The following is a 72,089-nucleotide window of genomic DNA, read 5'->3' as shown; positions in this document are numbered from 1 at the left end:
GTACATGGAAGCCAAGGAAAATGATAACAACACAACCCAAAACCTCTGAGATGCAGCAAAGGCGGTCCTAACAGGGAAGTATATAGCAATCCAGGCCTTCCTAAAGAAGGAAGAAAGGTCTGAGACACACAACCTAACCTTACACCTTAAGGAGCTGGAAAAAAAAACACCAAATAAAATCCCAAAACAGCAAAAGATAGGAAATAATAAAGATTAGAGCAGAAACCAATGCTATGGAAACCAAAAGAACAGAACAGATCAATGAAATCACAAGCTGGTTCTTGAAAAGAATTTACAAAACTGATAAACCACAAGTCAGTTTGATCAAAAAGAAAAAGGAAAGGACCCAAATAAATAAAATCATGAGTGAAAGAGAAGAGATCACAACCAACACAGCAGAAGTAAAAACAATAATAAGAGAATATTATGAGCAATTATATGCCAATAAAATGGGCAATCTGAAGAAATGGATAAATTCCTAGAAACATATACACTATCAAAACTGAAACAGGAAGATATAGAAAATTTGAACAGACCCATAAACAGTAAAAAAAATCAAATTAGTAATCGGAAATCTCCCAAACAAGAGTCCAGGGCCAGATGGCTTTCCAGGGGATTTCTACCAAACATTTACGGAAGAGTTAACACCTATTCTCTTGAAGCTGTCCCAAAAAATAGATATGGAAGGAAAACTTCCAAACCCTTTCTATGAGGCCAGAATTACCTTGATTCCAAAACCAGACAGAGACTCCACTAAAAAGGAGACCTATAGACCAATTTCCCTGATGAACATGGATGCAAAAATCTTCAACACGATATTAGCCAACCGGATCCAACAATATATCAAGCAAATTATTCACCACGACCAAGTGGGATTTATACCTGGGATGCAGGGCTGGTTCAATATCCACAAAACAATCAATGTGATTCATCACATCAATAAAAGACAGGACAAGAACCACATGATCCCCTCAATAGATGCAGAGAAAGCATTTGACAAATAAAGCATCCTTTCTTGATAAAAACCCTCAAGGAAGTAGGGATAGAAGGAGCATACCTCGAGATCATAAAAAGCCATATATGAAAGACCCAATGCTAATATCATCCTCAATGGGGAAAAACTGAGAGCTTTCCCCCTAAGGTCAGGAACAAGACAGGGATGTCCACTCTGGCCATGGTTATTCAACATAGTATTGGAAGTTTTAGCCTCTGCAATCCGACAATACAAAGAAATAAAAGGCATCCATATCGGCCAGGAGGAGGTCAAACTTTCACTCTTTGCAGATGACATGATACTCTATACGGAAAAGCCAAAAGATTCCACCAAAAAACTGCCAGAACTGATCCATGAATTCAGCAAAGTGGCAGGATATAAAGTCAATGCACAGAAATCTATTGCATTCTTATACACCAATAATGACACAACAGAAAGAGAAATCAAGGAATCGATCCCATTTATAATTGCACCAAAACCCACAAAATACCTAGGAATAAATCTAACCAAAGAGGTGAAAAATCTATACACTGAAAACTATAGAAAGCTTATAAAAGAAATTGAAGAAGACACAAAAAAATGGGAAAAGATTCCATGCTCCTGGATAGGAAGAACAAATATTGTTAAAATGTTGATACTACCCAGCGCAATCTACATATTCAATGCAATTCCTATCAAAATAATGCCAGTATTCTTCACAGAGCTAGCAAAAACAATCCTAAAATTTGCATGGAACCAGAAAAGATCCCTAATAGCCAAAGCAATCTTTAAGAAGAAAACCAAAGCAGGAGGCATCGCAATCGGGGACTTCAAACTCTTTTACAAAGCTGTAATCAAGACAGTGTGCTACTGGCACAACAAGAGACACTCAGATCAATGGAACAGAATAGAGAACCCAGAAATGGACTCACAAACGTATGGCCAACTAATCTTTGACAAAGCAGGAAAGAATATCCAGTGGAATAAAGATAGTCTCTTCAGCAAGTGGTGCTGGGAAAACTGGACAGCGACATGCAGAATGAACCTGTACCACTTTCTTATACCATACACAACAATAAACTCAAAATGGATGAAAGACCTCAATGTAAGACAGGAAGCCATAAAAATCCTTGAGGAGAAAGCAGGCAAAAACCTCTTTGACCTTGGCTGCAGCAACTTCTTACTCAACACGTCTCCAGAGGCAAGGGAAACAAAAGCAAAAATGAACTATTTGGACCTCATCAAAACAAAAAGTTTTGGTACAGTGAAGGAAACAATCAGCAAAACTAAAAGGCAACTGATGGAATGGGAGAAGATATTTGCAAATGACATATCAGACAAAGGGTTAGTATCCAAAATCTACAAAGAACATATCAAAGTCAACACCCAAAAAACAACTAATCCAGTGAAGAAATGAGCAAAAGACATGAATAGACACTTCTCCAAAGAAGACATCCAGATGGTCAACTGACACATGAAAACATGCTCAACATCACTCATCATCAGGGAAATACAAATCAAAACCACCATGAGATACCACTTGACACCTGTCAGAATGGCTAACATTAACAACTCAGTCAACAACAGATGTTGGCAATGATGCGGAGACAGAGGATCTCTTTTGCACTGCTGGTGGGAACGCAAACTGGTGCAGCCACTCTGGAAAACAGTATGGAGGTTCCTCAAAAAACTAAAGATAGAACTACCCTACGACCCAGCAATTGCACTACTAGGTATTTATCCAAGGGATACAGTTTTGCTGTTTCGAAGGGACACATGCACCCCAGTGTTTATAGCAGCACTATCAACAAGAGCCAACGTATATAAAGAGACCAAATGTCCACTGATGGACGAATGGATAAAGAAGATGTGGTATACACACACGCGCGCGCGCGCAATGGAATATTATTCGGCAATCAAAAAGAATGAAATCTTGCCATTTGCAACTACCTGGTTAGAACTAGCGGGTATTATGCTAAGCAAGATTAGTCAGTCAGAGAAAGACAAATATCATATGACTTCACTCATATGAGGACTTTAAGATACAAAACAGGTGAACCTAAGGGAAGGGAATCAAATATAATATAAAAACAGGGAAGTGGACAAAAACATAAGAGACTTTTCAATATGGAGAACAAACAGAGGATTTCTGGAGGGATGTGGGAGGGGGGATGGGCTAAATGGGTAAGGGGCATTAGGGAATCTACTCCTAAAATCATTGTTGCACTATACACTAACTTGGATGTAAATGAAAAAAAAAAAATTAAAAAAATATTGCATTTTATAATTTTTAAAAATGCTCTTATTTATTTTTGAGACATACCGAGACAGAGCACAAGTAGGGGAGGGACAGAGAGAGAGAGAGACAACAAATCAGAAGCAGGCTCCAGGCTCTCAGCTGTCAGCACAAAGCCCAACGCAGGGCTCAAACTTGTGAATTGCAAGATCATTACCTGAGTGGAAGTTGGATGATTAACTGAGTGAGCCACCCAGGCACCCCAAAAATATTGCATTTTTAATTGCACATTTTTAAAATTTTTATTATTTTAATGTTTATTTATTTTTGAGACAGAGAGTAAGTAGGGGAGGGGCAGAGAGAGAAGAAGTTACAGAATGCTAAGCAGGCTCCAGGCTCTGAGCTGTCAGCACAGAGCCAGACGTGGGGCTTGAACTCACAGACCGTGAGATCATGATCTGAGCCGAAGTCAGATGCCTAACCAACTGAACCACCCAGGTGCCCCTAAACTTCACATTTCTAATGTATCCTAAGGCTATTCTACTAAAATAATTTTAGTAAGAATTCTTATAGATAATCTTACATATTTTAAGAAATTTGATTTTCATCCCATATTAAAATTTTCTACATTAACATTTTCAAGTGTAGAAAATGCAATTACACAGGAAATATACATACACCTGTTACCTAGATTCTATAATTAACATTTACCATAGTTTCTTATCACATTCATCTATCCATCAATCCTTATTTTTTTAAGTTTATTTATTTTGAGAGAGAGAGAAAGAGAGCATACGAGCAGGGAAGGGAAAAATAGAGAGAATCCCAAGCAGGCTCACACTATCATTGCAGAGTAAGATGAGGGGCTTGAACTCACCAACCGTGATATCATGACCTGAGCTGAAATCAAGAGTGGATGCTTAACTGACTGAGCCACACAGGTGCCCCTATGCATCCTATTTTTAAATGTTCAATACTTCCACTGAGTTGTAGAGAGCAAAAACCTGACAGCTAGCATTAAATTTTATTTAAAAACTTTTTTTGATGTTTATTTTGAGAGAAAGGGGGGGAGGGGCAGAGAGAGAGGGAGACACAGAATTAGAAGCAGGCTCCAGGCTCTCAACTGTCAGCACAGAGACCAACATGAGGCTCAAACTCGTGAATTGAGAGATCATGACCTAAGCCGAAGTCGGACCCTTAACCGACTGAGCCACCCAGGAGCCCCCCTAACATTACATTTTAATCCCTTATACTCTTCTTTAAAAGTAAAGGGGTATAGGGGTATTCAGTTGATGTTCACTGACGAATCAAGAGGTTTGTGTTATAGGCTAGGGTTCAGCAAACCACAGCCCATGTGCTAAATCTGGAGTGCTACCTGTGTTACCAAATTTATGACGCAATTTAGCCACCCCCATTTACCTAGTGACTTACTGTTTATGGCTGCTCTTGCACTTCAGTGACAGAGTTATAGCACAGTCCATATAGCCCACAAAGCCTAAAATGTTATCTGGCCCTTTTACAGACAAAGTTTGTTGACTCCTATTCTTTCTGAACTCTATCTCCCAATGCCCCTGTGACCTATACCTAATATGTATATATATGTGTATATACATATACACACACATATATATATGTTTTAGCAAATTAGATTTCCTCATATTCAAAACATAGAATGGATATATTGATCTGACACTATCACTCTCTACATTTTTTTTGTTTATCATCTTTATAGTTCTTCCTCTTGCTCTTTGATTAAGAAGTCTCTGAACTTCCTTTGCTCCATTTCACGTTGATGGGTAAAGATGTATATCCTGGAGTTAATAATTCAACATAGATCCCGTCATACAAAACAAATTTCAAGTTTAATTGAAATATTCTCTCAGACTTGAGGTCCGTTTATATTTTTCATGAACAAGGACAGTCTTCACAGCCACATTTGTAGTTTCTATCAGTTTAATGCTAGAATTCTGCCCTACGCACAGTAAAGTACACTCTAACTCTCCCCATGTTAACTAGCATACAATTATGGAGAAAAGTCAGAACCGTTATATATGCATACTCACAAATCATCTTTCCCAATTAACATGTTTCCAGAATACCTCTTACTGTTTAATATCAAATTTTGTAAAGCCTAACTCTCAATTTAACATTTTTGGGGGCAATTTTTTATATTTCTATCCGTAAGACTCAATATATTTAGTAAAAAAGGGGTGCTCAAGTCTTTTATATGCAAAAGACATTCTATCTTGCAATGAAGAGCCGTCCCTTAGATATTCATGGTATTAAGAGTGGAATCACAGTCTCCTACTCAGTGTGACCCATGCCCGATATTTCATTTGCTAGGAGAGAATTTCCACAGAACCTATCATGTTTAGATGTTTTGTTTAACTAAACAAAATGGTAGATAAGGAAACAAAGAGAGAGAAAGAGATTATAATGGAAGAGAAAAAGATACTATTTCTAAGTCAACTCTTCACTATATTAACCATATTAGTTGGTGATTACCAAAACAGAAAAAAAAAAAAAGGATTTGACATAGCAATATAATTATCTATCCAGCTCAGTATGGTTTCATTACATTTTATAAAACTGAGTTTGGGTTAGATGCGCAAAATATTATATTTTGCCCATTTAAAATAATTGGGAGGCCAGCCAAGTTGGTCTGTATTTCCTACTGATTACAACTAAAAATTGGACAGAAAAAGTAACCAGTTGAGGAATCTCAAGTGTAAATTGAGAGTGTAAAATCTCAAGGTAGATTGAGGATGATAATAAAAACCTAGATGGAAATTCTTTTTTTTCTGTCTTCCAGTCTTTGCACAAATCCTGGAGTAGAACATTGTGCGTTGATATCAAAAGTCATATATTTTTTTGTTTTGTTTTGCAGAGAACAAGGAAAACTGCTCCCTGCATATCAAAGTGAGAGACATTTCCTCTTTTTCTTCTTTCAGCATGGTCCTGAGGACAGCTGTGCTCCCAAAAGTATACAGTGGTGATGGGTGCAACATGAGCGTCTAAAACACCAAAGACGACTTGTCTCTTTGGCCACTGGAGACAGGAAAAGGGGCTCATGCTGTTCAAAGAGCATGGAGAAAATCCTTGTTATTTATTTTCTCACTACATTGCCCTAAAGAGATTTTAGTCACACGGAATTGCACAATAGCATGAGAGGCTAGAACTCTATGACAATTTCATTTTCCAGCCAGAGGAGTCAAAAAGAGGAGCTTAGAGATGGAGTATGTAGGAGAAATCCCAGAGAAGAATCTGGAAAAGAGCATCTTTTTAAAAAATTTGTTAATGTTTATTTATTTTGAGAGGGAGAAAGCACAAGAGAGGGAGGAATAGAGAGAGAGAGGGAGAGAGAGAATCCTGAGCCGGCTGCTTTCAGGGCAGAGCCTGACACAGGCCTCAAACTCATGAAACCATATGATCATGACCTGAACTGAGATCAAGAGTCAGATGCTTAGCCGACTGAGCCACGCCAGTGCTCCAGGAGAAGAGCAGCTTTTAAATCCACGGATGAAGCAATATGAATTCCAGGCTCACTCTTAAGCTGTTAATGGGCAGAAAAGATCCAAAGAAGTATAGCAAAGGCTTCAAAAAGTTTACCCTATCAACAACTGCCTAAATATTAGACTAGCCTCTGAGCAACAAATGTAGTAGATGGAAAAAACACAGAAGAGCTTGGAAAACTCAACTGATAAGGGGACCACCACATACAGAAGGTACAACCGAACTTGCATTCTAAAACTAACTGGTTGGTTTCCAACTAAAAACATAGAAAGCAACAATCTTCAAAAATTAATGAGTCACAGAATCTCATACCATAGTATTAAAAATATCCAAGACACAGTCCAAATTTACATGGTGTTAGGTGTAGAAAGGTCAGTAATACATCCTGCAGACTGAGAAAGCACCTTAAGACTGAAAAATGAAGCAAGCCACTCCATACCATTTATAGAGCTTCATTCAGGGTAACTTACTGATGGGGGAATCAGGTGGGCAGAGTGATGATCCAGCTGGTATGCAGCTCTTTGTCACCCCTGTTCTCAAGTCTGGACCTCAATCCCTAGCTTTTACAGAGTGAGAGGCATGGTGGTGAGGTCATAGGATAGTTCACCAAAGTGGTGCCTTCTGTGCACCAGAGGAGATCTACTGGTCACCCCAAGTGGCACCTTCTGCATACTACTTTAGGGGAGTTCAGAACAAGCCTTCCCACATTCTGGTCAGGGCATTTATTAGGGGCCTGGAACATGTAGCCCCAAGGGAGGTCACTATGTGGGCATGAACAAGATATAAGGAGTCGGTATTGTCAGCACTCCTACACTCCATACCTGCCCTCTTTGTGTCCTATACCACCTTTACAGGTCTTTCTTCCACTATGACCCTAGAGCTAGATATCAGCAAGTGACCTGCATGCCTGTGCTGCAGCTACAATAATATAAGACCAAAGAAATTACTTAGAACTATTGTTCCTCAGCAATTGTGAATTTCAACATAAGTGGTAGCCCTTGACATTAAGAAGCTTCCTGACACAATAGTAGGGAAAAACAGCAGTGGGAATCTAGGGGTGATGAATGTTCTACAGACAGTTCCAGTGAGCCAATAGCACCCCTGGCTTAGGTATTCTCCCTGGCATATGTTACCATATGTTTGCCCCTTAATAGCCTCGGAGGGTAGGTTTACATTGTACACAGGCATCTCAGTTGGCATGTATGCTAACAGCCCTACCTCAGGACCAAATGTCAGAGGTTCAGAAGCAGTGTGTTTGGTTCTGTGTTTTTGGTTTGTGTGTTTGGTTCTGACTAAAGCGGAATGAGGGGTTAAGAATAATATTGAATGTGAGCCCTCGGCCCCAAGGGATGAGGACACCAAGCCACTTGGGAGGTGGGGAGTGGGGACTCGAAACTAAATTCCAATGAACTCAAGTCGTACCAGGTAGAAGGTATTGTGGCAAATGCAAAACAAGTGTCTTTCACATGATCAGCTTCAAACCTCCCAACAATACCTGCAACCATACCACCTAGGCCTTGATGAAAGTCTCTGGCTGGGGCACCTGGGTGGCTCAGCCGGTTGAGTGTTGAACTTTGGCTCAGGTCATGATCTCACTGTTTGTGGGTTCAAGCCCTGCATCAGGCTCTGCTGTCAACACGGAGCACCACTTCAGATTCTCTGTCCCCTTCTCTCTCTGTCTCTCCCCCACTTGTGCAAGCATGCTCGCTCTCTCTCAAAAATAAATAAACTGAAAAAAAGAAAAAAAAAAGGTCTCTGACTTCCCTTCTTAACCAAAGCATATAAAGGTCCTAATGTCTGCACTAGTTGGGGAGTAAAAAGCCTCCAGCAACCTAATAAACAAAAGCCTGTAATTTCTTCACCATTTTAGGGATTGGCAAGGCTTGTATTGCCTCTGGCATCACTTTTGTCTTACCCAACCAGATGATGCCCAGGAACTTTTCTGACTGACTCAGCCCTTGGATCTTGTCAGTAGTTATCTCCCATCCTCATGCCTTTAAGTATGCCTGTAATGATGTGACTACTTCAGACAAGGAGGATAAACCATCAAAAGTTAACATATCATTTATATAATGATAGAGCACCATCTCGTCTGGTAATATCCATTTTTCCAAATCTCTACCATCTCGTAACCAATTGTGAGAGATGAAAATATCCTTTGGGCAATGCCTAGAAGACCCATGGTCTTCTGCTCCATGTGAAAGCAAATTGGTCTTGGGATTCATATCCTAATAGAAAGCTGAAAAAAAAAGTGATAGGTCCAGTATATAATTATGTCTTAATAAATGCCATGATTTTTTCTAACAATAAGACTATCCCAGGCACCATGACATGGATGGGTAGAGTAACTGTATGGAGTTCCCTATAATCTATTGTGATTAGCCAGTTTCCATCAGATTTTTTTAATGTTAATTTTTTTAATTTGAGAAAGAGAGAGAAGGAGAGAGGATGCTTGAGGAGGGGAGGGGCAGAGAGAGATAGAGACAGAGAGAGAGAGAGAGAGAGACACAGAAAGAGAAAGAATCCCAAAAAGGTTACAAGGTGGCAGTGCAGAGCCCAAGGCTGGGCTCCATCTCATGACCTGTGAGATCACTACCTCAGCCAAAATCAAGAATTGGACACTTGACTGAGCCACCCAGGTGGCTCTCAGATTTCTTCATAGTCCAAACTGGACTACTGAAGGAGCTCTGAGGAGGCATGATTACCCCTACCTTCTCTAATTCTCCAAAGGTGGCAGTGATCTCATTATGCCCCCCAGGTAGCTTACATTGTTGTAGGTTTATTACTCTCCAGGGAACGAGAGGCTGTATAGGTTCCCATTTTTCATGACCCATGATGATGGGTTTCACTACTTGGGTATGCAACCTGAATTCACTGGTCATTGTAGTCAGAGCCAGATCCTATAAAATATATAGGCCAAGAATATACTCGGGAATGGGGAAAATATTCACTACAATACAGCGGGGAGGGAGCCTTCCCATCTATAGTTTATCTGACCTTGATAATTTGCCCCTCATAACCATCAATAGCCTTTATTTCTCCACCAAATTTGGAGGAGTTTCCATAGGAAGTGTGTGTTCAGCAACTATTAGAGCTAGTACAATCTGTTAGCGCAAGACCAATAAATGGTTAATTCAACATAGGGCCTCTTTTTGCCCCCCTATTGTATGCACTAAAGTGCAACATTGGCCTAACGCCTACTCTCTAAGGAGTGGGGGTATCCACCCCTGAAACTCCTCCATTAGTAGAGGGGAACTCAGTGACATACCTGGCTTGAGCCTTCCTGCAAGGAAGTGAACTGCTTTTTCTTAGGCAACACCTTTCTTAGGCTGAGCAAGACTGAGTTGGGTTGTTTGTTTAAGTTTTTCCTCAGGTCTCAGTTAACACTAGATCTTGCCACAATTGCTTACGAGAGACCTTGATAGGCCCCCTTTCTGCCATTTTATTGTCAGCAGGATCCTTTGTTTTTCCACCCATCTATTTCCCTTATGACAGATTCTTTTGGTTTCACTTCAGCCAGCCACTGTAGCAGCTACTGCAGCAGTGGGACAATTAACCATAGGAGCAAGGACAAATACTAAAGCCCCATAACATGCTCCTGGGGCTCACTGTAAGGTACAGTCTTTCATACCGTAGGAAAATAATTCTTAGTCTGGGCTTCCAAAATGCTGAGTGCAAATGACCCTCCTTCCCAGTTCACATGTAATTTCCTATAGTTCTTCCATAGAGATCCAGTGCAATGGAAGGGAGGGAACATCACCCTGCCAGACCAGATTCTCCTAATGCTAACATTTATCAAATCAAAGTAGCTAAGTGCCCGTGATTCTCACCCATGCCTGGGGCACATAACCCCGGCCACAAGGCATGTCAAGCAGTGACTGAGGCCATCTTTGACATCTCAAACTCATTTAACATAATACTATCTCCCCCAGGATCCCATAGTCACAACACCCAAGCTACCACCCCTTCTAGGCTCCTTTGTTCAAAGTGGCTAATTCCACCAAATCAGCAGAACTCACTCAATCATTTTCTGACCAGTGGGAACCTCTTCTCTGTTATCCACAGGCTCATGAGGGGGCCTGGGTCTTTGTTTGAATTAAAAGGCATGCCTGTAAGACATTTTCCTCCACCAGGATAATGTCTTCTTCATCAGAGGAGTCACCATCCCAGGAATCCCATGCCTCAGGGTCCCAACTCCCTTGAAATACAACAGCTCTCACTCTAGTATGTGGCACTCTGCACCCACACATCTATGCCATCCCACACACCACAATCGGTAAGTGGTCCTCCTGCTGTTTGATTCTCCTGGACACAATGTTCGAGTTAGAGGAACACTGTGCTCCCACAATCCTCTCTCCCAAGCCAATGCTTCTCTAGTCTGCTCCAAGGCTCTCCCTCCTCGTAATTCCCCTTCCAGTGTCTTGCAGTGCACACACAGATCAATGGCCAAGCCACCACTGCAACAGCTTGTTCACTGTCCCTTCTCCATTTCCCAGCCCCTGCCCAAGTTTCACATGGAATATCTAACAGTATCTTGGGTGTTTTCAACTTGTCCCTGTACTTGTACACTGGTCTGGAGGACTCAAAGAACCTGGCCAACTCCCCATGTGTCAGTAGCCAGCCAGCTTGGGATTTCCCTCACCACAACAAATCTTCCTCCTTCCTCTCCATGGACAAGGAGCCTTACCCCAAGAGGACTCCTTGACCCATGTTTGTTTCGCATTTGGTTTCCTGCTGGCTTGCCAATTGTTAGAAGGTCAGAGGAGGTTAGAGGAGGGTCAGTAAAGTATCCTCCAGACTGAGAAGGCACTTTGTGGCCAAAAACAAAGCAAGCTAGTCAGCAAAGCAATCCCATACCTTTTGCACAGTTTTACCAAAGATAACTTATTGACAAGGAGAATCAGGCAGGCCATCTAACCAAGACACAGCAAGTCTCCACCCCTATTCACTGCCAAGTGTGGCCCTTAATCCCCAACTTTTATACAGTGAGGGGATGGTGGGGAGGCCACAGGGTATTTAAAGTGACACCATTTGTGTGCCTGAGGATCTCTACTAGTTATCTAAAATGGGGCCTTTTGTGTGCCACTTTAGGGAAAATCAGAACAAGCCCACCCACATTGTGATCAGAGCATACATTAACCTCCACAGGGTCTAAAACACATAGACCCAGGGCACCTGGGTGTCTCAGTTGGTTAAGCATCCAACTCTTGATTTCGACTCAGGTCATGATCTCATTGTTTGTGGGATGGAGCCCTGCATCAGGCTCTGCACTGATAGTGCGGGGCCTGCTTGGGATTCTTCTCTCTCTGCCACTGCCCCACTCGCGCTCGCACTTTCTCTCAAAACAAATAAATAAACATTCAAAATATATTTTAAAAAAACCATATAGCCCTGAGGGAGATCATTGCAGGGGCATGAACAAGATGCAGGGCCAAAGATGGAGTCAGTGTTGTCAGGACTCCTACACCTGGCCTGCAAAGAAGTAGAAAAATCTGATTAAATTAAAGGGGAAAGACCATCAACAGATGCCAGTTGTGAGATGACACAGACAATGGGATTATCAAAAACAGATTATTATAACTATGTTCAATGTTCCATGATGTAATAGTGAAAACACCTGAAATGAAAATAAAGGTATACATTATCAGTAGAAAAATCGAAACCCTACAACAGAATTTTTTTTAATTAATTTATTTTTTCTGAGAGACACAGAGATGGCATGAGATGAGGGGAGGGACAGAGAGAGAGGGAAAGAGAGAGAATCCCAAGCAGGCTCTACACTGTCAGCATGGAGCCCAAAGCAGGGCTTGAATTCACAAAACCATGAAATCATGACCTGAGCTGAAACCAAGAGTTGGATGCTCAACTGACTGCCACACAGGTGTCTCTCTAAAACAGAATTTAATGGAAATTTTAGAACTGAAAAGCATGTGAAATTAAAAAAAAAAATCATCGAATGTGCTCAATAGCAGCTTAGAGATAAAGATGACAGCAGAAAGAGTGAATTTAAAGACAACAATAGAAATTATATAACATAACCTGAAGAAGAGAAAGACAAAGGAAAAAAAAAAACAACTCAAGGATCTGTGGAACAATAAAATAATTGTGAATTTGTTTATTTATGTGGACATTTTCATGTAGAACAAGGGGTTTTGGGGAGTGGCTTACTGCCAAGTAAGCAAATTAAACTAGACTTCTAATTGATTTTCAACCTTTGAAATTATTTTTTATAAAACTTTTACAAGACTACCATGTAATATTGTTCTTTAAAAATCTTCACCTCAACCATTTTTTCTCTCATTTCATTAATTTATTCAAGAATATTCATTGAGTACCTGCTGTAGACTGCCAGAATTAACGTGATCTTATATTACATATATGAAGGTATAACTTTAAAAACGTGGTCATCCCTCATTATAGGAAGGACCTTCTGTCAACTTAAAATTGAAAGTAAAGTCTGGGGAAATAGAGATTCCCCACTACTAATGTTCAAACCTAGGTTGGCTTTGGCAGTGATAGTGTAAAAAATATCCAAGTGTCAGGTAAATAGCTGGATTATATAACCATTTAAATAAATAACCCATGTAACTGGGATGAACTTCATACAAATATATAAAGTCAAATATTTATTTAAATAATTTATTATTGAAGGAACCAATACAATGTCAAGACTAATTTAAAAGTGAAATGGAGAAGCTATGCAGATGTAATACAAAAAGGAATGTATAAAATTGCTAGATTTTATACACAATTGGTTATTACAAGGTTATAACCTGTAACTTCTGGGTTATCCTTTCTACCAATTACTTGCACCTATACCAAATGAAAGTCCATAATTTAACATGAGACATCATCATGTCCAGGAACACTAATCAATAGTAAACAGTAAATCAAACACAGTGTACTCTCCTAAATAAACTCTAGGTGGATTCTCTGACTCAATAATACTCAAAGGACATTAACCAACCCCCCAATTTTTTTTCTCTAATATTGGATAATACACACACACACACCCCAGATATAATGTATGCCAAGTCTCTTGCAAAACGTTAAATAATTGAATTGAAATAAGTAGAAAAGTCAAGTTACTTAATTTGTATGAAAATATGGTGTTTTTAAACACAAAACCAATATGTGGTAGGCAGAATTCTAATATGGACTCTGTAGTTCCCCCTCTCCCCGTATGTATGCATGCTCTGTATAATCCCTTCTCTGAGTATGTGCAGGATTTGTAAATATGATGAGATTTCTCTCCTTGATTACCCGGTATCACAAAGGTGAAGAGATTTTGCATATGTAATCAGGTTTCCAATACACTGTCTTTGAGTTCATCAAAAGCAAGATTATCTGGCTGGGCTTGACTTAATCAAAACAGTCCTTTAAAAGAGGATTCAGGTCTTTCTTGAAGAGATGAATTCAGAGCAAGGGGGATTCAAATGAGATTCTTCTGCTGGTCTTAAAGGAGAAAAAGCCATGTTGTGAGTTGACTATGGAGATGGCCATACGGCAAAGAGCTGAGGGCAATCTCTAAGCAGCCAAGAGTGGCCCCCACTAACAGCGAGAAGATGGGGACTCTGTCCTCCAACCACATGGAACCGAATTCTGCCAACAACTTGAATAATTTTGGAAATGGGATTCCTCCTTATGCATGTTTCCAGATTAGACTGCATTCTAGACAACACCTTGAATTCAGTCTTGTGAAACCGTGACCAGAGGACACAGTTAAGATATATCTGTACACCTGTCCTACATAAAACTGTGAAATTATATTTGTGTGTGTATACACACACACACACACACACACACACACACACACACACACACATACACACGCGTTGTTTTAAACTGGTAAATTTGTGGTAAGTTGTTATACAGCAATAGAAAACTAATATAAAAGCTAATAAACTGTAAGGCCAATGTCTTCTTCATAAAGCCAAATACTTTTATGAATATACCAGGGTAGTATAGCTCAACACATAACAAAATAAATACATTCCAAAAAGTTTTTTCTCAACATTTTCAATTATCTCCTAAAATTATGAATCATCCAGAGCAGCAGATTATTCTTTCATCTTGATATTTTCAATGACTCATACACTAAATTTAACCCTGGGTTTAAACTTTTAACCAAATAATTTTATTCTCACACATAGAAGAAAGAAAAATATACTTCAATTTGTGCTTGAGTTATGAAGATAATAAAGTAACTCCTGAGGAAGATAAGATTGATTTTTTTTTTTTAAATGACAACTGCTGTGAATTGAGTTCTGTGGAAAGCAGACCCTGAGATGAAGTTTACCATGCAGGAGTTTATTGAGGAGTTCCTTTACACCAACTCATGTGGAAAGAAAGGGAAGCAGGATTGGACAGAAGGAAGTTAGGCTGCAAAGCAGTCCCCAAGTCAGCTTTTACCAAGCCATGTGTACCCATGCTACTAGAATATACCTTTAGAGTTGTCTAGAGTACAGCTGATATGGCCAGGAATTTGCAGACCTATATTGACCTGATATTTGATGCAGATCAGTCTGGAAAGGGATGCAACTTTAGAGAACTTGGCTCTCTGCAGTTAAGGTAATTCTGTAAGAACGGACAGCCAAAGGCATATTTTGCACGGCACTTTCAGCAGCTGGGGCAGTAAGTCCTACATCGAAGAGGTATCTGGGAGCACATCACAATGTTCCCTACAACTATACTATTGAGACATAAGCATCTACTAGTTTTATGTCAGTAACTGTTTCTTTCCTTTTTTTTTTTAAAGTCTTTTTAAATTTATTTATTTTGAGAGAGAGAGAGAGTCAGCGGGGGAGGTGCAGAGAGAGGGAGAGAGAGAATCCTAAGCAAGCTCCATGCTGTCAGCAGAGAGCCCAATCTGGGGCTCGAAATAATGAACTGTGAGATCATGACCTGAGCTGAAACCAATAGTCAGATGCTTAACAGATGAGCCACCCAGACGTCCCAAGGTCAGTAACTATTTCTGAATGTATCCATCTTCCCCCCAAATGTAATTTATCAAAAAATACTTTATAAGATATTAGGTTAGGAACTGTATCCTCCCATTTATTTTTATATGCTGATAACTGATTTCTTAAATGCATATCAGAGATACTCCTTAAAATACCAAAATGTAGTAGCCCTATTAGAGATAGTATTTATCTTGAGACAAAGAAAATGCCGCGCCAGAGATAAACAATTCAGCATTTTTGGGTATGCCTTTTCATATTGCCAATGTCTGGTACATTACAAAAACATGTAATCACAGAACTGATTATCTTAGCTTGCACTTCAGAATCCAGAAAGAAAAGTACATAAACTCAGAGATTGTAGCTATTCATGCCTTTTGATATTTATATCAAATGTCAAAAATGATCTTTCTTCTTATTACCACATATTATCACTGCTTCTACTCATTATCAGTTAAAATGATCAACTAAGCAAGGCTATTGACAAATCGGATTTTCAGTGAAATTGTGTGCAACATGCTTTAAATACATGCTAACTTGGTGCATAGCAGCTGAAAAGTAGATAATCCATGGAATTTCATATCAATGTCTACATTTAAGGAGGAGGATCTCGAAATTCCCTGGCAGCTTTTCTGTGATTCTTCTATTAAAATGTATCAGAAGTCCAAAATCTATAAAGAACATATCAAACTCAATACCCCAAAAACAACTAATCCAGTGAATAAATGGGCAAAAGACATGAATAGACACTTCTCCAAAGAAGACATCCAGATGGCCAACCAACACATGAAAAAATGCTCAACATCACCCATCATCAGGGAAATACAAATCAAAACCACAATGAGATACCACCTGACACCTGTCAGAATGGCTAACAGGAACAACTCAGGCAACAACAGATGTTGGCGAGGATGCAGAGAAAGAGGATCTCTTTTGCATTGTTTGTGGGAATCCAAGTTGGTGCAGCCACTCTGGAAAACAGTATGGAGGTTCCTCAAAAAACTAAAAATAGAACTACCCTACGACCCAGCAATGGCACTACTAGGCATTTATCCACAGGATACAGGTGTGCTGTTTCGAAGGGACACACGCACCCCTATGTTTATAGCAGCACTATCAACAATAGCCAAAGTATGGAAAGAGCCCAAATGTCCATCGATGGACGAATGGATAAAGAAGATGTGGTATATATATACAATGGAGTATTACTCGGCAATGAAAAAGAATGAAATCTTGCCATTTGCAACTACGTGGGTGGAACTGAAGTGTATTATGCTAAGTGAAATTAGTCAGAGAAAGACAGAAATCATATGACTTCACTCATATGAGGACTTTAGGAGACAAAACAGATGAACAAAAGGGAAGGGAAACACAAATAATATAAAAACAGGGAGTAGGACAAAACAGAAGAGACTCATAAATATGGAGAACAAATTGAGGGTTACGGGAGGGGGGGGTGGGCTAAATGGGTAAGGGGCACTAAGGAATCTACTCCTGAAATCATTGTTGCACTATATGCTAACTAATTTGGATATAAATTTTAAAAAGCAAAAAATAAAATAAAATAAATAAAATAAAATGTATCAGAAGTAACTTTAGTGTTGATGTCACTTTTGATAATAATCCTAAGAAAGTTTTAACTACTGGAATTTTATGCAATGCCTATCTTTTAATTTTAATTTAATTTTTTTAATGTTTCTTTTTGAGAGAGAGCAGAGGGAGGGGCAGAGAGAGAAGGAGACAGAGGATCTGAAGGGGCTCCACACTGAGAGGGGAGAGCCCAAGGTGGGGTTTGAACTCACAAACCATGAAATCATGACCTGAGCCACAGTGAGATGTTTAACCGACTGAGCCACCCAGGTGCTCCACAATGCCCATATTTTAAATAAGAAATTAGAAAATAAACTTATTGATCTGAATACAAGCACACAAGTGGACCTCCATTATTATGTTGTTTTTTAAAAATTGGCTTGTAATAGTTTCTTCGAATCCCATTCCCTAGAATGATGTTAATACTCATTGATTTTATTCTCTAGATGTATATTTTCATTAAAAAAATATATATGTGTAATAAACCAACGAGTAAAGAAAACAAACCCAAATTACCAAGCAGAAATAAACAAACCCACTCACTGATTCCAGAGGCACTAAAATATCTATTTTGTTTGGTTTCATTTATTTAACCCATTTTATAACTCTCTGACAAGGGCAGTCAACATAGGGCTGACCTTTAAGTCTCCTGTCACATTCTGTTTATTGTCAGTGGTAGCAATGTTACTGCTGTACAAAAGTTTACTCATTTATGCTCCCTAGAGCACCCTGTCCCCTTTTTGTCCTTTCTTCATATTCCATCTGCCTATTAGCCACATTTGATTCAGTGTTTTGCAGAAGACTTCATTTGTCTTTTTCAAAACAGAGAAACACACTGTACCCCGGCAAATGTCTCCCAAATCCTTTCAGGAAGATTTTGTTTTATTTTAATTTTTTTTTTTTATCAATGGTATATTGGATACTGAAATCTGACTTTAGGGTTCTTCTGTAATGCCTTCCTCTCATAGATGCTAATATCTGCTTTCCTAACAGGTTAGGGTATATCCTTTTGATGTTAATTACCACTCTAGAAAGGAAATGTAGTTACACCTGCTAGCTAGGCTAAGCAGAGGAAAGTTGCTTTGCTATCATTAAAGCAGCCGTTGCAAGAAACTGTTTCTTGTTTTCAAATGATACTTCTCACAAAAATCTTATTCATGCAGGCTCTAATGTCCTTGTGTTCAGTCCCATTGTTCACATCAAATCCAAATCTCTCCACTGTTTTTCAGGGCCTTCTAAAACTTGACCTCACACTAATTATCCAGTGTTATTTACCACTCCTCCTCCACATACAATTTCTGTTGTCAGCTGACAAGGCTCTTACTGTTCCTTTACAAAATCACCATAATCACTTATTTTCATTCTTGCACATCTGCTCATGCCTCTCCTTTTCACCTGACTTTTTCTCCAATTTCCCATCTGCCTATCCAAAATCTGTTCCTTTTTCAAGGCTTATCTCCATAATGAAGTCTCTGTTGAATACTCTCATTCCGAAGCTTTGACAAAACTCATGATCTCTGACATTGCATTTGCTATACACTCAGTAATCATCCATATAGTAATATTTCTATTGTTCAAACCACTAAGTAACTTCAGTTTTGGAACGGACATTCAGAATCAGTTTTTGGCGCACATGCATATATAAAACATACACATACACATTAAACTGATTACATTATAGTCCTAACTTATTTTTGAGATTGCCAAGAGCCTACATTACTTTACTATGCCTATCAAATATGAAAACAACCCATTAAAATTTTTCTAAAGCATTAGCTTGCAGTTGGGCAGCAGATCTAAAGGCATAGTTCTTATAGTCCTTTTGCTATAGATATTTATAATTTGAGGGGTAAAACTAAAAAATAACAATTACAAATGAAAATACGATAACCAACATTGACAGAAGTGCAAATTGCCATTGATAGTGCGGATAGAAATGGAATAGGCTTCCTGGAGGATATAAAACACAAATCAGACATTGAAGGATAAGAGAGTGATAAAAAGGGACACATGTGAGTCAGAAGGAACAGTGTACACAGAGGCAGGAAAATTATGGGGCCATTGTGTCAAAATGTGACTATTTCTGTCTGAGTATCTGTATGGGAGAGCAGAAAATTTCGTTCAATAGCAGTCATATTATGCATAAGCTCAGCTGGCAGACTATAATATACATATGTGATCTTTTTGGTGTTGTTGGCTGTGGGGAGATATTAAGGCTGTTTGAACAGGAGAGCAATTAAAGCAACTCACGCATTAAGAAGTTTAACATGGCTATGACATAAGGATATTATCAATGTAAGACAGGGACACCTAACAAACATAGAGATTTCATATCATAGGTCATTAGAGGCAATAGATAATGAGGCATCAGAGAACAGCCTTGGGAATGAAGAGGCTGTACTATTAAGAGACACCATGTGTACATGTAGACTGATGGAAGGAGTGCAGTCAAACCTGTCTCTTTATTTTTTTGAGCCAGGTGATACCATTATGGTATCTTTATTAATAAAGACAAGAGACAGAAAAGCAGGTAACGATTTTGCTTTTATCTTGAGTATGATCACATAATTTCTGGTGAGACATCCAGGAGACTATACCTGGTGGTAGGTGAAATTGATTTAAAAAATAAAAGGCAACATTTTCCAAGATGCAGGCAACATGTTAAACTACTGTTTTACTACTATTCTAAAAAAAAAATAACAAAAATAACAAATAACAAATAACAAATCCGAAGGCCATGGTTTCCACTTAACTTCTATTCAGATAACTGAATAATTTAGGATCATCACATTCATATATTGGTACTAATTTTGGAATGAGGCAGGTTTGTTTCTGTTGCAGTTGGCAAGAGACCCAAATCACACTGGATTAAGTAACAAAATGTACTTTTAGCTCACATTACCCTAAACATGCAAGAAGCAGTTTAAGCTATGGTTAGATTAGAAAAAAACCAAGTCATCAAGACTGAGTTTCTTTTCATCTCTTGCTGCTTGCTGTGTGTTAAGCTCCATTTGATGGTTACACGCGGTTGCCCAGCAGCTTGTTTCTTCCTTCCGGGGGCATTTTGCTACACCTATTCCATCCTCTTAGTTTCAAGTAGATAAGTAAAAAATGTTCCAAGAATGTAAATGTCGGATATGGTATGGTAAAGTGAGTGTGGCTATAGGAAATGAGAACTTTGAGGCTTCAAAGGAGAAGGTTTATTATACTCACAGATCCCAGACAAGCTGTGACTGCATGCCAGGCAGGGCCACAGAGGAAGCTCCAGGTCTTGGTCAGGTGGCAAAAGACAGGAAAAAGTCTAGGCCAGAGACTTTATTGGGATTTCTGCAGGAAAAGCAAGGCAAGGCAGAGAAAACAGTGTGGGATTGACTAGTTTGAATAATTATGGCAGGATCTGGGCTATAAGGGTGATCTCTGGTTATCTGGTACCTGGCCTTGGGATGATTTAGGACAGAAGAAATATGGCTTGTGTGTGACAGATAAGGAAGGTTGGGGCTACACGCTCAAGATTATTTGATTTACATAGGGAATATATATATTCCATATAAAAAATACATATATATTCATTCCACATACAAATGAATGGCTGGAACCCTTTGCTACCTCTAAGCAAGGGCTAGCCCTGGGAGAGGGAATCACTTTCCAGCCAGTAAGATCTTTAAGATGTCAAAACATGATAAAACACAGAAAGTAAAACAAAAACAAAAACAAAAACAAAAAACAAAAACAAACAAACAAAAAAACATTTCATAACAGCAACGACAACAAAAATATAAGTAATGCTTTAAGAGAACATTCTTTTTTTCCTAACAGTTCCTACAAAAATCTTGAAATTTACTCCATTGTTTTTTACTTTAAATGGGCGCCCACTGCGTAAGAAAATTACTCTGTTCAAGGGTACGTAAGGTATGCCCAACATAAATAAAAAAGCTAAACTGAGGTAAGCTCCAATTACCAGAAATTGAGTTTATACAGAAATCGCTGAAGAACCGCAACCCGGCAAATGCATGCAGTAGCTCCCTCCAAGTGAGTCCATTGAGGGTTGGTGGGGCCTGTATTTACGGGAGAGGAGGGCAAAAAGGGGAAAATGCCGCCAGAGTTCAAACAGTAAGCTCATTGGCTTGAGGATGGGGAGAGATTGTTGGTGAATGTTCATTGGTCAGGAGCTAAATCCGGGTCTTCTGTAAATCAGGCATTGGCGGAAATCAGTCTCCCAGTTCTGAAGTTCTGTTCTTGTGAGGCCGAGTGCTTGAGAGTGGCCATTTAACATCTTCCGCTTCCATTTTAGGTAGAAATCCTTTGATGCTACCTATTTGATTCTTCAAAGAAAGGTCAAGCCCCAATTAAAAAAAAAAAAAAAAAGAGAGAAGAGGAACTGTGGAGTTGGTCAGCAAGGGTTGTCCCTGCCTTTCTGTCCTGGCCTTGTAACAACTACAATTCGGCATCTGCCCACGAACAAAAGTGCTTCCGAGCCAGCTGTGAGATCTAGAACCAGGCAGCAAGGGAACCGCCAGGTGGGTAGGATCGTCTCCCCGGCCTGTGCCCCATGGTTACAGGCAGATGGACCTGGAAATGGGTCGCCAGAACCCGCAGGAGCCCGTGGAGTGCCTCAGCCCCTGCTGACTGTGGAGAGAGAGCACCTGGGACATGCTGACTTGAGCGCACAGCCGTGGGGGACTCAGCCTCGCGAGAGTCCTGGTTTCCAGGCGAGAGATTCCAGCGCTCCTTTGAAGCACAGAAAGTTTGGATGCGTAGAAGGTAAGAGGCACTTTGCCGGCGCCGCCCCTCCCTAAAGGCTGCTTGGCGCCGGGAGCTCTCTGGGTGGGGAAGGGACAGTGGATGAGGGTGCCTGACTTCCCGGGCTGCAGGCGGTGCTGCGGTGGAAACCCTTTTCTCCCCTACGGCACCCAGAGTATTGAGGTGCGTCCTCCAGGACTGGGGCGTGAGGAGAGGGGAGATCAGGAAAGAGGCAGATAAAAGTATCGCAGAGCACCAATGGCACGTAGTTCCTGCTGACTGTATTCTGGACTCCAGCAGGAGGCCTTCCCGTGAGCCCCTTCTTCAGTCCCACTTGATTCATGAGACAAGTGATGGGACCAAGCTCAATGTAGTTCAAAAGCTACAGACTTTAATAAGTGGTCCAAAAAGTACCCATTTCTCCCTTCTGATTTTTTTTCTCCCTTCTGATTTTTTTTCTCCCAAATCTTGCTGATTCATCCTCTATTGAGTTGTGTGTAACCGGCCCCTCCTTTCTAGACCCGTTGCACCTGCCCAGGTGCAGCCTAGATTGCTGTAGCTTGTTACCTTCCAGCGCATTCCCAGTTGGATTTTCTTCCTGTCAGTCATAGCCACAGACTTGTAGAGGGCTTTTCATCCCTTGCAGTGAAGATCATTTCTTCCTAACCTTGAAATCCAAAGCATTCCACCATCTTTTTCCCTTCCAGGCTCCATCTTATCTCCACAGTTTTGCCCTCATCTGCCTCAAAACCAGAGCTCAGGCCAGAGCAAATCTCTTTCCCAGTACCTTTGCTTGTGCCGTTCAATTTGCCCAAAGGACACTTCTCTCACACCTGCCTAGCAACACACATTCTGTCTTTGAAAACTCTGCTCAGATTCTTCCAGCAGAAAGTTTTCTAGATGTCCGATATTTTCCATCTGAATTAACTTCTTTTTTCTGGGCTTTTGTCTCTGTGCTTTATACCATTAGAGTTCTTGTCATACTATGCCTCATTATCACTTGGGAATGAATGTTTCCCTCACTTAGTAGACAGCAACTTAATCATCTTTGCGTCCACTACACTACTTGGTGTTGTTCTTTATGCATAGCATTCGTTAATTGTCTTGTTATTTGAAGTGAATTTAGCATTTGCATCAAAAGCCCTAAGTGAGGAGAAGAGGTGGTCCTCGAATATGTCTCCTTATTAGTAGTTCAGTGCTCTCTCTGCCACCATACATTTGGGACCAGTAAAAGCAGTTTCCAGGACATTACCACAGATTTAAATATGTTTATCAAAAGCACCACTCATAATACAGCTAGGGACAGTGCCCTGCCTGGTTTGTTTCTTTATCCTACCTCCGCTTTTCCTCAGTTGGGCTATAATCACAGTGTGATGTGAGCCCCCAGTTCTGACTCAGTGGTTCAGGCAGTTCTCTGAGCATGACCTCTTTTGTCCAGCACCCAGCCATTTCCACCCTCATGAGTGCAAGGAATTCACATAGCCACTCTTGTCTGGATTCTCTGATGCCTTTGTTGCTGTCAGGCCTTGAGCTTTCTGTGCTCTGAATAGTCTCTTCCAACTGACACCTTGATAATCCACCTGGCTCTTGATTTTATTTCTCCTTTTGACATCATCTCCCAGTTTTCGTTGTTTCTTTTATAAAACACTGTGGTTTACTCCCAGCACATCCATAGTTCCTTAAGAGCAGGGATAACACATTAAGAAGAGGGAGGCATCTAAACAACCTATCAGACACAGGGATGATATGATTATTAGAGACCTAGTTAAGAATTATTGATGTATCAGAATCACTGATGCATCAGAGATGCCTATTAAGCCAAACAGCATCAGTCATACCTGTACTTAGCCCTTGTACCCTTAAACTATTTGTTGGTAGCAACTTTTTGTTAGAGAAACTGCTGAGAAAGAAGGATGAACTGTGGGCATTTAATTGAATTTTCTGTACGAACATGTGAGACAAAGATGAAGAACCCTTAACATCCTTGACTAAAACAGAAACAAGGTGGGGATTGAGAAAAGACATAGAAACAAAGTGAAATTCTAGCCTTAATCCAGTGGACTAGAAGGTATGTCCTCTGGGGACATTCTCTCTGTATTTGACATCATTTTCTTTTAAAAGGCCCTTTTGTACTGGATTTATATACAGGTCCAGAGAGAACAGAGTGTAAAAATAAATTGAAGACAAAGAATCAGTTATAAACCATGCAAAGACCCATAGCAAAGTAGAAAATCTCCTGGAGATAAAGCATTGACATGGAAAAGCCCAGCGCTGTGCTGAGCCAGAAAAATAATCATTTGTGGAGGCAAAGATTTATAAGGATCATGCAATGTTCTGGCTGTTTTATTATTATGTATAACCTGTGTGCATTCATTTACTCAAAAATTATTTTTACAATCATTATGTACCCAGCATTGTACAAGGTGTATGGTGTTGGTATACAGAGACAATTGAAATGAAGTTCTGGCTCATGAACTTGCCGTCTGCTCTGCAAGTGGAAAATGATTGTCTTTGCTAATGTAAATGTATGATCTCTTTGCCTACACTTTTATGATGTAATAACTAATCCCAAAGAGACATTACAGTTCTCTCCACATTCATCCAAATTATGACCTTCAGAACCTTAATTTGAGAAAATTTTTCTCTTCCTATGCAATATCCAGTCTTGCTTTTCACTTGGTGAGACCCTGTGAACTTGTCTCCCGAGTGATATTCTTGGCTCTCCAGGCAAAGGACTACAGAGCAATAAATTCTGCTTGTTTTTATCAGCACTGGGGATCTTTGCATTTTGATCTTACACTAATGAACTTTTGTATTCATACACTAGAGAGTGATTATTAATATAGACAAGAGATGATCAATCAATTTTCAGTCATGTTGCATTGAGGAGAGCACAAGACAATAGGGTAGGTTAATTGATTGTAATATATACCTTGTAAAAGTGATTTTATTATATGTGTACATGGGATTTGCAAGGTATTCATCTAGAAGATGAATAAATAGTACACATTGTTGCTACCTATTCCATATGCAATATTTTTAAACTTCTTTGCTCTTTTCTAAAGGTAATTTGCAAGGGTCGTTCTTGAATTCCAGAACCCTCCATCAGATGACTGATATGCAGAGATTTGGCCAACATCAATGTAAATAGCATCTGGCAGTAAGGGAGAAAAGTAAATCAATATCATAATTTTAAAAAGGTGGGAACTTCTTTGCACTTGGAGGATGATTCTGGATTCCTCTCTCCACTGGCAGGCATTTGAAATACAAGCTTATTCTAGTTAATATTTATTCTCATGTGCTCTCCCAAAGTCCTATTCATTATTAGAACCATTTATAAATAACTTTCAATCTTTATTTGTTTTAGAATATTTGGGCTTTATATTTTCCCTAGTTTATAAATTTGATATTTATCTGTCTAAATGGTACCCAGTGTAGCCAGACATCAAGAAATATCTGAATCCTCAGGACTTAGGGACTTCTGTCACAAGGCACCAAACGTGTCAAGAAGACACAGGGGCAAGGTTGTAGTGTCAGATGCTCTCTCATCCCCATTATTTGTGGATTATTTTAATATTAGAGGGGATTTGAAATTCGATCCAGAGTTTAAAATTTTTCTTTGGCAGTTTCTCTTTTTTCTTTACCTGTAGAAATTACTTGTAGAAACGTTGTTCAGAATGTCTGTCTTTATATAGATGGTCCTAGTTCTTAGGATAACCTATGAGAAAAAACAACATCAACAAATTCTTGAAGATTCTCCAAACACACCTAGTTTTTGTTTTATTTTACTTTAAGAATCCAACAGTGTTGGAAAAGGAATCAGGGAGAAGAAACGATTTCAATGTATGCTTTCCACTATTTTTTAGTGTAGTGCTAATGAATATCAATGGCTCACAAAATCAAAGGGCATCAACTCCATTTCAGAGACTAGAGCAGTCACCGTTGTGAGATCAAGCCCCGTGTTGGGCTCCACACTGGGCATGGAGCCTGCTTAAAATTCTCTCTTTTTCTCTCCCTCTGCCCTGCTGGTGCACTCTTGCCCCCCCCCCCCAAAATTTGTTTTCTTTTATCCTTGATTTCCTGAAATTTGTATATCATGTATCTGGTTGTGGATCTGTTATGTTATCATTGTATTATTGTTAGTTTGCTTGGTACCGAAAGTGCACTATTAATTTGAATATTAGACCTCTATTTAATCTCAGAAAATTCTTAGCTAATACCTTATCATATATTCTTTCTCTGCCATTGCCTATATTCTCTATATACTAGAACATGTTTTCAAAGCAATTAGTAAAGTTTAAGTGTAAAGGATCTCAGTAGATCTTGTGGGAACCCTAACTGCTCCTGCATATATTTTATCTCTTTTATCTTTTTGCTGTGTGGTAGGTGAAGAGTTTGGTGCTATCAGTTAGAAATAATCTCTTCAGTGGGGTCTGTTTAGAATGTATCCAGTGTATTAATTTTATTTTTATTTTAATTCTATGTTTGCTTCTCATATTTCAATTTTATACTTTTTTTGTACCTCACCCTGTTTTCTGTATGTAACTTCTTATTTAATATTTTATTGCTATTTTTATGAATGTTATGCTCTCATGCCTTTGAGTATCCCAACCATGCTTATTTTAAAACATTTGTCTAACTATTCCATAACATTCGCATCATTAGAAAATAATTTCTGTCCTGGTGTGGTTTGTTTGGGCTCCTCCTTAGCATCATATTTCTTCATGCATTTTAGAATTGCAGATCACAGACTTATGCAAGGGGAACATAGTTTTTGCTTTACATTGTTTTCTCTCTCTTTTACTGTCCTGGGCTCAGCTCCTTCCTCCCTAACAAGAAGTTAAGAAGTTACTTCTCTGAATGTCCTGGGGCCCTCGGTTGAGAAGCAGCTCTCATAATGAAGGCTTTGGCCTCCTCCCTGGTGGGGATAGAAGGATATACAGAACTGGTTAGTGAGCCTCAGGCAGCTGTGTCCTGAGGCTGTGTCCATATCCTCAAGCTTACATTGCCTGGCAGCACCATAGAAGTTGTAGCCCCAGGCAGCAGTTGTCAGCATTTTTCACCCTACTTTTATGACTCATAGCCCCTGGAATTAAGCACTCTGGTGGACTCTGTTTTTCCATTTCACATGCAAGCCTCTAGTCCTTCTTTTCCCCAAGGAGGTGAATTTACATCTCCCCCTGCCAGCTGTGGAATATGGATCTTTAGCCCCATTTACAATTCCAGCTTTCTGTTTTGTCTCTGGCCTATGAATATGTTTATCTTGTCTAAGTTTTTTGGATTCTTTATCTTTATAATTTATCCATCATTGCCAAGTTTGTAGATCAGAAGGGGATACATCAGAGAGGGAACATTGTGCCATTTTTACTGGTGTCTCTGAGTTAATTTTTCAAGTTTATTTATTGTGAGAGAGAGAGAGAGAGAGAGAGAGGGCATGGATGGGGGGAGGGGCAGAGAGAGAGAGAGAGAGGGAGGGCAGGCTCCCTCCTGAGAGAGAGAGAGAGAGAATCCCCAGGCAGGCTCCACACTGTCAGCGAGGAGCTCTATGTGGGCCTCGAACTCATGAACTCACGAACCTTGAGATCATGACCTGAGCAGAAATTCAGAGTTTTAATGTTTATTTATTTTTGAGAGAGACAGAGACAGAATGTGAGTGGGTTAGAGGCAGAGAGAGAGGGGGAGACACAGAATCAGAAGCAGGCTTCAGGCTCCGAGCTGTTGGCACAGAGCCTGATGCAGGGCGTGAACTCACGAGGCGTGAGATTATGACCTGAGCCGAAGTCAGAAGCTTAAACGACTGAGCCACCCAAGTGCCCCTGAGTTTATTTTTAACTAAATAGCCCATTAGAGTTTGGCCAAGTTCATTAGTGAAGGAAATCCAATCACTTTCAAGTGGAAATGGCTATAGAGTTTCCAGAGACTTACATATGTAGATTACAATCAGTTACTAAATTTATTTTTGTTCTTTTCGGGAGATGCTTAATGTGATGTCTAAATGTGGTGTCTCTCTTGATTGGATGGGCCTGATTGGATAGGGATTTCCCCTATTTTGATAACTGTGCCTGGTTGTAAGTAGCCTATTGGTTAGTTAAGGGCTTCTGGATAGTTTGAGGTAGGTCACCTGATGGGCCTGTGTGTATTCAGCCAGGGGGTTGGGGTCACTTTGGGCCCTTCTACCTTAATCAAGTTTCCAGTACTCAAGTTCGTTGTCTAAAAGCAGCCTCTACACTTAACATTTAAAGAGTCATGTAAAAATTTCCAACTCAGTCAACTAGTTAAGGATATTGAAACTGTTTCTTTCTCATCAGCTGTCACTGAGATGAGCCTTGGTCTCTACATTTTAGGATTGGTGAGGTAATTTGCTATGCCCTTTTCTGCCAGAGCTAGCTAGCCTTTTCTCACTAATATTAAATTGTTGGTCTATATCTTTGCTTATAAATTAACATGTTCCTGAGTAAAACTCTGTTGTGAAGACTTAACATATTGTGTTATGTAGATCTTTTAAACTAGGGCCTTATTTTAAAATTACATCTACAAGGAGACATTTCTCCTAGAAGAAGCACTTCTTTAACCTAAGACAAAATGGCCAATGATATAATTTGTGAGTAAGGCGGCATCCATATACTTAGATAGGTTAACAGTCAAATGAATTAAGACTACATTGATGGGTTAATTAACATCTTTGGACCTCAGCTAAGAAGTTCCCCTAATACACCTCAGGTCTTTGACCACAGGTTGGAAATCCCATGTATCTAGGCAGTCAGCAGAACTCTGCTTCCTTTGTCTTCCCATCTGCTAAGATTTCAAGGGGATGAGTCTTGCTAAGCTTGTCTGTTTACTGATCTTGCTCCATGATCTGGCTGAGGATCTTGGCCCCTCTCCTCTAATGATTCTTTTCTATTGCAGAAGTTTGCAGTGGGGCATGTTTGTCAGAGACTGGAGATTGAATGTTGAAGGAGTATGGGGGAGGTACTAAAACAGAAACTGCTGAATCACTCTTATCCCATGTTACTGATAGAGAAACTTTTGACATCTGTATAACAGAGAGATGAGGCCATCCTCATTCCATGTGTAAGCTATATAGGCAGTGGTATTTTTCAGACACCAAGAAAGAGTTCATCTAAAGTTATCTGCCTCATTCATGCTTGTAATTCTCTCCTTACCAATTTATTAATCATAGTTTTCAAAAGGTAAATATCACTGGACCCTAGATCTTAGTCCTCAGTATCCATGTTCATCCTCCTGTATGGCCCAACAGTCAGTTGGATAAAGGGCCGGGAACTGCCCTTGGGGGAAAAAAAAAAACAACACTGTATTCTTTCTGTAGGAATTTGGCATTGGGATAAGAGAATATATTTTGGTATCAACTATTCAGTTAGGTGAATGTGGGAGCTGTGAGATAGTAATGTATGCATCAGTAAAAAACATTAGTAAGGCCTGACTTCAGACAGAAAAATAAGGCAAATGTACACAGAGAGACAAACTTTAGATGGCTATGGTGTGTCTTGCTTACTAAATAACATTCCAGTGGCTTGTTCACATTGTGGGGAGGTCTGTCTGTATTGCTTATCCTTGGGTTTTATGTGTTAAACCTGGATCCTTCTGGCAGATTTCTCCCTTACACTTAAATTTCAGGCACTAATTCTTTACTCTGAATGAGTTTACCAGATAGATTTTCTTGTGGATCTGTTTAAAGAGGAAGCACAAGAATACTGGTATAAAGGTAAAGGATATAGAAGGTTCATGGCCTCAAGGTCAGACCAAGTCAGGGTGAGATGATGAAATATGTAACCAGATATAGAGAGAACAGGTACCTATGTGGTGTCCTTTATATATATCTGCAAAAATATCTTTTTAGTACAGATTTATGGTATTTTTGGACAAAAGAATCTCAGTATTATTCATAATATTTCTGTGCACAGTTTCTATTACAATTATAAATACATTGCAAATATTTTTTTAAATAAACTTAAAAAATTTTTAAGGTAATTGTAGATTCACATGCAGTGGTAAAAATGAAAAAGAGAGAGTCCATATACCCTTTGCATAGTTTCAGATGTTAGGGTCTGGGAGCAAACGGCCAAGAAAGAATTCTTGAGACATCTTTGGTGGAAAAATATGGTTTTATTAAAGCATGGGAACAGTACCTGTGGGCAGAAAGGGCTGCCTTAGGGTTGTGAGGATTGACTGATTATATTGTATTTTCAAGTTGGAGGACGTTAGGGATAGCATAAGTCTGTAAGGAATTTGGAAGCAAGGTTTCTTTTTTCTTTTTTTTTTTTGTTTTTTTAAATATAATTTATTGTCAAGTTGGCTAACATACATTCTATTCAGTGTGCTCTTGGTTTTGGAGGTAGATTCCTGTGATTCATCGCTTGCATACAACACCCAGTGCTCGTCCCAACAGGTGCCCTCCTCAGTGCCCATCACCCATTTTCCCGTCTTCCCCTACCCCCCATCAACCCTTAGTTTGTTGTCTGTATTTAAGTCTCTAATGATTTGCCTCCCTCCCTCTTTGTTGGTAACTATTTTGTTCCCTTCCCTTCCCCCACGGTCTTCTGTTAAGTTTCTCAAGTTCCACATGTGAGTGAAAACATATATCTGCCTTTCTCTGACTGACTCATTACACTTAGCATAATACCCTCTAGTTCCATCCACGTTGCTGCAAATGGCAGGATTTCATTCTTTTGTTGCATCCACATGACTCCTGAAACAGAATGCTACGGGCACCAGTGACAGTCACAACAAAGTTTATTACAATGAGAGGCAAGGCCGACCGATCGGGACCAACACTCTTGATAAGAGTGCGGCCTCGAGGGGCGCCTGGGTGGCGCAGTCGGTTAAGCGTCCGACTTCAGCCAGGTCACGATCTCGTGCTCCGTGAGTTTGAGCCCCGCGTCAGGCTCTGGGCTGATGGCTCAGAGCCTGGACCCTGTTTCCGATTCTGTGTCTCCCTCTCTCTCTGCCCCTCCCCCGTTCATGCTCTGTCTCTCTCTGTCCCAAAAATAAATAAACGTTGAAAAAAAAAATTAAAAAAAAAAAAAAAGAGTGCGGCCTCGAACAGCCGGGGTACAGAGTTTGTATAACCGATCACATCGTTTTATCATCACCTGGGAACAGAACAAAGAAACAGTTTCCAGATGAGTTAGAAACAGTTGCCTAATGAGGTGTTTACTTTAGACTTTCTGCCTCTAAGTTGCAACCAGTGGATCTCCTTGACCCTGCCTCTGATGCTCTTTTCTTTGAACTTTTGTTTCCTTAATTGGTGAAGCCTAATTTACAAGAGTATGAAGCGTAATTTATAAGAGTAAAGCAAGGCTGTTATCTCTTAACCTTCAATGTCAACACAAAGCTGTTATTTTTCAAGCTAAGCATTAGCCCTACACTACAATTTAACCCTTACACTTTCTCATTGCCAAGTAGTACTCCATAGGACCTTGAGGGAGCTAGCTATTGTTAGGAAAAGTCATTTATTACTGTCTAGTAAAACCTTAGTCATGAGACCATTCTGATGTATACGAGTGGGCCATATGTTTGGAGGATGATTGCTAACATATATCTGGGGGAGGTAGAGGTAAAGGAAGTTTCCAAAGGGATTTTTATATGTTAAAGAAGATTTATAGGATCCTGGAGGTTGGGCAAGCTAAGGTTGCCTTTTGCCTCTAGCAAAGTATTAACATTGAGGTAATTGAGTTCTTGGAAGAAGATCACCCTGCCTGTCTTTCTTTAAATTTTTGTTTTTAACGTTTATTCATTTTTGAGACAGAGAGAGACAGAGCATGAACGGGGGAGGGTCAGAGACAGAGGGAGACACAGAATCTGAAACAGGCTCCAGGCTCTGAGCAGTCAGCACAGAGCCTGACGCAGGGCTTGAACTCATGGACCGCGAAATCATGACCTGAGCCGAGGTCGGACCTTAACCGACTGAGCCACCCAGGCGTCCCATACCCTGCCTGTCTTAAATACTTGTCAAGGAAATTTAATTTTTTTCTTTATTTCTTTTGCCTTTGTTCTCCACATCAATAACATCTTGCAAAACTATAGTACAACATCATAACCAGGATGTTAACATTGATACAGTAAAAGTACAGAACGATTCCATCACCAAAAGATATCTCATGTTGCCCTTTAATGGCCAAGCTTATGTCATTCCCATTCTTAGCCTCTCTTTAAATTATGGTAACCACTAGTTTATTCTCCATTTCTATAATTATATCATTTCAAGAATGTTATATCAATGGAATCACAGTATGTGACCTTTGAGGATTGTCTCTTCTCACTCAGAACAATTCTGTGGAGATTCATTCAGGCTCCTATATCAATAGTTTGTTCCTTTTTATTGGTGAGTAGTATTCCATGCTATGGAAGTGCCGTAGTTTGTGTAACCATTCTCCAGTTGAAAGACATCTGAGTTGTTTCCACTTTTGACTATTACAGATAAAGCTAATGTGAACTTTCACGTACAGGTTTTTGTGTGAACAAAAATTTTCATTTCTCTAGAGTGAATAAAAGTTCAAATGCTGGGCTGTATGATAGTCATATGTTTAATTCTATAAGAACTGCCAAAATGTTTCCAGAGAGGCTATGCCATTTTACATTTTGACCAGCAATGTATATGTGATCCAGTTTCTCCACATCTTCATTAGCATTTTTATTTCCACTATTTTTAGTTGTAACCATTTTGATAGGGGTATAGTGGTATCTTATTGTGGTTTTAATTTCCATTTCCATAATGTCTAATGAGGAACATGTTGTCATATGCTTGTTTTCCCTCTGTGTATCCTCTTCAGTGAAGTGTCTCTTCATGTCTTTTAACATTTGCTAATCAGATTGATTTTTTTTGGTTTTTTTTTACTATTGAATTTCAAAAGTTTTAATATATTGCAGATAGTAGTCCTCTGGGCAGATATATGCTTTGGTTGCAGTTATTTTCTTTCAGTTTGTTACTTGTGTTTTCATCCACTTAGCATAGTATTTCACAAAACAAAAGTTTCTAAATTTGATGAAGTCCAAGTTACCTGTATTTTCTTTAATAGATTTCTTTAATAGATTGTGCTTTTAATGGATTGTGTTTGACCATGTCAAGTCTAGGAAATTCTTTGTCTAGCCCTAGATCCTAAAGATTTTCTCCTTTTTCCTTCTAAAAGTTTTATAGTATTATATTTCACATTTAAATCTGTTATTTATTTTGAGTTGATTTTTATATATAATATGAGACTTAAGCTGAAGTTCATTTTATATATTTGCCTTTGGATGTCCAATTGCTTCAGCATTATTTGTTGAAAAGGTAATACTTTTTTCTCCATTTAATTGCTTTTGCTTCTTTGTCAAACATCAGTTGAGCAGCTAGCATCTCCCATACTCTTTGTACAATAGCCCTGAGCAATTGTAGTTAAATTGTTGCTACAAACTTTGCAACGATATGTTAGATTTAGGGTTCTTTAAAAAATAATTATTTCATCTTTCCTGATCCTAAACTTACTCACCAAAATAAAATGGCCAAGTGCTTTTATTAAATGAAGCTTAGAATCAAGTGTAGGATCTTTAATTCTGTTAAAAAAAAAAAAGTCTTACTTTTGACACAATATTTATTTGCATCTTAGTCAATAATAGCATTTCTTTTGCAATGACTTCTTGTTCTAAAATAAATGACTGAAGAATATCTTACTGCTCACACAGATCAAAGTTAGTTGCTAATGAAATGATAACTCCTTTATAAATAACTCCAAACAAATCTGCTGATCCATAAAAGATTCATCTTAAAGGAATCCAATTCATTTTCTGCCTCCATCGCTTCCATGGACATGAAACTCTATATTCTACCTAGTTACAGCTTTTGCAATGCTGAGAGCAGCACCTGGCTGGTAATAGTATGTTTTAATGAGAGAGATGACACATTTAATAACATGTCAGAGCTACAATGTGAAGGACAGACACTTCTCAAAAGGAAAATGATATTCAAGAATGTCTTCTGGTGTAGAAATTAACTGCAAGAAACAAAAATTTGCTCCATTTCTAAGATCAGAAAGGCGGTGCTGAAAAAGCATTCTGAGGTTTCCAGAGACAACAAGTTTGTCTCATTCCTGGGAATTAATTCTCTGTGTCGTTTTGTATCTGGGACAACAGAGGATGGTTCAAAACTTTAGCAAAAGCAAAATGTGACTTCTCAGCAGATGTCTTCGTGGCTGGGATCTCTTGGAAGTCTAGAGCACCCTCCTATCTTGTATGCCTTTGTAGGATAGATAGTCCTTCCAGCTAGGAAATAGTCCCATACTTAGAAATGGAGGCTGTACGTTTTTTCTGAGTCTGCATATAATTATGTGAAACAATTATAGAGTCTGTGTGGAAAAAAAGACATTTATCTGAAAAAATTATGAAGTAAGACATGTATAAACATTTATTTTCCTAAATCTCAGTGAAAAACATGATGACTATTTTATTAAGCAATGTTTTTCCAAAAATGGATAAATCTAGTAGTTCATTAAATGATTGCTTTGAGGAGTTGTGTAATAACTTACACAAGAGACTTATTCAGGCTATTAATTGTTTTTAAGTTCTTAACCTGTGTGTTTAAGAATGGAAAATTATGAGTTGTGTGACTGAGTATTAAATTCAAAATGTGGGTCATGAGATGTTGCCGCTTCCCATGTAGCATTTTATAATAAAAAGAGACGATACTAAATCTAGGTTTAAGCAACTTGCTCTTAAACATAGCACTGAAAATATATTGCCCATGTGGAACCTCCAGAAATATGACCTGGTGACTCAGGAAAGCTTTCATTCTCTGGGATCAAATTTGCACACATTGAAATCAGTCTGTCCAAAAGTGTCATTGCAACAGGGCATTTTGACAATTCTGCATATGTATTCTTTTGTTTCTATTAAAAAAATATTTTTTAATGGGACTCAATTGATTGAACATCTGACTTTTGATATCAGCTTGGGTCATAATCCCAAGGTCACAGGTTCGAGCCCCATGTCAAGCTCTACGCTGAGTGTGGAGCCTGCTTAAGATCCCTTCTCTCTCTCTCCCTCTGCCTTCTCCCCTGCTCACTCATTCTCTCTTTCTCTCTCTCTCTCTCTCTCTCAAGTAAAATTTAAAACATAAAAAAATAAATCTTTAAACAATATATGTTTTAATAAGTAAACAGATTGTAAGTGTAAAAAGTTTCATGAATTTTTACACCCATGACATTAAGATACAGAACATATCCAGCACTCCAGGAAGCTCCTTTGTGCCCTCTCCTAGTTGAAACTCTCCAAAATTTTGAACTTGATATAAAAGGAATTATATAGTTTGTACTCTTTGTGTTTGTCTTTCTTTTGCTCAATATTATGTATGTGGGTTTAATGCATGTAGTTGCATATATCATATATATATATATGTGTATATATATATATATATATATATATATATATATATATATATATATTGCTGAGCTATATCCCATTGTAAAAATATGTCACATGAATTTATCCATTTATCTGTGGATGGACATTTGTGGTGTTCTCAGGTTTTGGCTGGGAAAATCCTTTTTGTCCATGCATTTTGGTATACATGTGTACACATTTCTGTTGTTTATGTAGCCAGGAATGGAATTACTGAATCCGAGGGTATATGTGTTTTAGCTTTACTAGTTGCTGTTAAACAGTTTTTAAAAGTGGTTTTAACCAATTTACCTCCAACCAACCATGTACAACAGTTTCAGTTACTCTACAGCCTTGCCAGCGCTTGGTGTTGCCATTCCTTTTAATTTTAACTCTTCTGGTGGTGGTCTAGTGATAACTCATTGAGGTTTATAGTTGGAATCTTGATGACGAGTAATGTTGAGAACTTTTTCATACACTAATGATCTATTGGGTGTAATCTTTTTTTAATATAAAAAGCATCATGAAGTAGATGTTTTTGTTTTTTATTCATAGATTTTAGATTAAAAACAGCTGTCAACTCACAAAATTTCCTAATACCATTCATAATCATCCTAAATTAATAAACTCGAAGAAAATAAACTAGGATCACATTTTAAAAAGCCAAAAGTCACTGGTAAGATAGTACTGTAACTGCCAAGTTTCATCTCAGGTAGTGCTTCTTGAGTTTTTGCTTTTTATTCCATGCTAATCATAGAACGTCCAGAGTATAATGTCTGTCAAAAACAGTCAGACACATTATCACACCAAGTAAGTCATTTATGTCTCAAAAGGTGATAACTGTTAGAGCAATGTGAAGGTTAGGGATTTAGGATAAGATCTCATAAGACATGTTGAGTGGCATTTTGTTTGATACACATAGGTGTTTTATACTTTTATATTTCTGAGTACTGGATCATAACTGCATATGAATTACTCCTAATGTATATGAATATGTATGTGTAATACAGAAAACTAGAGACACATGCTACTATAAATGAACAGTCATCTAAAAGCTCTTGATAGTTCATTAAGCTTCACAATTTGTTGAAGGCAAAGATGTGACGAAGACTATTCACATTTCTGAAAGCAAGAGACAGTCTCAGTGAGATTCAGGTTCTAAATGAGGGAAGAACTCCTTAGTCTAGCATGAACACGGAGTTGGGTGGTGGTGTTTAATATATATTTCTTTTATTAAGTAAACTCTACACCCAGTGTGGGGCTTGAACCCATGAGTCACATGCTCTACTGACTGAGCCAGCCAGGCACCCCTGGTGGTGGTGGTTAAGTCCTTATTGGCAAGTAATCACACTGGGAGTTTGACTGAAAATGCAGCCACTTCCATTCCACCGGGAGGTCTGAATCTTCCCAGGGCCATCAGCCATATATTTGCCCGCAAGTGCTAAAACTGTGTCACTATCACTGACTACATTTATAGAAATAAGTGCAGCCAGCAATGTGCTTGCTGTAGACCAAGTGTTTGTGTCTCCTCAAAATTCATATGTTGAAATCCTAATCCCCAATGTGATGGTATTTAGAGGTGGGACCTTTGGGAGGTGATTAGGTCCTGAGAGGAGAACCCTCATGAATGGAATTAGTGACTTTATAAAAGAGCTTACAGAAGGGTTCCTTATCTTCCTGCCATTTGAGAATACAGCCAGACGATGGCTGTCTATGAGCCAAGAAAATGGTTCTCACTGGATATTGAATCTGCTAGATCCTGGATTTTGGACTTTCCAGTCTCCAGAACTGTGAGAAATAAATGCTGTTTGTAAGCCATTCTGTGTATCGTATTCTGTTATAGAAGTCTGAGCAGATTGAGGGAATGTTTTTGCCTTAAATCACATGAGTTTGGTTTTAGTTGAAATAATTGAATGATAGTGATTGACAAGGTAAGTTCTGGAGTCAGACTTCAGTGCGAATCCTGGGTGAATCACTTAATAACTATCTGAGCCTCCATTTCCCTCACTGTAATATGGGAGCCGGTAAACCACTGAGGGGTAGAGGTTAAGAATAAATTCAATAAAAAAAAATCTTTAAAAAAAGGTTGGAGGGGGGAGCTGGCTGGTTCAGTTGGTGGAGTATGTGACTCTTGATCTTGGGGTTGTGAGTTTGAGCCCTGCGTTGGGTGTAGAGATTGCTTAAAAAGTCTTTAAGAATATGGGGTACCTGGATGACTCGGTTAAGTATCTGACTCCAGCTCAGGTCATGATCTTGTGATCCGTGGGTTTGAGCCCGGCATCGGGCTCTGTGCTGACAGCTCAGAGCCTGGAGTCTGCTTCAGATTCTATGTCTCCCTCTCTCTCTGCCCCTCCCCCGCTCATGCTCTGTCTCTCTTTCTTTCTCAAGAATAAACATTAAAAAATAATTTTAAAAAAGTCTTTAAGAAAAATTTCTATGAAGTCCCACCATCAATTGCCAGGGCATTTCTGGAGCTGAGCATTTGAAAATACTAGCTAAGTAATGAGAAACATAAGGCATGTTGGGCTTGGATGAGTGTGAAGAAAGGTGACATTTGGAAGCAGGAGAAGCCAGGATCTCATTTTCTTCTCAGATGTGATTGAGCTATAAGGACATAGGCTAGAGCTTCCTTTGCTATCATCCCATGTGACTACCCCCCTTCCTCCAGTCAAGATGCCAATAAAACTTCTTGAGCCTCTATAGAAGCCACCAGGGTGGTTCTCAGAGTTAAAGCTTACTCCTTTCCATCATTATTAAAGAGCAATTTAATGGACAACAAGGAAAGTGTCATGCTTCTGGGCCCTAGGGATTCAGAGACTGCAACATCTAGGGTGAGAAAAAGGGGCAGTCCTCAGTCACAATCCACAGGAAGCCAATGCCATCCTGTAGTGTTCTATTATTTGCAGGTTTACATTGCATGGGGCTTGAGGAACAACTTGGCAGTGAGTTCCCTGGGTTTTCTTATCACCTCCATGTATCCCAGATGGGATGCTATAAAAGCCTCCAACCCAGAACCACCAACAAGCATAGACAAAAAAGAGCCCATTTCCCCTAGGTAAAGGCCTAGAAAATGGGTAGCTTAACAACAGAAACTGTTTTGGCAATAGCCACTTCACTCCAACCCAGAACAAATGGAACAATGAAAAAATTGTACTCCTCCCCCACCCCTCCAGTGGGGCCAAGTATAGGCTAATCTTCCACTCTCCCACTCCCCAGGGCACCACAGAAGCAGGTGGCAAGCCTCTGACCCACCCACCCCCACCTGGTGTCGTTGGCAGGGCTAAAGTGGGAGCTTGTCATCTATGTGCCCCTGGCCCGCATATGCAGACAGTGCAGTGATTCCCCTGCAGGAATAGTATTGGCAAAACTGAGTGGAGATCTCCACCACCTGCCAGCCAGAAGCAGGTGGTACTACCATTCTCTCTCTCCCCCAGGATAGTGTCATTGAGATCCAGCAGTGAACAGACTCTCCATATCTTCCTGGAAGAAGTTAAGACTTAATGAAGTGGCACAGGCAGAGCTAGTCTCCGCTAGGCTTCACAGTCCTCTCCCTGTGTCACTGGAGTGGAGCGGGGAGCAGAGCCTCAACCACCACCCACCAGCAAGGAGGTAGAATGAGATAGTGAGAGGTGCAGCTGGTTGCACTCTGCTTCCCTCTCCTCATGTAGCACCCCCTCCCTGCAGCAAAAAACATGATATGTCAGCCCTCTACCTTCTTTCCTAGTGGCAGAGGGGCCCAGTGAGGAGCTGAGCTTACATATTCACTCGGCATCAACCAGGCAGTGGAAGTAAAGGTCACACGCTTGTTGAGAATATGTCAGCAGAGGGAGGAGCTAGCTGAACTTCCACCTTAACTGCAGTGAGGAGGTGTGAGTGCTCCACTCTACTTTGAGGGGGTGATGTCACTGTGGCCTGGTGGAAAACTGAACACAACATCCGCCTGGACCTCATGCTACGCCTCAAAAGGTTTAATGAATTCCAATCTAAAACTCACACATTATACAAAAAATAGTTGAAAATGGTCATGGATTTATTTTTTATTTTTTTAAAGACTTTATTTTCAAGTCATCTCTCTACACCCATGTGGGGCTCAGACTCACAACCCTGAGATCAGGAGTCATATGCCCCACAGACTGAGTCAGCCAAGTGCCCCCAAAATGGTCATGGATTTAAATATAAAACTTAAAACTATAAAAACTTCACGAAAAAAAAAACACAGGAGAAAATCTTCAGGATCAGGTCTGGGTGAGCAGTTGTTAAACTTGATGCCCAAAGCATTAATCCATAAAAGGAAAAAAAAATGATAAATTGGACTTCACAAAATTAAAAACTTTGCCTCTGTAAAAGACTCTGAAAAAGATGAAAGGCAAGCCTAAGACAGGGAGAAACTATTTCTAAAGGACATGTATGACAAAGCAGTATCTAGAATATATAAAGTTGGGCGCCTGGGTGGCTAAGTCTGTTAAATGTCTGACTCTAGAGTCTGACTCAGGCTCTGATCTCACAGTTTGTGGGATCAAGCCCAGCATTTTGGGCTCCGCGCTGACAGCATGGAGCCTGCTTGGGATTCTCTCCCTCTCCCTCTCTATCTGCCTCTCCCCTGCTTGTGCACACACACACTCTCCCTCTTTTTCTCTGTCTCACAATAAATAAATAAACTTTAGAATATATGAAGATCTCAGGGCACCTGAGTGGCTCAGTTGGTTGAGTGTCCGACTCTTAATTTCAGCTCAGGTCATGATCTCAGGGTTGTGGGATCGAGCCCCATGTTGGACTCTGTGCTGAGTGTGGAACCTGCTTAAGATTCTCTCTCTCTCTCCCCTGTTTGTGCACTAAAATACACACGCACACACACAGACACACGCACACACGCGCGCACGCGCGCACATGCACGGAAAGCTCTTAAAACTCAACAGAAACAGTCGCCTGGGTAGCTCTGTCGGTTAAGCATCTGACTCTGGCTCAGATGATGATCTCACAATTCATGAGTTCGAGCCCCACATTGGGCTTTCTGCTGTCAGCACACAGCCCGCTTCAGTTACTCTGTTCTCCTCTCTCTCTGCCCCTCGCCCCCTCTCTCTGTCTCTCCCCGCCCCCCACCAAAATAAACATTTTAAAAAACCAACAAAACTCAACAGAAATAACAAAAAATCCAATCAGAAATCAGGTTAAAACATCAACAGACATTTAACCAAAGAATATTCAGGTAGCAAAGAAGCACAAAAAAGGTGTTTGACATCATTAGGCATTAAGGAAGTGCAAATTAAAATCATATTGAGGGGCGAGGTCATTATCTCGCAGTTCATGAGTTCTAGCCCCATGTCAGGCTCTGTGCTGACAGCTCAAAGCCTGGAGCCTGCTTCAGATTCTGTGTCTGTCTGCCACTTCCCCGCTCATGCTCATGCTCTGTCTCTGTCTCTCTCTCAAAAATAAACATTAAAAAAATAAAAAAAAAATCATATTGAGGTATCACTACATATCTATTAGAATTCCTAATATTAAAAAAAAAAAAAGTGACAACACCAAATGCAGGGAAACTCAAACACTCAAACTTTGCTAGTGGGAATGTAAAATTATACAGCCACTCCAGGCCACAATTTGGCAGTTTCTCATAAAACTAAACATGACACTACCATATTGTTCTGCAATTGCAGTTTTTGTTATTCCTCGCAAAGAAAACTTATGTTCACACAAAAAATCTGTAGATAGAAATTAAGAGCAGCTTTGTTTGTAATAATTGAAAATGGAAACAACCTAATTTCCTTCAACTGGTGAATGGTTAAACTGCTACTTTTCATACCATGGAATACTTCTCTCCAATTAAAAGGAATGATCTATTGATACAGGCAAAAACCTGGATGACTCTAGATCAATGTATGAAGTGAAAGCACCAATATCAAAAGGCTACATATTATATGAGTCATTTATATGACATTCTTGAAATGATAAAATTATAGATATGGACAACATGAGTGGTTGTCAGGGGTTAGCAATGTTGTGGGATTAGGAGGGATAGAACTGTTCTGTATCTTTACTATGATGTTGGATATACAAACTTACATATGTGACAAAATTGCATAGAACTAAATACACTCAAAGGAGGACAAATAACATTGGGGAAATCTTTGTGGAGAGGGAATACAAGGTAGTATTTCAAGAGAATAAAGTTTTATAATCTTGGTCCTTATTACTCAAAGGGTGAACCTAGAATCACCATAATCAGCATCACTTGGGAGCTTTGAGAAATGTAGACTCCTTGGCCCCACCTCGGACCTACTGAAACAGAATTTGCCAAGTTCCTGGGTAGTTATTATGCACATTCAAATTTGAGAAGCACTGTTCCATACTTTGTAACAAGAGTTGAAAGTACAGCTCCAAGTCTTTAGGTGCTCTTTGAGTGCAGGCACCATGTCTTCTACATTACTATAACTTTTGCCTCACACAGTATTGGAGATACTCAATAAGTAGGTTTTTTTTTTCTAATGTTTGTTTATTTATTTGGCAGGGTGAGGGGCATAGAGGGAGGGAGACAGAATCCCAAGCAGGCTCCACTCTGTCAGAGCAGAGCCCGACACGGGACTTGAACTGACGAACCGTGAAATCCTGACCTGAGCCGAAATCAAGAGTTTTGGTGCTGAACCGACTGAGCCCCCCAGGCACCCCTCAATAAGTAGTTTTTGAATGAATGAATGGATGAATGTATCCTTTCCCTGGTTCCCATGCTCCTCCTTACATTTTCCTAGGTCTGGAGAAGGGTCTCTGTTCTTAGTGACAAGAAAAGGTGTCCCTGAGGGAGAGAGACTCACATTTGTATTTATCAAGCCTTTTTAATTCAACATTTTAAATATTGGCTACATGTTGTAGATTATGCAAGGTACGGGGGCACAGATTTAAGGATGCACTTTAAGCAGATTAAATAGGGGCGCCTGGGTGGCGCAGTCGGTTAAGCATCCGACTTCAGCCAGGTCACGATCTCGCGGTCCGGGAGTTCGAGCCCCGCGTCAGGCTCTGGGCTGATGGCTCGGAGCCTGGAGCCTGTTTCCGATTCTGTGTCTCCCTCTCTCTCTGCCCCTCCCCCGTTCATGCTCTGTCTCTCTCTGTCCCAAAAATAAATAAACGTTGAAAAAAAAATTAAAAAAAATAAGAAGATTAAATGGGAAGGCAGATATGGGAATAAATATTAATATTTGCTATAGTAGAGTTTGTCATCTTCATCCCCTCTAGCAGGAACTTCCATATCCTTCTTCCCTTCAGAACTCTACTGTGTACTTGTAAACGAAGGCACCAGAGTGTGGAAGAAGGCATGCTGCAAGGAGAACAAGCCCGAGAACAAGGCAGAACAAGGCTGTGCTGCGTACTGGTTATTTGTCCTCAGGCAGGCTACTTTACCTGGTGACCTTCATTATCTTCATTTGCAAACCAAAGACAAGTCATCTCCAGCCAGGCTCGAAATTATACCTCAGGAAACACTGTGCCAGCTGAAAAGTAAAAGACTTCTAAAACTCCAATGATTTTTGTTGGAACATAAGACTATTCTGGGATTGATTTCACAATACTTGGAAGTGAAAATGGCATTACTATTTCTATGACTGTGATATAATATGATAGAGCTTTCTTGTCAGTATATTTTATGCTATTATTTCTTTGTGGATAGAATGCATCCTGTTCTCTAGCATGAGCTTCTAGTGACTTCTTTCCTCCAGAACTCTTCTGTATTACCAAATTAAGACACCAGGATATGATGTACAAATAATACCTCAAATAATTAACCTCCTTAAAGAGAACTTTGAAATATTTGGGATGCAAACATCTTTGTGGCTGAACAGTCTTTAATGTTCTGGTGCAGACTATGTGCAGTTTAAGTGGCTTCCTCTTAAGACATGTGTGTTGCTGGTTGAGTTGATAATGAGTTAAATTGTTTCTGATATTGCAATGAAACCACTAAGTTATCTGGGGGCATTTTGGACAAAGCCCAAGATTCTTGCATGTGGATCATTTTCAGCTAGATGTGAGCTTTCAACTCACAGGGAACTTGACTACATAAATCAATTTTAGGAGAAGAGGAAGGAAATGTGAGATATAAAATACTGACTCACAAGGTGTTTGCAAATGCCCTTGGATTTAATGTTATTTTGGGCCTACTTGTCTGTGATGGCCTCAGTAATTGGGCAAAACTATTCAAATAACATTCATTTCGGTCTTTCCTGACTTTGGTGATAATGACTAGAGATTGTTGGATCAAAAGTAATAATCATCATGTTCATGAAGACAGGCCTGTGTATTGATCATAAGTTAGGAAAACATCACTGCTTACCCTAAGTATGGCAGGGTAGGCCTGGAATAAATTTATAGATACCCCTACAATAAATGAAAATTTCTAGGCACCTGATTTTGGATGTGGGAAAGGCCACTAATACTCTCTGGCCAGAGATCATTCTGAGAAAATTAGAGCAAGCTTTCCTTTTTCCCTATGCTTTTTTTACAGGGCAAAACAGGAGTCAACTTTTCAGGATATCAGGGAGGCAAATTCTCAATCAGTGTAAAAGTAGAACTTAGTAAAAATCAGCACTTTCAACAAGTGTATTGAGCACCTGCTAAGTAACCCAGACTACTCCAGATGCTTGAAATGTATTACTGAACCAGAGACAAATATCTGTAGTTCCATGAGGCTTTTATTTGGGTTTCAGGACACAGACAGTAAACAATAAACATAATTACTAAACTATGTGGCGTGATACGGAGTGCTAAGTACAATTAAATAATGATAAAGAGCGTATGGAGAGAACAAATGGGCGTGCCAGATCAGGAAAGTGAGTTGCAACTCAAAAAGGGTTGGTTGATGTAAAGGTAGCCTTTGCAGATAGATGTGAAGGACGGTGAGGAAGCAAGTTGTATGGATATCTGCAGTGAGCAGTGTTCCAAGCTGAGGAAACTACTGAGCAAAATCCCCAAGCAGGCGTGTGTCTGGGGTGTTCTAAGGACAACATGGAAGCCAGGGAAGCTGAAGTGGAATAAGGGAACGAAGAAGAAAAGAAGATGAAGTTGAGGCAGTAACAGAAGGCCAGACCCTGTAAGGATTTTGGCTTTTACTCAGAATGAACTAGGGAGGCATTGGAGGGATGGAGCAGAGTGATATAATCTGATTTAGTTTTTTTTTTAAATGTTTCTTTATTTATTTTGAGAGAGAGAGTGCATACAGGAGAGGGGCAGAGACAGAGGGAGAGAGAGAATCCCAAGCAGGCTCTGCCCTGTCAGTGCAACACCCAACATGGGGCTCGATATCACAATCATGAGATCATGACCTGAGCTGAAATCAAGAGTCAGACCCCTGACTGACTGAGCCACGCAGGCACCCCTGATTTAGTTTTTAAAAGGATATCTCCAGCTGTTTTGTTGAAAATCATCAGTTGAAGTCTGAAATTGGAAGCAGAAAGACCAATCTGGAAATTGTGGCTATAATCCAGGCAAGGGGTAATAAAAATGGCTCCAGCCAGAATAACAGCAAAGCTGGAGCAAAGTGGGCATACAGTGGATGTATTTTGAAGGTATAGTTCACAGACTCTCCTGGCAGTAAAGATGAGGCTTCAGAAGGAAAGATGAGTCAAGAGTAACTCTAAGATATTTGGCTTGAATAACTGAAATAGTAGAGTTGCCCTCAACTGAGATTGTGAGTGGAATAGATTTGGGGAGTAAGATTTTTGACAAGGAATTTAAATGTAAACATGCTCAATTTGAATTGCATATTAAACAGCCGAGGACAGTTGTTGAATGCACAAGTCTATATATAAGTATAAAGCCCAGGACATAATTCAAGGCTAGGATATCCATTTCAATGTAGTCTGAAATTAGACAGTGTTTAAAGCCATGGGAGTTAAGTTCACTGAGCAGGGTTGTGTGTATGTGAATATAATGTAAAGAGGGGACCCAGGACTGAACCCTGGAGGCACTCCAAGATTAAGAGGCAGAAAGAGGAAGAAACAGAAGAGGAGTAAGTAGCCTGAATCCATCATGGTTGCATGGTACTTTCCAAACCTGTTTCTTGTGTCACCATGCTGTGTGAGTCTCTGCCATTAATTAGAATATAGGACTTCCAACATATGGTTACATTGCAGAATAATAAATCTTAGTTCTCTTTGCTTACAGTTTCTGCCATGCCTGTTGGGGGGAAGGGAGAGGTTCAAGAGCAGTGGTAGATGTCCTATAAACCTGCAAACTGGTCACCCTCTCAGGATTAACACCTTGTGTAAGTTCGAGCATCTGGTCTTGGCTTTCCACGCATAGAAATGAATAAGATTAATATAGTCAACACTGAAGACTAGTTACTTTGTAGTGGATTCATATTAAATAACATGAGCCTGTTACATGAAAGAGAAACTAACTTGTTAATGTTAATGGAGGCTAGTTTCCACAGAGATCTTCATGTCTAACAAAGCAAAAGTGGGATGTATTCAACCCCAATCCATAAATTCCTTTTTCATACCCCAGACATCTTAGAAAACAAATTATGTATTAATTTTCTTTGTGAGCATAAACTTAGAGCGATGTGAATAATCCAGTTGAGGGGGACTTATGCCTACTGTGTTATAAGCAAGGTATCTATCTACCTGGGGTTAGCATTCTTCTAGTAATGGGAGGTATGTTAGACACAAACACTGAAAGTAATCAATAATTTTTAAGGCAATAAATAATATGGAACATAGTAAAAATTCTAAGGAGGTAGGAGAAAGGAACACTAACCATTTTTCCTTATTTGATCAAAAGAATTTTCATATCCCTAGGAGATAAAGTGGGCACTACCCATGAATTTGGCTGTTTGCTGCCTCAACTGGATAGAAAAGGAATCCCACTGTTTATAGTAATATTTCATGTAACTTTTGGGCTTAACAGTGTAACATTTGCTCTAAAAATAACCCGTTGCTCACTAAAAATATTACCCAGTTATGGAAAAGTCCAATGCTTGTCATTCCAATACAACATTTGTCTTTTCAGAAGTTTGGAAATTGAGTTGCTTTAAAAAAGATATCAATAAATTCTACACCTGTCACCGAGTTTACCCTATATGTTCAGTAACCAGAATTTGCATAAAAACTTGAAATAAAAAAAATTCAAGTTCCTATAGAAAGAAAGTTAAATAAGATATAAAGTAGATTTATTCTGGTTTTTTGTTTTTTTGTTTTTTTGTTTTTTTTTCATGAAGCCCATTGTGGATCCTCACCCCTTCTAAACTGCGGAGGTAACTTCAGGAAGTGCCCTAGACCATGGCTTTCCATGCCACAGTGTGCATAGAAATTCCCAGGCTTTCGGGGCGCCTGGGTGGCGTAGTCGGTTAAGCGTCTGACTTCAGCCAGGTCACGATCTCGCGGTCCGGGAGTTCGAGCCCGCGTCAGGCTCTGGGCTGACGGCTCAGAGCCTGGAGCCTGCTTCCGATTCTGTGTCTCCCTCTCTCTCTGCCCCTCCCCCGTTCATGCTCTGTCTCTCTCTGTCCCAAAAATAAATAAACGTTGAAAAAAAAAATTTTTTTTAAGAAATTCCCAGGCTTTCTTGTTACCATGCAGATTCTGATTCAGCGTGTCTGGGGTGGGTCCTGAGATTCTGCATTTCTAACTAGCTCCCTGGTGATGCCAGACCATACCCCATACTTTGAACAGTGAGGGGTTAGACACACTGAATGGACAAATTTGTTCTGCCCAGAGCCCTGGTAGGAATGAGTGACCTTAACCCTTATCCCTGTCCATTTTGTGTTTTAGCTTGGCATGAGCACAGGTGACCCACTTTGTGATAAAATTGTGGAGTTCAGCTATAGCTTTAGGTACTCTGAGGAAGAAGCAAAGATAATTGTGTGTGTGTGTGTGTGTGTGTGTGTGTGTGTGTGTGTGTATGAACTTTGCAGAGTTTGAGCTATCTCTTCCTGCAGCCTAGATTGCCACATTTAATTTTTTGCTTTTAGCTTGCTTTGAGTTGATCCACACCAATGTTCTTTTTCCCTCCTCCCTCACTTCTCCTAGACCTGCAAAGAACTCAGACATCTGCATCCAGCACAGTAGCCACTCATTCTTTTGAAAATCCTATAGAGCGCATGCGAAAGGAGAAACAAACTACGAATTATCTTTGAGGGGCTGTTGTGTGCTTTCTTCTCATCCTGTTTAATCTCTTGGAACATCTGCCCAGGGGATCCCAGTCTTTTCTGATCGTCCAAAAGATATTCCACTGGAGAAATTGGCAACTGCATTTACAAATGGTCCTTCACTCTGACCAGGGTCTTTCTGTAGCTCATTGTGGCTTTTAATACTCTGCACTGTCTAGTGTGGCAGTATTTCGATTAGTTGTAGCAAAGAAAACCACAAAGCCCCCACAAACAAAATAAAAACTGGAGTAGTTCCTACTAAGCTGCTAAGACATTTTCCCCATCACTACAAGAAGAAAGGACATTTCATTAAAAACTGATTTGTGATTAGCCTTGTAAAGCTTTTCGTTAGAGTCAAGCTGGTCAAGATCCTGTCTTCCATTATAGTGTCTCCTTAAGGGACCAGCAACATGTGTGATTTCAGGAAGAGATGAGTGGGAGAAAGAGGAAAGGGGGGTATTGTCTACAAGGACTCCTACTAGAAAGGCCCTAATTAATTAAGCAATACTATCTGACAGGCTTCCTCTGTACTCTGCGAGGGATGTCATGAGGAGTGGCACTTCGAGGTGACATAATCTGAAGGATAAACACTGCCTACAGCACTCCATTGCTGTTAGGACATCACATTCCAAAATAAAATTAAAGGAAAGTGCTAGAGCGTTTTCATTTCCTGGGCATTATTAGCATGAGCCTGGCAATTACTGACAGCTAGTCAGAATAGTTTGTGTTCTTTGCTCTCTGGGCATTTCCTAATTATGAATAATAATTCCATTAATCATGCACTTGAAACAAGCAAATTATCCAGCAAGAACATCATAATCAGTTGCATCAAAGAGCCTTCAGGAAGCCCCCATATGGCTTTGTTTCAGCTTCCCCGTTTGCAGCTCTCCCCAGGTATCTTCAGGAAGTCAGGAGTCAATGGCTTTCTCCTAGCACTGAAAAGTATCCATCAGTAGATGACTTTGTAAATGAAGCCACCTCCTTGGTTCTTATTTATTTAGGTTTAATGGCAGCCTTCTGACTTGCCATACCGACCCTGTGGATGGCCACGGATGCTACACATTGACAGTCATCACTTGCTCCCTTTTCCAAAGCTTACAAAGGACAGGTCTTTTGGCAGCTAAGGGTTCCTGACATTCACGTTTCATCCCAGCTACCAGCTGGACTTAACTACTGTATTTAGATGTCTTGATCCTCGAAGTAAGCCTCCTGCAATTATAAAATTATCCTCAGGCCACTGACAAACTGAAAATTGTTACTAAATTTACACAGAGGAGCCTCCCAATGGTCCTATTTTTGTAAACAAGTATTTTCTATGACCCTCCTCCCTTCCTTGCTAAATTTGCACTGACATATGAACTCTTGCCTCCCTCAGTCTGCAACACATCTTGTTCCCCTCCTTGCTCTCTGGTGTGCTGGAAAGAAAGCTACCTGCCTGGAGATACCTTTGGAATGGCAGGTACCAGAAAATGGTTCTTCAGTCAACTTTGTTTTTTATATAGCATTTCTTTTTAGCATTGTTTTATGCTCATTATCTCTTACCATTGGGGATTTTATTCTTTCTTTCATAAAGAAGAAAATCGACAGAATACATTGACTTCAAAACCAGAGTCAGAACCAGCAACAATACGAAGTGACACAGAGGCTATTTATATTGATATGAAGTGAGGTGAAGAAGGTAAAACAGTCTGTAATCAGTCATTCTATTAAACATGACATTTACTGTACCCCTCCTGGGCAACAGGTGCCCTGCCAGGTTCTGTCCTTTTTGTGTGTGTGACGGCTGAGAAGATAGGAATATGAATAAAAGATAGCCTTCTTTGTCAGATAGTCCACACTTTATTTGGTCCAAAAGAAGCTGAAGTGTGACATAGAATTGAGTCAAGCTGCACAAGGACTCCAGTTCCATGTTTACTAAATTGACTCTCCTTAACAGCTGAACTTCCTGGGGAGCTAAACATTATTTGGCTATATAGCAGTGGTTGGTGGGTATCTAATGAAGCATCACAAAACACTTATTACACTTCTAAAATTAATAGAAAATCTGGGGAGACAGAAATTTAATGTGTGATCAGGTGTGGGAGCCAGGGACGTTGCACGGGTTAGTTCTGTCAAGAAAGGACTTACTGTTTAGCCGCAAGAGGTGCAGCAGCCTGACAGTCTCCAGCAGCATCGCCGTCAGGATCGACGTCAGCTTGCTAGCTGATGCCATGCTCTTCCTTGCAGCCCCCAGTCGATGGCTGTACAGAGTGGGATTACTAAGGCCTGGCCACTCCTGACCAATACAAGGAAAATCTAACAAACAATCTTTGCTCCCCAGCTCCTTACTGAGCTGGCCGAAACGTTCTCAGATCTGCATCTTGGACAGAGCTTCTCCCTGTCCACTCCTGCTCCCTTCCTGTATCTTTCTCCAACATTATTTTTTAAAATATTTATTTATTTGAGAAACAGCACATTAGCAGGGGAAGGGCAGAGAGAGAGGGAGACAGAGAATCCCAAGCAGGGTCCATGTTGTCAGTGTGGAGCCCAATGTGGGCTCAATCCCATGAGCCATGAGATCATGACCTGGGCTGAAATCAAGAGCTGGACGCTTAACTGACTGAGCCACCCAGGCGCCCCCTCTCCAACGTTATTGTACAATAATCTTCTTGTGCTTATAACCCTGTCTCTGCTGGCATGCTGAAGGACCCCCATGACCCACGTGTTTGCCTACACCTGTTACTAATTTCAAGAAAGATACAAATGATTTTTTTAAAAAAAATTTAATGTTTATTTGTTTTTGAGAGAGAAAGAGAGAAAGACAGAGTGCAAGCGGCGGGGGGGGGGGGGGGGGGGGGGGGGCAGTGAGTGACAGAGCCACAGAATTAGAAGCGGGCTCCAGGCCCTGAGAGCTCAGAGGCCTGATGTGGGGCTCGAACTATGAATTGCAAGATCATGACCTGAGCTGAAGTTGGACGCTTAACTGACTGAGCCACCCAGGTGCTGCAAGAAAAATAGAAATGATTTTAAATCAAGGCCAGGGATTTTTAAATGTATGCAAAATTCTCTACCCCTAAAAAACTTTCCTTCCCTAGGAGAAGAAGTTTTGTTTCTTTGGGCAGGTCACCAAGCCAGTGTAAATGTCTTTTGAGGGAGTCTGAACTGGCAGTCCTGTGACAAGGGGGGTTTAGTAGAGGACCCTGAGTACAAGCAGTCAAGGAGGACTGCCTCTGGAGAAGGTAAAAAAAAAAAAAAAAAAAAAAAAAAAAACAATAAAATCCACTAAATGATTGTATATTTTTTTATTAGTAGTATGGGCCCAGTAATTTTAAACAATGTCAGTAATAAAATAGTTTTCCCTGTCAAGGTGAAATGCTTCCCTACCCCCCACCCCTGGCCTTGATATACACCTGTGAACTGTTTAAATTTTAAATGGGAAAGAGTCTCTATTTTAACTGTTTTCTACCATGAAATTTCAGATTGTCCTTTTTCTGATCCCTTAATAAGATACTGGCCAAATCTTTTATTTATGAATATTAAAATTTTGTCTAATCCTGTTTAAAACTCTAACATCACATTTATTATTCTGAAGCTCTTACAGTTAATGCTGGGTTTGTGTCTAAAAAGGACTGGAGTGTAGAATGGCTAAAATTAACAACTCAGGCAACAACAAATGTTGGCTAGGATGCGGAGAGAGAGGAACCCTTTTGCACTGCTGGTGGAAATGCAAACTGGTACGGCCACTCTGGAAAACAGTATGGAGGTTCCTCAAAAAATTAAAAATACAACTACCCTACGACCCAGCAATTGTACTACTAGGTATTTATCCAAAGGATATAGGAATGCTGTTTCAAAAGGGCACATGCACCCCAATGTTTATAGCAGTGCTATCGACAATAGCCAAAGTATGGAAAGAGCCCAAATGAAAATTCAACGGATGAATAGATAAAGAAGATGTGGTATATGTATATATATATATATACACATATATATATGTGTGTATATATATACATATATACATGTATATATATATATAATGGAATATTACTTGGAAATCAAAAAGAATGAAATCTTGCCATTTGCAACCATGTGGATGGAAATAGAGTGTATTATGCTAAGCAAAATAAGTCAATCGGAGAAAGACAAATATGATTTCACTCATGTGGAATTTAAGATACAAAACAGATGAACATAGGGAGAGGAAAAATAAGATAAAAACAGAGAGGAAGGCAAACCATAAGAGACTCTTAAATATAGAGAACAAACTGAGGGTTGCTGCAGGGGTGTTGGGTGGGGGGGGATGGGCTAAACATTAAGGAGGGCACTTGCTGGGATGAGCGCTAGGTGGTATAGGTAAGTGATGAATCACTAAATTCTATTCCCGAAAAAAAAAAATAGGTTAAGATAATAAATTTAAGTTATGCGCTTTCACTTAAAAAAGGAAAAAAAACCCATTGAATTATGCACTCTAAATAGGTAAAATGTATGGTGTATGAATTATAATTCAGTAAAGCTGTTAATTTTTAAAAATGTCAAAAAAAAGAACATAAACTCTTTTAACCACAAATAAATAAATAAATAGGACTGGAGTGGTTCTGTTTCCCTTATTATACCCTTTCCCTTCAATATAGCACTATGTGTGTGTGTATATTGGTGGTGTCAGGGTCTGGGATATTCTGTCAACATCCCTCTTATAAGATGTAGGTCCTCTAGGTTTGGAAACAGGGTTGAAAGTCAGGAATATAGCCATGCTTGTATATAACTGCTGTCATTTGGGGCCCCATGTCTTGCTTTGATTTGGTGTAATTCTGTCGTTACATGGTGTGGGTGATACTCAGGGGACAATCGGCTTTACCCAGAATCACTCCATCACTGAGGACCCCTACAGAGAAAGAATGTAGTATCTCCTTCTGGCCTTCTGTCAATACGCCATACCCCCAATCTCCTCTCTGGGTTGAGTGTTTAGCCAGTCAATGTTTAGCCAGTCAGTGGCTTGAGAAACCCCAGAACTCCTCTTGAGGCTGTGGGAATTACCATTGTTCTCTACTCCAAGGACTATGGAAAACTGGGATAAGCTAAAGTTGTTTCCATGATTTTTTCAACCCTATGAAACTATGCTGTCTTGAAGTCCTGCTGGCTTGGACCACCACAGTGGAACTCTGTTCTTCAAAAACTCCAGATCACAAATTGTCATCGGTTTCCTATTCACTATGCCACCAACCTCCAAAGAACACTTAACACTATTCCCAGAACTTTTTAACTATTTCCCTTGGGTTGTTGAGACAGGATATCCAGATGAGAGAATAAGAAATAAGAGCTCATTCTCCTCTTCTTGTAGACTCAGCCAAAATTTATGATTGATTCTCTTAAACCCATCACTGTCAACGTTTGAATTTAGGAGAAGAAAATTGTAAAGTGAAGGAAGGAGCCTTTCTTTGAGCACCCTGCATGCTTTGAAAGCTGTCAAACATGACTCTCCTTCTTGTCTCTAGGTCTCTGCTAGTTCTGGGGTGGGAGGGTTTATGACGATAGTAAAGCTCATTGTCTTTCCACTAAATTCCTTCAAGAAGATGGTGTTCATAGAAAAGCCCTCTTTAGATTAAATAGTTTTGTAGGGGCTTTCATTACCAGTTGTTTTTCCTAATAGCCAAACCTATAGAGTAACAGGAAAAATCCCATTCAATATCCTATCACTCCAGTTTCTTACCTATAAAATGAGGGATTAAGGGCGCCTGACTGGCTCAAGTCAGTAGAACATGTGACCCTTGATCTCGGGGTTGTGAGTTTGAGCCCCACATTGGGTGTAGAGATTACTTAAAACCTTTAAACAAATGAGGGATTAGACAAAAATAATCCCCCAAAGTTTATTTCATTTCTAATAGTGTATGGATCAGATATCTCTTACCAAGATTAGAAATAGATCACTCCATCCCCACTGAAGCTAATTCACTCATTACATTCATTGAATCTTAATGTCTCTATAACACATCACTACAATATTTGTTTAGATTTTTGTCTTTCCATGATACCACCGGACCCTCAATGGTAGCAGACTATATTTTTGTTTTTGTTGTATCCCCATCACATATGGACCCTGCATAAATCTTCTTTGAAGGAATGCATGATTCATGTAATGTTTAAATGCAAATTACAGATAATTGACTTAGCAGTGGCTTGTTGTTAAAAACATATCAGTGAATAAATCAATGCTTGTCCTTACCGTCCTGTAAGTCTAACACCATGCTATGATTCTGGGAGATTCAGAGGAAATAAAAAAACACTGTTCCCGACCTCATGAAGCACAAACCGTAACTGGAAAGCAAGGTGAAACTAAAACAGAGTTGAGTATTAGTACACAAGCTGGAGATTTCCTAGAAAACAGATTAGCAAGAGATCACAAAGCAACCACACGTCCAGCAACATGCTCTTATGACTATCCGGATAGAATATGAACTAATTGGTCTTCCACTGGGCGTGAAATAGTAGCCATTTATAGCCAAGGAACTCCCACATCACAAATAAACACCACCTATTCATCAGTAGTTAGTGAAGTCTGGTAAGGTAGTAAAATGTTGCAGTTAGGCAGTCTCCAGAATTAACACACACCTTATCAGATTTGTTACCTGGGGAAAGTTAATAATCCTCTCTGTGCCTCAGCTTTCTCATATGTAAAATGGCAATAATAATAGAATTTTCCCCACAGGGTCATTTTGAGAATCAAATAGGTATATATATGAATATGGCTTGGCACCCAGTTACAATATTAGTGTCTTCTGTCATTATGACTGAATAGATCACATTACTGAGGCAGTGAAAACACTAATGCAGAATTTCTGGTATTTTTAAGAAACTAAAAATCAGAGTCCTTAGCAAGAGTTTTGCACACACCCACACACATGCACATGCACACATGGAGCACTTTTGAGAATTGAAAATTTGTCACAATCTTGAGTTGTATGATTCTGGAGATTACATTATGGATGCATCAGAGTAGTCAGCAAATCCTTCTAGAATTTTCAATCAAGCTTCCTTGGCAAGAATTTTCAAGACAAATTGGTTGAATAAATCATGCTTTTTATTGCCTGATGTTATAATAAGGCTACAGATTATGTCCATTTCAAGCAAAAAACCAAATACAGATGCAATATAAGTATTACAAATTTTAGTCCTAGAGCAACTGTACAAAATGATGCAGTGTAACTTTTTCAAGTCCAACTCCTCAGGGCTAGTACTGGAAAACATATATACTTAGGCATTCTACTGATCACATGGTGGACTCTTCAGGAATCAAGTGATGCTTCAGCATCTTCAGGGCCCCTCAAGTGCATGGACTCCTGAGAATGCTGGGAGTTTCTGGGAGTTGAGTGTTCTCCATCAGGAGGGGAAGCCAGATTGCAATCAGGAAACCTGTCTAATTATTGCTGACAAATTTCCTGAAGTTTCTCAGAGAAGGGGACAAGAATTTCCAAGACTACATACATTTGTTGTCATTTCTTTTCTCATTTTAAATATTCAATTACCTTCTTAACCTTGTATTCAAAATTTTGTATTTTTTCCTTAAAGGAACACCCCCAAATTGTATAAACTTTAGATCCCACAAAATCTGGAGCTCCCATTGCCACCAACCTCTTAGCTTTTGTTTTTATTTCTATTATTTTTTTTCTGACTCTTTCTCCATCCCGCCCATCCTATTTAATTTCTGTTGGTCTCCCAAATTCTAATTACTGGAAGAGGGATAAATGTTCCCAAATTATTTTCCTTTCCATGAATCGGTGAGAGTTGATGTAAATTGGGACTATAGATTTAATCTTCAGTGAAAATAGATATTGGTCTATGTTAAAAACTGTATTATGGTCTGTTTTTGCCACTCCTATTCAAAATAATGTTGAAAGTTCTAGCCAGAGCAATTAAGAAAAAGAAATAAAATTCATTAAAATTGGGTAGGAAGGGGCAAAATTATCTCTGTTCATAGATGACATGATCTTATATACAGAAAACTCTAATGAATACACACATACACACACTTATTAGAATTAATGAATTTAGCAAAGTTTCAGGATATAATATCAACGCACAAAAATTAGTTGTGTTTCTCTGCACTGAAAATGGATATTAAAATATAAAATATATAAACTATAAAAAATACAAAAAGCATGGGTGCCTGGGTGGCTCAGTAGTTTAAATGTATGACTTCACCTCAGGTCATGATCTCACTGTTCATGGGTTCAAGCCCTGTGTCGGGCTCTGTAATAATAGCTCAGAGCCTGCAGCCTGCTTTGGATTATGTGTCTCCCTCTCTCTGCCCCTTCCCCGCTTGTGCTCCCTTTCTCAGAAATAAACTTAAACATTTTTTTTAATTTTTTTCAATGTTTTTTATTTATTTTTGGGACAGAGAGAGACAGAGCATGAACGGGGGAGGGGCAGACAGAGAGGGAGACACAGAATCGGAAACAGGCTCCAGGCTCCAAGCCATCAGCCCAGAGCCTGACGTGGGGCTCGAACTCACGGACCGCGAGATCGTGACCTGGCTGAAGTCGGACGCTTAACTGACTGCGCCACCCAGGCGCTCCAAACATTTTTTTAATTAACAATATAAAAAAGAAGAAACCATTCCATTAACACCAGGGTTAAACAGAGTAAAATGGCTAGGAATAAATTTACTTGTTATTTTTTTACCTAGGAATCAATTTTTTTTAAGTTTTTTAAAATTTTTGTTTATTTTGAGGGGGGGGAGAGAGAGAGAGAGCTAGCATGGGCGGGGGGAAGGGGCAGAGAGAATGGGAGAAAGAATCCCAAGCAGGCTCTATGATGTCAGCAACCAACATGGGACTCCATCTCACAACTGTGAGATTATGACCCTTGCCAAAATCAAGAGTTGGACGCTTAACCAACCGAGCTAAAAAGGCACACCTACCTAGGAATAAGTATAACTGAGGAGGCAAAAGACTTATACGCTAACCCCCCCCCCAAAAAAAAACCAAAATTGAAGACATAAATAAATGGAAAGATAGTCTATTTATGGTTTGAAAGAATTAATATTGTTAAGTTAATAGTACTGAAGCGATCTACAGATTCAATGCAATCTCTGTCAAAATTGCAATGATTTTTTTTTAAACAAATAGAAAAATCTGTTCTAAAATTTATATGGAACCTCAGGGGCACACAATAGCCAAAACAATTTTTAAAAATAACAAAGTTGGAGGACTCAAACTTATTGTTTTCAAAACTTATTACAAAGCTAATGTGATTAAAATGGTGGGGTACTGCTGCAAAGCCAGGCATATAGACCAGTGGAATAGAATAGAGAGACTAGAAATAAGCCTTTGCATGTATGGTCAAATACTTTTCCTCAAGGATTCAAAACCATTCAACAGGAAAAGGAGAGTCTTCAACAAATAATGTTAGGAAAGCTGGACACTCACATGCAAAAGAATGAAGTTGGAACCTTACCTTATACCATATACAAAAATTGAACTCAAATTGTATAAAAGACTAAAACATAAGAACAGAAAATATAAAATTTGTTTAATATGAAATTTGTCAAATTGGTTTCCATACAACACCCAGTGCTCATCCCAACACGTGCCCTCATCAATACCCATCACCCACCCTCCCCTCCCTCCCACCCCCCATCAACCCTCAGTTTGTTCTCAGTTTTTAAGAGTCTCTTATGTTTTGGCTCCCTCCCTTTCTAACCTCTTTTTTTTTTTTCCCTTCCCCTCCCCCATGGTCTTCTGTTAAGTTTCTCAGGATCCACATAAGAGTGAAAACATGGTATCTTTCTTTCTCTGTATGACTTATTTCACTTAGCCTCACACTCTCCAGTTCCATCCACGTTGCTACAAAAGGCCATATTTCATTCTTTCTCATTGCCACGTAGTATTCCATTGTGTATGTAAACCACAATTTCTTTATCCATCCGTCAGTTGATGGACATTTAGGCTCTTTCCATAATTTGACTATTGTTGAGAGTGCTGCCATAAACATTGGGGTACAAGTGCCCCTGTGCATCAGCACTCCTGTATCCCTTGGGTAAACTCCTAGCAGTGCTATTGCTGGGTCATAGGGTAGGTCTATTTTTAATTTTTTGAGGAAGCTCCACACTGTTTTCCGGAGCGGCTGCACCAGTTTGCATTCCCACCAACAGTGCAAGAGGGTTCCCGTTTCTCCACATCCTCTCCAGCATCTATAGTCTCCTGATTTGTTCATTTTAACCACTCTGGTGTGAGGTGATATCTGTGGTTTTGATTTGTATTTCCCTGATGAGGAGCGACGTTGGGCATCTTTTCATGTGCTTGTTGGTCATCTGGATGCCTTCTTTAGAGAAGTGTCTATTCATGTTGTCTGTCCATTTCTTTACTGGATTATTTGTTTTTTCGGGTGTGGAGTTTGGTGAGTTCTTTATAGATTTTGGATACTAGCCCTTTGTCTGATATGTCATTTGCAAATATCTTTTCCCATTCTGTTGGTTGCCTTTTAGTATTGTTGATAGTTTCCTTTGCTGTGCAGAAGGTTTTTTATCTTCATGAGGTCCCAATAGTTCATGTTTGCTTTGAATTCCCTTGCCTTTGGGGATGTGTCAAGTAAGACATTGCTACGGCTGAGGTCAGAGAGGTCTTTTCCTGCTTTCTCCTCTAGGGTTTTGATGGTTTCCTGTCTCACATCCAGGTCTTTTATCCATTTTGAGTTAATTTTTGTGAATGGTGTAAGAAAGTGGTCTAGTTTCATTCTTCTGCATGTTGCTATCCAGTTCTCCCAGCACCATTTGTTAAAGAGACTGTCTTTTTTCCATTGGATATTCTTTCCTGCTTTGTCAAAGATTAGTTAGCCATACTTTTGTGGGTCTAATTCTGGGGTTTCTATTCTATTCCATTGGTCTATGTGTCTGTTTTTGTGCCAATACCATGCTGTGTTGATGATTACAGCTTTGTAGTAGAGACTAAAGTCTGGGATTGTGATGCCTCCTGTTTTGGTCTTCTTCTTCAAGATGACTTTGGCTATTTGGAGTCTTTTGTGGTTCCATGCAAATTTTAGGATTGCTTGTTCTAGCTTCGAGAAGAATACTGGTGCAATTTTGATTGGGATTGCATTGAATGTGTAGATACCTTTGGGTAGTATTGACATTTTAACAATATTTATTCTTCCAATCTGTAAGCACGGAATGTTTTTCCATTTCTTTATATCTTCTTCAATTTCCTTCATAAACTTTCTATAGTTTTCAGATCTTTTACACTTTGGTTAGGTTTATTCCTAGGTATTTTATGCTTCTTGGTGCAATTGTGAATGGGATCAGTTTCTTTATTTTTCTTTCTATTGCTTCATTATTAGTGTATAAGAATGCAACTGATTTCTGCACATTGATTTTGTATCCCGCAACTTTGCTGAATTCATGTATGAGTTCTGGCAGACTTTTGGTGGAGTCTGTCAGGTTTTTCCATGTATAATATCATGTCATCGGCAAAAAGTGAAAGCTTGACTTCATCTTGGCCAATTTTGATGCCTTTGATTTCCTTTTGTTGTGTGACTGCTGATGCTAGAACTTCCAACACTATGTTAAACAACAGCGGTGAGAGTGGACATCCCTGTCGTCTTCCTGATCTCAGGGAGAAAGCTCTCAGTTTTTCCCCATTGTGGATGATATTAGCTGTGGGCTTTTCATCAATGGCTGTGATGATGTTTAAGTATGTTCCTTCTATCCCGACTTTCTCAAGGGTTTTTGTTAAGAAAGGATGCTGAATTTTGTCAAATGCTTTTTCTGCATCGATTGACAGCATCATATGGTTCTTATCTTTCCTTAATGCGATATATCATATTGATTGATTTGCGAATGTTGAACCAGCCCTGCAGCCCAGGAATGAATCCCACTTGATCATGGTGAATAATTCTTTTTATATGATGTTGAATTTGATTTGCTAGTATCTTATTGAGAATTTTTGCATCTGTATTCATCAGGGATATTAGCCGGTAGTTCTCTTTTTTTTTGCTCAGTCTCTGTCTGGTTTAGGAATCAAAGTAATGCTGGCTTCATAGAATGAGTCTGGAAGTTTTCCTTCCCTTTCTATTTTTTGGAACAGCTTGAGAAGGATAGGTATTATCTCTGCTTTAAATGTCTGGTAGAACTCCCCTGGGAAGCCATCTGGTCCTGGAATCTTATTTGTTGGGAGATTTTTGATAACTGATTCAATTTCTTTGCTGGTTATGGGTCTGTTCAAGTTTTCTATTTCTTCCTGTTTGAGTTTTGGAAGTGGGTAGGTGCTTAGGAATTTGTCCATTTCTTCCAGGTTGTCCAGTTTGTTTGCATATAATTTTTCATAGTATTCCCTGATAATAGCTTGTATTTCTGAGGGAATGGTTGTAATAATTCCATTTTCATTCATGATTTTGTATATTTGAGTCATCTTCCTTTTCTTTTTGAGAAGCCTGGCTACAGGTTTATCAATTTTGTTTATTTTTTGAAAAAAACAACTCTTGGTTTTGTTGATTTGCTCTAGAGTTTTTTAGATTCTATATTGTTTATTTCTGCTCTGATCTTTATTATTTCTCTTCTTCTGCTGGGTTTGGGGTGTCTTTGTTGTTCTGCTTCTAGTTCCTTTAAGTGTGCTGTTAGATTTTGTATTTGGGATTTTTCTTGTTTCTTGATATAGGCCTGGATTGCCATGTATTTTCTTCTTAGTAATGCCTTTGCTGCATCCCAAAGGGTTTGGATTGTTGTATCTTCTTTTTCATTTGTTTCCATATATTTTTAAATTTCTTCTCTAACTGCCTGGTTGACCCATTCATTCTTTAGTAGGGTGTCATTTAACCTCCATGCTTTTGGAGGTTTTCCAGACTTTTTCCTGTGGTTGATTTCAAGCTTCATAGCCTTGTGGTCTGAAAGTGTACATGGTATGATCTCAATTCTTGTATACTTATGAAGGGCTGTTTTGTGACCCAGTATGCGATCTAGGAGAATGTTCCATGTGTACTCGAGGAGAAAGCATATTCAGTTGCTTTGGGATGCAGAGTTCTACATATATGTCAAGTCCATTTGATCCAATGTATCATTCAGGGCCCTTTTTCCTTTATTTATCCTGTGTCTTGATGATCTATCCATTGTTGTAAGTGGAGTATTAAAGTCCCCTGTAATTACCACATTCTTATCAATAAGGTTGCTTATGTTTGTGATTGTTGTATATGTTTGGGGGCTCCTGTATTTTGTGCACAGACATTTAAAATTGTTAGCTCTTCCTGATGGATAGACCCTGTAATTATTATATAGTGCCTTTATTCATCTCTTGTTACAACCTTTAATTTAAAGTCTAGTGTGTCTGATATAAGTATGGCTACTCCAGCTTTCTTTTGATTTCCAGTAGCATGATAGAGAGTTCTCCATCCTCTCACTTTCAATCTGAAGGTGTCCTCAGGTCTAAAATGAGTCTCTTGTAGACAGCAAATAGATGGGTCTTGGTTTTTTTATCCATTCTGATACCCTGTGTCTTTTGGTTGGATCATTTCGTCCATTTACAGTCAGTGTTAGTATAGAAAAATATGGGTTTAGAGTCATTGTGATGTCTGTAGGTTTCATGCTTGTAGTGATGTCTCTGGTACTTTGTGGTCCTTGCAACATTTCACTCACAGGATCCCCCTTAGGATCTCTTGAAGGGCCGGTTTAGTGGTGATGAATTCCTTCAGTTTTTGTTTGTTTGGGAAGACCTTTATCTCTCCTTCTATTCTGATTGACAGACTTGCTGGATAAAAAATTTTTGGCTGCATATTTTTTCTGTTCATCACATTGAAGATTTCCTGCCATTCCTTTCTGGCCTGTCAAGTTTCAGTAGATAGGCCTGCCACTAGTTTTATGGGTCTCCTTTTGTAGGTTAGAGCCTCTTTATCCCTTGCTGCTTTCAGAATTTTCTCTTTATCCTTGTATTTTGCCAGTTTCACTCTGATATGTCGTGCATAAGATGGATTCAAGTTACATCTGAAGGGAGTTCTCTGTGCCTCTTGGATTTCAATGCCTGTTTCCTTTCCCAGTTCAGGGAAGTTCTCAGCTATGATTTGTTCAAGTACACCTTCAGCCCCTTTCTGTATCTCTTCCTCTTCTCGAATTCCTATGATATGGATATATTGTTCCATTTGATTGCATCACTTAGTTCTTTAATTCTCCCCTCACATTCCTGGATTTTTTTATCTCTCTTTTTCTCAGCTTCCTCTTTTTCCAGAATTTTATCTTCTAATTCACCTATTCTCTCCTCTGCCTATTCAATCCATGCTATGGCCGCCTCCATTTTATTTTGCACCTCATTTATAGCATTTTTTAGCTCCTCATGACTATTTCTTGGTCCCTTGATCTCTGTAGCAGTAGATTCTCTGCTGTCCTCTATACTTTTTTCAAGTCCAGTGATTAATTTTATGACTATTATTCTAAATTCTTGTTCCATTATATTACTTAAATCGTTTTTGGTCAATTCGTTAGCTGTCACTACTTCCTGGAGTTTCTTTTGAGAATTTTTCTGTTTTGTCATTTTGGATAGTCCCTGGGGTGGTGAGGAACTGCAGGGCACTTCCCCTGTGCTGTCTGGAGTAACTTGTGTTGGTGGGCGGGGCTGCATTCAGACCTGATGTCTCTCCCCAGCCCACCGCTAGGGCCACAGTCAGACTGGTGTGTACCTTATCTTCCCCTCTCCCAGGGGCAGGACTCACTGTGGAGTGGTGTGGCCTCTGTCTAGGCTACTTGCACACTGCCAGGCTTGTGCTCCTTTGATGGGATCTGGCGTATTAACCAGGGTGGATCTGCAAGGTGCATAGGGGCGGGAGGGGCAGGCTTAGCTTGCTTTGCCATCAGTGGTCCCCTGTGGGAGGGGCCCTGCAACACTGGGAGGGAGGCCAACCCGTCAGAGGGATGGATCCACAGAAGCACAGCTTTGGGTTTTGCAGGTGCAAGCAAGTTCGGTGAAGGGAACTGGTTCCCTCTGGGATTTTGGCTCGGGGATGGGAGAAGGAGATGGCACTGGCCAGCGCCTTTGTTCCCTGGCTAGCTGAGCTCTGTCTTCCGGGGCTCAACACCTCTCCCTCGCAGTGTCCTCTCTCCCTCCCGCTCTCTGAGCTGAGCTGTCGACTTATAACATTCCAGATATTAAGTCCCACTGGCTGTCAAAGCACAGTCCATCCAGCCCCTCCGCTTTTGCAAGCCACTCGGGGGCTCTGCCTTGCAGTGTGGGCTGGCTGCCCCTCCACTGCCCCGGCTCCCTCCCACCAGTCCGTGTAGCGCACACCACCTCTCCACCCTTCCTACCCTTTTCCATGGGCCTCTTGTCTACGCTTGGCTCTGGAGAGTCCGTTCTGCTAGTCTTCTGGTGGTTTTCTGGGTTAGTCAGATGTAGGTGGAATGTAAGTGGTCAGCAGGAGGAGGTGAGCCCAGTGTCCTTCTATGCCACCATCTTCCCTGTGTTTCTCGAAACTATAATATTTTTATAGGAAAAAATAGAAAGCTTGAAGACAATGGATTTGACAAGGAAAGAAAATAACATATTGGTGAGAATATGGAGAAATTGGAATCCTTTTGAATTTCTCTTGGGGAAGTAAAATTGTGCAGACACTGTGGACAACAGTTTGGCAGTCCCTGGAAAAATTAAACATAACATTACCGTATGATCCAATAGTGTCCCTTCTGGGTATATACCCCAAAGAATTGAAAGCAAGGACTCAAACAGTATTTGCATGCCTATGTTGCTGTCAGCATTATTCACAAAAGCACAAAGGTTGAAATATCCCAAATGTGCATCAGGAGGTGAATGGATGAATAAAACATGGTACGTACACACAATGGAATATTATTTAGCATCAAAGAGGAATGAAATTATGACACATGCTACAACATAGAAGAATGAACCTTGCAGAATGTTACAAAAAGGCAACTATTACATGATTCCATTTAAATGAGATATGTAGAGTAATGGAATTCAGAGATAGACGGTAGAACTGTGGTTTCCAAAGTCTGTGGGGGAGAGCTGAATGTGTAGTTATTGTGGATACAGAGTTTCAGTTTGGAAAGATGAAAAAGTTCTGGAGATGGATAGTGGTAGAGGTCGTATAACAATGTGAATGTACTTCATGCCTTTGATGTGTACACTTTAAAATGGTTAAAATGGTAAATTTCATTAGGTTTATTTTATAATAAGAAGTTAAATTATAGGGACTCCTGGATGGGTCAGTTGGTTAAGTGTCTGACTTTGGCTCAGGTCATGATCTCACCATTGAGTTTGAGCCCCACGTTGGGCTCTGGGCTGACAGCTCAGAGACTGGAGCCTGTTTCAGATTCTGTGTCTCCGTCTTTCTCTGCCCCTCCCCACTCACACTCTTTCTCTGTCTCTCTCTCTCAAAAATAAATAAACAGTAAAAAATTAAATTATAAAGGGGTGCCTGGGTGGCTCAGTCGGTTAAGTGTCTGACTTCGGCTCAGGTCATGATCTCGCAGTTTGTGAGTTCTAGCCTTGCATCGGGCTCTGTGCTGACAGACCAGAGCCTGGAGGGTACTTCAGATTCTGTGTCTCCCTCTCTGTATGCCCCTCCCCCACTCGTGCTCTGTCTCTCTGTCTCTCTCTCTCTCTCTCAAAAATAAATAAACATTAAAAAAATTAAATGATAAAAACTGAATTATATTCAAATTGATGCTTAATTTAAAAAAATCACAAGTGATCTAGTTCTCTAAGGTCATACCATGTTGGCATCAATTATATCTTTTCTTGCTGATTTCAGGGTTATCCTATAAACTAGTTTTAATCACACAGTTCTCATTAAGTCTTGTTCTGGAAGAGTTCAATTTTGCTTTGCAATTTGTACTTGTGATTATAAAAACCCATTGACAGTTGCAAATCTAACCTTTTGTGTACAGTCAGAAGACAGACGATGGTAAGGCAAACATGTTGATGCCAAGTGCAAAGATAAATATATGCATTCTGTGGTCACAATGTAGAATAAATGCAGTTTGTCACTTATTGCCTAGATTTTTCAAATCAGTCTTAGAACCATGAATGTTCCTGTGTCAAGTTAAGAAAATCAGCTTTTAAAGAGAGAAAGATAAACTTTTCTAATTTGGAGTCTGGTATGAGGACTGGCATGAGAAGAAATGAGAACCAGCCACCCAAGGGCCTCCAGTGTGAATGGTACAGTGCAATTAGGGTTTGGCTGACTTGCACTTTCAGGGAAAAGCCACTACCCAGCAATGCTGTGTAGGCAAAAACTGGGTCATCAAATTTCCTCCTTTTCCTGAAAGTGTTCCAGAAGAATATTTATTTTCAGACTGTAACCCTGATTTTTCAGCTTCTAACAAGACTCAGCTGACATTGTTTCGGGGAAGAGCCAGTAAACAGTGTCAGCCATATTCCAGCATCCTAGTTCAGAGACAACAAAAGTCTACATATGCATTAACCTACACTTAGGAACACACACATACACATACATTCTATTTATTTTAGGCAAGCATTGAGAATATACTTTTATTGGCAAGCATTGCCCAATATACTTACTGGCACTTAAAGGTGCCACAGACACCTTTATTTACATTGTTTTTGAAATGCACATTCTAAAACCATAGTCTAAAATAGTCTCGCCAAAGGGATAGATGACTTTCACTCCTAAACCCAGAGCTTTGTGCTACCATGGTCAAAGTCACTTTCATCCTTTCCTTGAAGGGGACTAGCACACAGAAATAGAGTATTCCTCTGTATACTGATTGACTGATTTCTCAAGCTGGTCAGCCTAAAATGCCTCAAATTCCTTGCATCGATGAAAGAATATGAATAATTTCACTGTTGAAATATATAAGGATGTCTGCTTTTATTATTATCATCATCACACATTATACATATAAACCCACATAGGCACATTTAAAGAATAATGAAGTGAATAGTACAATTGCCAATCAATAGAATGCTTTTGTGTGATTAGGCTGTGGGTCAAATTCATGTCTTCCCATGTGTCTCATTTTTGGACACAGGTAGAAGGGGCCATGGCTACCTAGTACATATTCTTCTTATTATTCTTCTTATGGTAGAAATGTAATTTCCCTAAAGGTTGGATGGAAACACACAATGCCTCATCTGACATAGGTTTGGAACTGCACGTTGCCACTTCCACCCATTTTCTATCCACCAAAGCAAGCTACACAATCAAGTCCAGCATGAATGGGGTGGGGATGTGGAAGTACACTCTTCTCAAGGAGGACCCAGTAAACATTCTCAGTCGTATTTCACTTGCCTTGCTCAGAGACAATAAACAGGCTCATGTACATTCACATATAGGAGTGTGAGATTAATATTTCATAAACAATGGTATAACATTTGATAAATAGTAATACAACTTGTCATTGTCATTCTCATGCTATTTCTGTAATCATATTAAATATGCATCTGATAATTCTTATATCTACAATCTTTGTGGTTATGGTACTGTGGTTTAATGGTTTTATCACCATTTTTGGTACTTTGTGTGTGTGTGCGCGCATGCGTGTGTGTGTGTGTGTGTGTGTGTGTGTGTGTGTGTTATTGTGATCTTATATATTGTATAAATTTAACTTGTGTGGATTTGGGAGTTTATTTTTTTAAGTTAATTTCTTTTTCGAGAGAAAGAGAGAGAGTGTGTGGGTGGATGACGAGGAGAAGAGAGAAAGGGAGAGAGAGAATCCAAGCAGGCTCCTCACTGTCAGCGTGGAACCTGACATAGGGCTCGAACCCACAAACTGTGAGTTCATGACTTGAGCCGAAATCAAGTTGGATACTTAACTGACTGAGCCACTGAGGCCCCCCAATTTTTGGACTTTTAGTCTTTTAGTGACAATTTCCTTTACTTCTCCTAAGTAATTGATGATGTATTCAGCCACAGAAGTTGTGTGGATTCCAATTCCCATATTTTTTGAAGGAAGAGGCAGTTTGTCAGGGGAAACATAGCAGACAAATTAGTAAAGGGGCCAAATATTCTTCTGAGAAAAGATCTGTATAGGATCTGGCTTCTCTTCCATTTGGGGTCCCACGTTCTTTGAAAACATTTTGTAAATGAACTGGTCAGAGAGCAGTAGGAAGGAATTCAGAGTGCAACTGAAGCCTAGATCAGGCCTTAAATTACCGGGATGTATTAGACCAGGAAGATTAACCACTGTAATGACCAATCCCCAAATCTTAATGGCTTAATATAATACAAATCTAGTGCTGACTCATTCAGTTGTTTGGTGGGTGGCCTTAGGTGGAAAGATGCCGAGGCCAGCCTCCTCTTTGTACCAATACTACTTCCTAGGACTGCAAGTTCCCCTGCTGGATATTTTTTCTTCTGTCTGCCATAGGAAAGTGGAGGATAGTTTAAGAGGTATTTTGTTATGCTGGACATGGAAGTGGTGTTCATCACTTCCATCCACATGGCCCCATCTGCTGCAAGGGAGGTCAGACAGGGTGCGTATGAATAAAAGAAAATGGGTTTGGTAAACAACTATCCAGTGTCCCTGGTGCATTGGGTTATAAGCATCATGGGCTGAACCTGAAAACTTCCCATGACTAAATAACCCAAACACTATGGGATGGCATTGAGATTAATGACAGCATGTTAATGGTAAAAGAACAGGTTATAATGTAGTCTGTAACATAGTTTGCAATGACCCATGGTTTGCTATGTGGCAGCCACAGCTGACTGTGACAATGAGAGCAGAGAGAGCATTTTATCTGTACTCTTTCCTACCCTCCTTACCTCTCAGCCCCCAGATGACAAGAGGAACCAAGAGAAAACCTGTTCCTTCAAAGGTATTACTGTACAGTAAGCAGGAATGACATGGGACTATTGAAACCATGTGGGAGGTGACACTGTGAGATAGGGGCAGGGTGAAATCACATCCAACTCTCTGGGTTATGCTTACCGTGAGTCACCTTAGCAAAGCAATAGAAGTTTGGGAACAGTCTCCCTGGATTTCTGTACATGGGTGTTAGTCTCTGGCTGCACTGTGTGCTACCAGTCACCTGCTTCTGGTGGTAGATGCAGAAATGCTCAACTTCTAGTTGAGTTTCAACTCCAGACATGAGGTGGTTCCCACAGAATACACTATTCCAGAAAATGGTCTCTGGTGATGACCCTATGGGAGAAGTGGATAGTCTTGCAGTGCTTATATGAGATCACATAGAAATGTTGGATTAGTTATTAAAACCATGTTGACCTTATTTGTACCCCTGGCATGTGAAGAGGGCTTTTTGTGTTACAGTTAAAATTAGGAAAAGCTTCCTGTCATGTGGAGAAGGAAATTGTTCATCAAAAAATATACCTTGTTGTTGTCCCCAGGCTGATGTAGCAGTGCACCTCCACAGTTTGCGTGTCTGCTTGGCAGGGTTATGATTCCCTTATAACTTCCAAGTCCTCTGAAGCAGCACACTGACTTTCTTTTACTCAGAGAGAAACTGACCCTGCACATTGTCATCAGCTAGCAAAGAAATGATCCATTTTCTTGTCAAAACAAGCTATCCATTTGCTTCAGAAATGTCTTTTGAAGAAGAGGGGAACAAAAAGTAAAAAAAAAAAAATGCCTGAATCAAGAAGACTTGAGTTTACAAATAGCGTGCTTTGTATCCTGCACATTAGAGCCATTGTTTCATACCAGCCCTTCTTGTTTTGTCTCATAGGCTTCCAGGACCACATGGCAGAAGGGTGGTGAGCCAATGATCTCCTGGAATAAACTTGGCCAAGGTCAGTTTTTTTATGTTTATTTATTTATTTATTTTGAGAGAGAGAGAGAGATTGAGCTAGTGAGTACAAGCACAGGGAGAGGCAGAGAGAGAGAGAGAGGGATAGAGAGAATCCCAAGCAGGCTCTGCACTTACTGTGTGGAGCCTGATGCGGGGCTCAATCCCATGAACTGTGAGATCATGACCTGAGCTGAAATCAAGAGTCCAATGCCCAACTGATTGAGCCACCCAGGCTCTCTCAAGGTCAGCTTTTATTTGTATATCCTGCTTTCCCCTTTCCCAGAAATTCCTGTTTGTATTTTTCCATAGCAATTACAGGATCTTCTATTTGTGCTCAGTGTAACTGAAGAAGAGGCTGATTCACAGGAGGTCCTTCAACTCTGATGCACATTTCTTAGGTTGCAAATCTTATCATATAAACCAGGTTGTGAATCTCTCGCTTTGGGGGATAAGGAACTCTATTTCCATAGAATCAAACCTCTCATAACTCACTGAACCACTTATAACTTGATAGATGTTCAATACACTGCACTGTTTATTACAATGAATCGTTCCACATCTCTGACCTTTGAGACTTGTTGACATTAGTAGACATTTTATATCATGTAGATCTGGCAATAGAGTTCTAGAATTTGAGTTCTAGACATCCTGCATTGAATTTTGGAAGTATTCCAAAGGCAAGGAAAGGAACTAGATTGGTTCTTAACCAAGCAAGGGAGATCCAGACCTCACATTTTCAGAAGGAGATGTCAATGGATGGTGCTATATTAAAATAACTGAAAATTGTTCCCAACAGCCTGAGATCCAGGCCCTCGTGGGTTGAAAAGTAGATTTTATGAAGGAAAATAAGTTTTATCACAAATGCAAACAAATCTCAGGAATGCAAAAACAAAAAGGACATTGGGGCTTCTTCCTACACAAAAGACCACCAAGATTTACTGTGTAAACAGTTTTAGTTTAGTATAAAACAAGAAAGCACTAATTGTATTCCAAGTTCTCTCTTCTCCATGCCAGGGAGATGGGTCACAGTAACTCAATCAGCCCAAGTGAGGGCCAAGTGAAAGGGAGTCCTATGCAGGATTCATAAGAGAAAAGTAATTGAATGGGCCTACATGTGTGCACTCAGGGAAGAATAGAAGAGAAGACCAAGTGAAAGGGAATCTTATACTGATTTCCTAAGAAGAGTGTATAGGAAGTGGCCAGCCTATCTGCACTCAAGGAATCACAGATGAGAAAAAGCATGATGAAGGGAATCCATTGCAGAATTCCCAGGATTTAGGAGTAGGAAGATGCCTGCATGAGTTCTCTCTGGAAGGAAGCTCAAGAAAAGGCCTAACCTAGATTCCTAAGAAGTAAGGATGAGAGGTGCCATGCATGAGTGCAGTTAGGGAATCGGCCCCAAGAGATGCTCAAGTGGAAGATCTAGGCTGGGTCCTTAAAAGCAAAGGGTGGAAGAGGAGAGGCTATGAGGGTAGGAGCTCTCAGGCATATCGATTATCAATTAATGAAGAGAATGTGTCTAGATACCATATAGGGAAATGAGATTCAAAGTAAATTTATTATTTCAAAAGCTAGTTTGCAGGTCAGAAGCTATTGAGATTCCTAGAATTTTAGTTGGAACTACCTACACCAAAAAACAACTTTTTGTTACCACAGTCCCTGACAAGTCTTTTTTTTTTTTTGTCTGTCTTCCTTCCATCTTTGTTCTAGAGTATTCTATGTTAGAGTATTCTGATTTATGCATATTTTTGTTTATAATTTTAAGATCCATTTTCTATGACCCTCCTTAGTTCCTATTGTTTTAAAAATTGGCTGATATGTAAGTGTATTATAAAGGTTATTCTTGTGTTTTTAATGCATTTCCAGTAAGACCTCTAGGTTTCAAAGCTGACTGACATGGGTGTACCTCCCAGGTCCACTATACACTATGCAGTCTGGGGAAAGGTTTTTAATGTCACTAAGCCTTTATTGGTAAGCTAAGGACAATAATGTAGCATACTTTATAGCATTGTTATGATGAATAAAGATATGTAAAGGAGTCTGGTGCATAATAAATGCTAAGTAACTGTTAGCAATGATGATGGTAATGATGATGGTGATAATTACCGTGAGGGGAGGCTGATGACATGTCATGAAGGGCCCGGGAGTTCAGATTAAAAGGTTTTATCTAGATATAATGTGCAGTCAGATACTGGAGATGGAAACATGTAAAGTCACTTTGGTATTTCAAGTGCAGGAGAAGATAGCACCAGGAGCAACAATGGGAAATTAGAAAGATGAATCATGGTCTGGCCAATGAGTGCCATGGGTATTGTCAATAATACAGATAATATAATAATATAGATAATATTGAAGCAACAGTTTTATGAAAGGCTTCATGCTTTCATAATCAACTGATTTTCAATGAGTCTTACTCCTTGTAATTGCCGCTAAAGTTCACCACAGAGAGCTGCTTAAAATGTATAATTCATAATAGCAAAGAGCACTAAGAATTTTGCAAATTCACAGAATGGGTACATAACTGTAGCTGTTTTATATTATCCAAATAACTAATTTAAGAGAATACTCTTTCCTATTTCGTCTTAAAGGGTAGCATCCTGCCAATAATTCAGTCCTTTAATGCTAATGGTTTTACCTTGATAATAACCAGTTAGTCCAATACAGAGAGGTGTTTTTCACCTTCGTAGTCACTGGAAAATAAAGGTACTTTCTGTGTGGGCTGCAAGAATTTGATTTTGGCTTTTGTGTAAAAGGATTCTGACCACTAGACCCAACCAGTAGACCTCTGAACTGTCCTGTCCTTCAGTTTGGGCATGTGAGTCCCCATTTGGCTCCATTCTCCATGCCCAGATATCCTTCTTACTAACTTCATCACTCCCCCTCTAGTCAATTGATTACAGAGTCCATAAAGGCTCCATTTTGGCCCCTATTCCAATTCTCTGTCATTTCCTAATCTAAGCCTCAAGTCTACCCTTCCATCCAGTCTCCCATCCAGAGAGTCTCAGCATCTCATTTGAGACATTACCATGATTGCCATCCCTCCTTCAATACTTATAGTACAAAGCTTCTTCTCTGGCATAAACATAAGACAGTAATGTAGGTTTGACATATACATCTCAGAATATGTAATTCCATAGTGGATTCCATAGTGCAGAGCAGGGGCTTGTGCATGAGTAATGGGAGATGGAGATTGCTGCAGCTCATGTGGAATCCATTTATCAAATGTCATGTCTAGTTATTGTTCCACTCAGCCGAGACTGGGTGTTAACCAAGAGTAACATGGAGGAGCTTGAGCAGTATTCTTTATTGAAAAATTACAAAAATACATGTAGTATATATGTAACTTACAGTAGCATGGCATTTAGAAATTTGGGAATCCCATATCAGTATGATTCTTGGAGGAAAATGACAATGATTCATAAGTGTTTGGGAATTTGATACCTTGCATTCAGAATTAATTCCCATCAGGTGTATTTTATGTATGGACTTTTACTTCTGAAGATGGGCACAAAGGCTTTTAATGAACTCATTAAGAGTCTCATCACCCATACTATTCTGTCTCTGTTTCTCTCTCTCTCCTGCAGCTTGATCAGAAAGTGAATAAATTCTCTTAAGCATTTAGCTTTTGTCAAGCAAACCAGCCACTCTGAAACATGATACTCAAAGCATTCCTTAGCAGGAAGTAAGTGACAAAGTGGTAGGCAAAAATACTTTTGGAGACAGAGATGCAAAGTGGTTTTGCACTAATAAGTTATGTGTTTTTCTTAATTATGCTGACTTCAGCAAAACTGCACTTGACATGTTTGTCTGAAGCTGGGAGAAGAATAAGGCAAGATTATCCACAAAGACATTTGTGTAGTAACTGCCATTGAGCTCTTTGCTTTTGACGTTTACTGTTAGACTGACATAA

General features: G+C 39.7%; 1 protein-coding gene across 1 annotated transcript; it reads left to right on the top strand.

The window, feature by feature from the left end:
* Positions 1-20,383: 20,383 nt before the first annotated feature.
* On the top strand, positions 20,384-44,623 carry LOC123383273. The gene is made up of 4 exons (XM_045050374.1): positions 20,384-20,615; positions 21,234-21,382; positions 21,568-22,033; positions 42,635-44,623. Exons 1-4 carry the CDS (start codon positions 20,384-20,386, stop codon positions 42,889-42,891), a joined length of 1,104 nt encoding a protein of 367 aa, XP_044906309.1. The 3' UTR covers positions 42,892-44,623.
* Positions 44,624-72,089: the final 27,466 nt, after the last annotated feature.

The sequence above is a fragment of the Felis catus genome, chromosome X, assembly GCF_018350175.1.
Source record: "Felis catus isolate Fca126 chromosome X, F.catus_Fca126_mat1.0, whole genome shotgun sequence".
Lineage (NCBI taxonomy): Eukaryota > Metazoa > Chordata > Mammalia > Carnivora > Felidae > Felis > Felis catus.
This window is presented reverse-complemented; position numbering and strand designations above follow the sequence as displayed.

What these genes read in the sequence shown, in the direction of transcription:
- LOC123383273 (XM_045050374.1), top strand. Translation starts at nt 20,384, where the DNA reads ATGTTCCAAGAATGTAAATGTCGGATATGGTATGGTAAAGTGAGTGTG. An exon ending in ATGCCGCCAGAGTTCAAACA is followed by an intron (nt 21,383 to 21,567) that starts GTAAGCTCATTG and finishes CATTTTAGGTAG; the next exon opens with AAATCCTTTGATGCTACCTA. An exon ending in AAAGTTTGGATGCGTAGAAG is followed by an intron (nt 22,034 to 42,634) that starts GTAAGAGGCACT and finishes TCTTCCCTTCAG; the next exon opens with AACTCTACTGTGTACTTGTA.